Source organism: Oncorhynchus mykiss, chromosome 15 (assembly GCF_057628025.1).
Source record: "Oncorhynchus mykiss isolate SJ-2025 chromosome 15, ASM5762802v1, whole genome shotgun sequence".
Lineage (NCBI taxonomy): Eukaryota > Metazoa > Chordata > Actinopteri > Salmoniformes > Salmonidae > Oncorhynchus > Oncorhynchus mykiss.
Genome location: NC_143036.1, coordinates 60,737,330 through 60,798,277, shown reverse-complemented (window position 1 = coordinate 60,798,277; position 60,948 = coordinate 60,737,330). Strand labels below are relative to the sequence as shown.

Here is a 60,948-nt window from a genome sequence, read left to right as displayed (position 1 = left end):
AAAACGAAACAGTCCTGCAAGGTGCAGAAAACACTAAACAGAAAATCACCCACAACTAAAATGGGGAAAACAGGCTACCTAAGTATGATTCTCAATCAGAGACAACGAACGACACCTGCCTCTGATTGAAAACCATACCAGGCCAAAAACAAACACAACATAGCCGCGGTGGCGGCTCTGGCGCGGGACCCCACTCCACCATAGTCTCTGCCCACTTAAGTGGCGCCTTGGGAGTGCCGACATCGGATTGGGGACCCTTGCCGCGGGTCCCTAATGGACGGGAGATTCCGGCAGCCCTGGAGGGAAGGGCGGCTCCTGACAGACAGGCGGCTCTGGCAGCTCAGGACAGACGGGCGGCTCTGGCAGCTCAGGACAGACGGGCGTACCTGGAGGGAGGAGACGGAGAGACAGCCTGGTGCGTGGGGCTGCCACAGGACCCACCAGGCTGGGGAGACCTACAGGAGGTATGGTGCTTGGAGGAGGCACCGGATGGACCGGGCTGTGGAGGAGCACTGAAGCCCTGGTGCGCAGCCTTGGCACCACTCCTCCCGGCTGGATCACCATTTTAGCCCGGATTATCCAGAGTGTATGCACAGGTTGAACCGGGCTGTGGGTGAGCACTGGAGATCTGGTGCATACCACTCGCACCTCTCCCTAAGGCTCAATACCCACATTCACCAGGCATAGAACGCACTGCACCCTCGCAGCGCCTCGAAGACACAGCATGCAGAGCCGGAGCAGGATACCCTGGGCCAAAACGGCGTACCGGAGACCAAACACGCTGGGCTGGCACAACACACCCTGGCTGGATGCCTACTCTCGCTTGGCACTTGCGGGAGGCTGGCGTCACCATGCGCTTGACCGCATAACACGGTGCCTGACCAGTACTGCGATTCTTCCAGTAAGCACGAGGAGTGGGCTCAGGTCTCCAACCTGACTCTGCCACACTCCCCGTGTGCCCCCCCCCCCCCCCCAAAAAAAAAATTGGGGGGCTGCCTCTTGTTCCTGTCGCGCTGCCTCCTCATATCGCCGCCTCTCAGCTTTCGCTGCCTCCAGCTCTGCCTTGGTGCGGCGATATTCCCCAGCCTGTGCCCAGGGTCCTTTTCCGTCCTAAATCTCCCATGTCCATGAGTCCAGAGATCGCTTTTGCCCGATACCACGCTGCTTGGTCTTTGGTTGGTGGGTGATTCTGTAACGGTTGTCTTCGTCTTCTGACGACGAGTATGAAATATCGGACCAATGCGCAACGTGGTATGTGTTCATGATGTTTTATTACTGAACACAAATACAAAATAACAACGGGAAAAAACGAAACAGTCCTGCAAGGTGCAGAAAACACTAAACAGAAAATAATCAACCACAACTAAAATGGGGAAAACAGGCTACCTAAGTATGATTCTCAGAGACAACGAATGACACCTGCCTCTGATTGAGAACCATACCAGGCCAAACACAAACAAAACATAGAAAAAAGAACATAGACTACCCACCCCAACTCACGCCCTGACCAAACTAACACAAAGACATTATAAGGGAACTAAGGTCAGAACGTGACACTTACGAAACAAAAATAGAAAGTATTTCATAAGAGAAAGCTAACTTTCACAACTAGAATAAGGTAAACTTAAAATAATATATTATTTTGGACTATTTTAGTTCTCTTTGACCTTCCATCCCTCTCCTGTTGCATCATCATGGCTGGTCCTCTTCATCCAGACCCACACTGACCTAAGAAAACAAACACAACAGTACAAAGACTCTCACTGGAATTAGTTCATGAACACCTTAATTTTCGTACTGTCAATGGGATGCAAAACCTAACAACACACTGTACATGGGAATCTAAAGAACAGACTAAACATAAGGAGGGTCATTTTCATAACTGACACAAAGTGTGTACATTCTTCAGGACATTCAAGTTCAACTGTTTTGCGAAAACATCTCAATTAGGCAGTTCTCTCCAGCATAGGTCTAGGATGAAGTTTCCGTTCTTGGCCAGCTCATTTCTGATCTATGATATATGATCACACTATATAAAGCCAGCAACACCCATTTTAATTGAGCATCCTAAATGTAATACTATGTGATGTCAAGTTTCTATTCCTAATCATGAGAAGAGTGAAATGAGTGAGGATGACGTTGATTTCTGATGTGGGAGATGTAGGACTACTGTACCTGCTCCAACATCTGTTCCTTTACCACTGGGTCATTGAGGTCAGCTCCTGTGTTAGATTTCAGAGACATCCTTACAATGGTCTGCTTCATTCTCTTTTCTAGAAGGACATAGAAATGATAAGATCAGACAGTCACTCAAATGATATTCAGCTTATTTACAATAAATAAGTAACTTATCTTCCACTGTCCCTTAAAGACCGTAAATTACTTTGTAACTGTAGTTCAAGCCTCTGTATTCTATGTTTACCAGTAAGGAACTATCTCATAAAAGAAACCACATGAGCACACATTTCCATTAATCCCTGGTGAGTGTGGGGAGAGAGATGTGGATTAGGCTACATGAAGCATTCCTGTCCGACATCTGACAGTACTTGTTAATGTGGGACCCTATTGGTGCACCTATCTTACAGATAGATATAAACCATAATAACCCCAATAAGATGGCAGTCTTGTGGTCTACCTGGTCTAGTGGTAATGTCTATGGTGTTGATAAGGTTTGAATCTGGCCTAGTGACCTTTGATGCAACCTCTGTCTCTTTCCCTACTGTTATCTTCACTTTCTATCTTTTTATAGAAAATATATATGTAAAATAAAAAAAGATAGTCTTACTTCCAGTGTAAATGAATGATCTCTTCAGAGAGCACTCTCTATTGTCCAGTGAGGAGGGTTCAGTCTGTCCATGGCCCATATGGGTCAGAGAGCAGCAGTTAGTTGAGGCTGATTGTCTGTGCTCAATATTACAATATTTGTCACGGTCGTCATATGGAGGAGACCAAGGCGCAGCGGTGTAAGCATACATATTTATTTTAATGAAGAAAAAATTACACAACGTGAAGCTAATATGAGAAGTGCAGAACAGGCAACTAAACAGACTAAGAACCCACAAAATACCCAAGCAATATGGCTACCTAAATATGGTCCCCAATCAGAGACCAAGATAAACAGCTGCCTCTGATTGAGTACCAATTTAGGCAACCATAGACATATAAACACCTAGACTACCAAAACCCCTAGACATACAAAAAACCCTAGACAATACAAAAACCAAATAAACCACCCTCGTCACACCCTGACCTAACCAAAATAATAAAGAAAACAAAGATAACTACGGTCAGGGCTTGACAATATTAGACTGATTTACACTAAAGCATTAAGGATATAGAATATCAGCATAAACACTCACATGGGTCGACTGCTCAGGTGTCACTGAAGGACTCATCCAAGGACTGCTGGCTGAAGAAGAGATCAGGGGCTGCACCTGGAAAAAAATGGTTTGGAGAGCAGTGTTGCATGAATACAGCCCATCAGTGCAATTGTGTGTCAACATTACAGATGTCACAAACATCTCACCCCCTGATAATCAAGAGACAGTATTAGGTCAAAAGTTGTCAGGTTCATTGTCGTTGACAGTTGAGATGGACTCCTTCAGTCCTGCTTGAATTATTGATAAAGTCAATTTAGTCTAGACATCACTGAACACCTCTCAAATCTTAGGGTTAGATTATGACCATTTTAATTGCTTTTGACTCAACACTCAATGTACTTTCTATGAAGGATGAAATTTCACACTGATCAAAACGCTGAATGGATGTTTATTTATTGTTACTTTTATTTATTTAACCTTTATTTAACTAGACAAGTCAGTTAAGAACAAATTCTTATTCATAATGACGGCCTACACCGGCAAAACTCGGACGACGCCGGGCCAATTGTGTGCCGCCATATGGGACCCCCAATCACGGCCGGTTGTGATACAGCCTGGATACAAACCAAGGTGTCTGTAATGACACCTCTAGCATCGAGATCAAATCAAATCAAATGTTATTAGTCACATGCGCCGAATACGAGCCCCTAACCAACAATACAGCTTCAAAAAATATGGATAAGAATAAGAGATAAAAGTAACAAGTAAATAAAGAGCAGCAGTCAGCAGTAAAATAACAATAGCGAGACTATATACAGGGGGGTACCGATACAGAGTCAATATGCGGGGGCACCAGTTAGTTGAGGTAGTATGTACATGTAGAGTTATGAAAGTGACTACATAGATGACAACAGAGAGTATCAGTGGTGTAAAGAGGGGGAGAGGGGGGCAGGGGGGCATGCAATGCAAATACTCTGGGTAGCCATTTGACTAGATGTTGAGGAGTCTTATGGCTTGGGGGTAGAAGCTGTTTAGAAGCCTCTTGGACCTAGACTTGACGCTCCGGTACCGCTTGCCGTGCGGTAGCAGAGAGAATAGTCTAAGACTAGGGTGGCTGGAGTCTTTGACAATTTTTAGGGCCTTCCTCTGACACCCCCTGGTATAGAGGTCCTGGATGGCAGGAAGCTTGGCCCTCTGTAGTGCCTTGCGGTCGGAGGCCAAGCAGTTGCCATACCAGGCAGTGATGCAACCAGGACGCTCTCGATGAAGCAGTGCCTTAGACTGCTGCGCCACTCGGGAGCCCAGAACATAGATTAATAATTACATAATTACACAGGACTTAAATACTATATTTTCAGTTAATACCTTTTACTTTACCTTTCTTTACCCTGTTTTTAAACAATCAAAGTATTACAGTAAATGATAGGTAAAATAACAATGCTTATGAGTAAGTATTATGTAAATATAGTATCATTAAGTAATATCATCTAATAGAGTTGATAATAAGTAAAAGTAATAGTAATAGTGGTATAATAATATAATGAATTGAAATGCAGGCCCTTTCCAGACCCTGAGTGTCTGCAGACTGTCCAGGCTGCCATGTAGAGCCCTCTAGTGGAGATCTGTTTAAAACATCACATACAGGATAGGAGGACATTGATGTATCTTATATGTCCAGGCCTTGCCATTATGTTTTGGGCTCATTCTAAAGACTATTACTAGTAGAGTGAGTCTATACTGTAAAGGGGGGGGGGGGGGGGGGGTAAAGGTAAGGAGTTAAAGGGAGGAAAGAGCAAGCAATGCAAATAGTAGCCAACTGTAGAGAGGGGGTTTCTGGGATGTGGGTTGAGCCTTATTCAATAGGGACATCTCGCCCCCCCTGAAAATCAAAAGACAGTACTAGGTCAAAATATGTTTTCTAAGATGTCAGGTTCATTGTCGTTGACAGTTGAGATGGGCTCCTACAGTCCTGCTGAAAATATTGATAAAGTCGATTTAGACTAGACCACTTAAATCATAGGGTTGGATTATTCGGGGCGGCAGGTGGCCTAATGGTTAGAGCGGTGGGCCAGTAACTGAAAGGTTGCTTGATCGTATCCTTGAGCTGACAAGGTAAAAATCTGTTGTTCTGCCCTTGAACAAGGCAGTTAACCCACTGTTCCTAGGCGTCATTGTAAATTAGAATTAGTTCTTGACTGATTGTGTAGTTACAAAAATAATTAATTAATTGCTTTTGATTCATCACTCAATGTAATTTCTATGAAAAAGGAAATTCCACAATGATCAAATGCTAAATGGATGTTTATTCAGAACAAAGTTGAAAGAAAGTACAAAATAACAATAATTACATTCTAACTAAATAGCGTTCTGAAACAGTACATATCACACATGAGTTAAATACTACATGTTCAGTTAATAACTTTACCTTTCTTTACTCTACTTTTAAACAATAAAAGTAGTACAGTAAATTATAGGTCAAATAACAATGCTAATGAGTCAGTCTATTTAAGTGCAGTATCATTAAGTAATATCATGCAATAGAGATGATAATAATAAGAAATGTAAAAGTATTAGTAATAATAGTAATAATAGTATTATTAATAATAGTAGTTATAGTGGTGTAATGATATAATGATTTGAATTGCAGGTTCCTTACAGGCCATGATTGTGGTGGTCTATCTAGCAGATCAGTGTGGTGTCTGTCTGCAGACTGTCATAGGTTGTCATTGAAAGCCCTCTAGTGGAGGTCTGTTGAAACATCATATACATGTCCTCATCTACAAGAGGACATGGATGAGAGGACATCAATGTACAGTAGTGTATATGACCAGGCCTTGCCGTTATGTTTTGGCTCATATAATCAGAGCATTGCATAAAGTAATACATTGAATTGAGCTGAAATGAGTCAAGACAGTAAATCTCTATTCCACAGTAAACCATGACAGTTCTATGTCATAATTGCTTATCTGCAATTTTCTGAATGTTCTACCCCTCTGAACAAGCCCAAAACAAGATATACAAAGTTGAACAACGCACCTTGACAGATGAAGGGTAATTCCTGATGACAGGAAGCATCCAGCCACTTCAGTTCTCCGTTACCAACCCGGACCATCTTACCACAGTGGTAATTCATGGGGTTGAGGGGGAAGCAGCTGTGCCACTCACTGTACTTCACCACCTTATCAACATCACTACTGGTCCACAGCCAGGGGGCGCTCCACTCAAAGACGGACTGCTCTAGACCAATCCACACATGGCAGCTCCACATTGGCCAGGAGCTCGGCCAAGTCAGCCTGCACGGTCTGGTTGGTGATGTGCACCAGGTTGGAGCTATGTCTTTCACAGAACGCCAGGGCATTGATCCAGCTCTTGGACTCGTTGAAATAGTGCAGGTAATCTCCATGGAAAGGACACAAACTCACATGTAATGGCATACATGTTAATGCATGTTCACTAACCCAAGACCACAAACACTCTCAAGGACTTGTCTGTCATTAAAAGCCCAACAACTGTCACTTGTATTCCATTGTGCAGATTGGTACAGAATGTAGCTCCATGTCTGACACTCACCAGGATGGAGTGGAGAAGGTGCACTACTGGGGGAGGGTGTGGGCTTCCTGTCTGGGGAGGTGGGAACTGATTAGGTCAGTTGTCCACTGGAAGTTGTAGGATGGTGGTGTGGTGGATTGTCCAGTAGTGGTAGTTGGTGAGGTGGTAGACTGTCCAGTAGTAGTGGTAGTTGGTGAGGTGGTGGACTGTCCATTAGTAGTTGTAGTTGGTGAGGTGGTGGACTGTCAAGTAGTAGTGGTAGTTGGTGAGGTGGTGGACTGTCCATTAGTAGTGGTAGTTGGTGAGGTGGTGGACTGGCCATCAGTAGTGGTAGTTGGTGAGGTGGTGGACTGTCCAGTAGTAGTGGTAGTTGGTGAGGTGGTGGACTGTCCATTAGTAGTTGTAGTTGGTGAGGTGGTGGACTGTCAAGTAGTAGTGGTAGTTGGTGAGGTGGTGGACTGTCCATTAGTAATGGAAGTTGGTGGTGTGGTGGACTGTCGATTATTAGTGGTAGTTGGTGAGGTGGTGGACTGTCCATTAGTAGTGGTAGTTGGTGAGGTGGAGAACTGTCCATTAGTAGTAGTAGTTGGTGAGGTCTTGGACTGTCCATTAGTAGTGGTAGTTGGTGAGGTGGTGGACTGTCCATTAGTAGTAGTAGTTGGTGAGGTGGTGGACTGTCCATTACTAGTGGTATTTGGTGAGGTGGTGGACTGTCCATTAGTAGTGGTAGTTGGTGAGGTGGTGGACTGTCCATTACTAGTGGTAGTTGGTGAGGTGGTGGACTGTCCATTACTAGTGGTAGTTGGTGAGGTGGTGGACTGTCCATTACTAGTGGTAGGTGGTGAGGTGGTGGACTGTCCATTAGTAGTGGTAGTTGGTGAGGTGGTGGACTGTCCATTAGTAGTGGTAGTTGGTGAGGTGGTGGACTGTCCATTACTAGTAGTAGTTGGTGAGGTGGTGGACTGTCCATTACTAGTGGTAGTTGGTGAGGTGGTGGACTGTCCATTAGTAGTAGTAGGTGGTGAGGTGGTGGACTGTCCATTAGTAGTAGTAGTTGGTGAGGTGGTGGACTGTCCATTAGTAGTAGTAGGTGGTGAGGTGGTGGACTGTCCATTACTAGTAGTAGTTGGTGAGGTGGTGGACTGTCCATTACTAGTGATAGTTGGTGAGGTGGTGGACTGTCCATTAGTAGTAGTAGGTAGTAAAGTGGTAGGTGTTGTGGTGGATTTTTTGGTAGAGGGAGGACCAGTTGAAGTAGGGCTGGTGGTTTCAGGGGTAACAGGAGTGGTCAAATCTCCAGTGGTGCTAAGTGGATGTCTTTTGATGTCCATTTTCTGTCTGAGTTCAGCTGTACACGGTTTCCACCTCCCCAGGTCGGTTAGCATTGCTGAAACGGCTCCCATTTGACCAATCCCGTAGCTTGCACTCATGCTTTAGTCCAATCCAGGTGATCCCTTTAGTCACCTCAAAGACATCCTGCTCTTTCTGGTTACAAATACTCGCCAGTTCACTGCCTTTGTTTGTCCTGCAGTCTGTTAAAGCATCCTGCTGCGTCTTTGTCCCAGGCATCAGCTCATACACCTTCTCTGTTGTTCCATTACCATGATGAACTTCTAGGAGGGAAGAAGAAACTGACACATCAGATTTCATGAGACCGTTAATGACTTCACACAATAAGAAATAACTTGGAAGTTACAGGTGATAACCTAATTTGTAAAGTGCTTGAGATCTGATTACTTGAGGAATACAGGTTTTGAGTAGATGTTGTGCAATCAATCAATCAATCCCATTTGTTAAATGACAAATTGGATTTTCCATTGATAAAAAGAGACAGTGAGTGATTCATTCCTTATCTCGTTGACACATATACTGTCTTTGAGTTGCACAAGAGACTGGTTGCCAGTGAGATGAAATAGACAAGACACAGTCATGACCCACGGCGTGGACACCAAAACCCTTTTCCCAGTTAAAGAACATGAAGTCCTCTCCATCAGACCACTTCCACTTTTCAGTTGAACCAGACCTATGGAGCCCAATCCACTTATCAACAATGAAATTACCCAAAGATGTTTGAATTGCCTTCCAATCTTCTTCTATGTGTATGATGTACAGGTTTGTGTAGTGTTGTCTGCAGTACTCTTGTGCTTCGGTCTAGGTTAACTCCTCAAGGACAATGCTGTACTTTTTGGCTGAGTAGGTGACTGTTTCAAATACAGAGGAAAATGCTTTCATACTGCTTGCTGTGTTGAGTGGCAAACATTACCATCTTTAGCTTCCGCTATCTATTCTAAAATATAGGCAACACAATGTTCGATAGCAGAGTAATAGAAGCATGTGACAGAGGCAAATTCATAAATTTGCAAACTCATTCAAACCTCCAACCAATTTGTTTTATGAATATGGACTTGTCCTCTGCATCAATGACGAATAGTGAATAAATAGTAGTGATAGTACTGTATTCTACTCTATAGACTACAGAATATAGACTTTACACATCATTGGTCTTTAAAAGCTCTCTTTAAAGAGTGATGCTTGATGACCTTCACTAAGTTACACCTTCAACAGAGATGATGGAATAAACAGAAATACAACATGACAGAGGTAGATATCCACGTCTATGTTATCCTGTTTAAGAGGGCCTATTAGTAAAGTCTACCTCTGTAATTATTATATATTGACTAGATACCACTGCAGTGTCTCAGAGAGTACCCTGAGGTTCCATGTTGGAGGTGCTGTATTGTAATGTTGGGTGTATCACCAGTTGAGACCTAAAGGAAACATTTGTTTCTGTCAGGATAAATATCACAAAGTATGTGGTAGTAGTTATCAGACTGGTGCTGATTCAAAAATGATATTGCTGCCTTTATTTGTCCAAGCATAAAAAATATACTTTTTTGAGCATGTACCTGTGGACTATTATTCCTGCCGTTTCCCCAACAAATGTGAACAACTGACACGTGTCATTTTTGGTGCATTCCTGCCTGCACTGACTTGCATTTTTGGTTGGAAATGGCTGATTCACAATATTGTTTCCCAGGATATTGACTTTGTCCCGTAGGTCCCTCTCACAACCTGTAACCAAGACATACTGAATTTCACCACACAGACCATCAGAAAGGGCACATGATAAAGCACAACTAGGCAGCAAAAGGACATTAACAGCAGTACAGACTTAATGAGAGACCACAATGATACACAATAATAATGCAGAAATACAACAATTTATACATGGAGAAGAAGATTTTAAACCTTCATGTTCCTTCCTACTGTAAGGTAACATCTGCACTGAGCAAAACCCATTGTTAACCTATAGTATGAAGTGAGCAACACTTACCTTTAACTACCCTCAAGCTGTAGGATTGTTTAAGATCATTGAACCATCCAGGGACATAGACTCTGCAGCAGTAGCTCCCACGGTCTGTCGGCTGTAGTTTTAAAGTGGTGAGTTTCATTGTTCCAACTTCAGTGTTCATTTTTTATTTGGATTGATCTTCCATTATGGGATCAGTACACTTACAGTTCTGCCCCAACATTGTCTTAAAATCTCTCAGGGATAGGCGTCCCGCTAGCGAGACAACTTCCGGTGACACTGGAGGCCGCGCAATTCAAATAAATAATCATACAAATGATAGATATGAAACCTTTAGGTACATACAAGTGTTTTATATTGGTTGAAAGCTTAAATTCATGTTAATCTAACTGCACTGTCCGATTTATAGTAGGCTTTACAGCGAAATAATCCCATGCGATTGTTTGAGGACTGCGGCCCACATCAAAATATTTTCCCATCGGCACGGGTTTCATGAATTCACCAATAGCGATTAAATATTCACTCTCTTCTTGAAACTCTTCCTCTGATTTGTCATCCAAAGGGTCCCAGTAATAACATGTAGTGCCACTTTGTGAGATAAAATCCTTCTTTATATCCCAAAAAGTCTGTTTAGTTGATTCAATTTGAGTAATCCACTCGTTCAACATGCAGAGATTTGAAAATCTACCCCTAAACTTAGTTTCAACAAGTCAAAATACATTTCTATTTATTCCTCAGATACCCTCAAATGTAATCAAACTATAATATTTCATACGGAAAAAAGTATGTTCAATATGAAACCGATTTTAGCAGGGGAGCATTGTCTACAAGGTGCGTTCAAACATGGATTTCCAAGCTGGTGTGCCTGTTCTAAAACTGTTCTTTCTTATTCGTTATTCAAGTTACAAGCCTGAAACCTTGAACAAAGACTACGGACACCCAGGGAAGCCATAGGAATTGCATCCTGGGAACTAGAATTCATTTTTTCTCTATACGTTCCATTGTAAGAGCATGTGCTCTCAAAAAAAAAAATTATGTTTGGAATTTTCTTTGAATGTTCTACTACCATATATATTGTGTTATTATCTCCTACATTATATAAACATTTCTAAAAACGTCAAAGTGTTTTCTTTCCAATTGTACCAATTATGCATATCCTTGCTTCAGGTCCTGAGCAACAGGCAGTTTACTTTGGGCACGTCAGTCAGGCGGAAATTGAGAAAAAAGGATCCTATCCCTAAGCTTTACATCCCCAAGGTATTTGCAGACAAGGGTCAAAGAGGTTCCCTCCAGTACTGATTTCTCAGTCCCAAACACTGGTGAGGACATGGCTGCTGTGGGGGATAAATGTCGCATCAGAAAGATGTTATTTTTGGGATGGTCAATCTCTTTCTCTGTTTAGATTGTGATGCTGACATCAACTTTAGGACTAGCATTTCAACTTCATAATCACTGTACTGAAATATGAATGTGTCCACTCAAGGAAACCACCATCCAACTACTTTGAATACATGGTCAACTAGATAAGTCATACCGGGTTGGTTTATAATACCAAGAGAGGAATATTCATCCCATCTGATCTCTTACCCAGTAGCAGGAGCAGAAGTACTGGCTGTGCTATTCCAGCCAGCAGCATACCACCCTGCATACCACTGCTGGCTTGCTTCTGAAGCTAAGCAGGGTTGGTCCTGGTCAGTCCCTGGATGGGAGACCAGATGCTACTGGAAGTGTTTTTGGAGGTCCAGTAGGAGGCACTCTTTCCTCTGGTCTAAAAACTGTCCCAATACCCCAGGGCAGTGATTGGGGACAACTGCCCTGTGTAAGGTGCTGTTACACGGTATCTTGACTCACTAGAGTCATTAAATATCCCTTGGCACTTATTGTAAGAGTAGGGTTGTTAACCCTGGTCTCCTGGCTAAATTCCCAATCAAACTATCACGGTTACCTAATAATCCCCAGTTTATAATTGGCTCATTCATCCCCCTCCTCTCCCCTGTAACTTTTCCCCAGATTATTGCTGCAAATGAGAATGTGTTCTCAGTAAAATAACAGATAAATAAAATCATGGCCACTTTGAAGAGATTATGCTTTAATGCTCCCAACCCTTATATTGTAACTCAAGATAAGGATTGTTGTTGTGAAGAAATGTTAAAACAATAATTTATCAATACAGACGTGTTTGAAAGATTTCATGTAGAAGGAAATGTCTAACAATAATGTGCACAATTTCCTTCTGAGAGTAAACAGGCTGTGTTGTACCATTCCATCACAAAGGTATGATACGTTGATTTGACTACCAAAGTAGCATTGCAGTTACTATATGGAAACCCTACATGGAATAAACTTTCATTTACCAAACATGCACTTTGAATAATGCACAAAATATATAGTCGAAGGGCTACGCGCAATGCTGCCGGGGGTACGCCAAATGAATGGCGATGTGATTCACATTTTAAAAAAAATAAATAAAAAAAAAATAAAGAAACTAATTAACATCCAATCACATTAACCGTTACTCTCTTGCGGGAATTCCACTAACGGTCCACATGTAGCCGAACGTAACTGCTGCTCATGTTGGTATCTGTACTGATGGATCAAAAGCCATGACAGGGAGACATAGTGGAGTGGTAACGCTATGCTCCCGACACTGCATGGGTACACTGCAGCATCCACCAAGAGGTTCTTGCTGCCAAGGGAATGCCTGCCAGCTTGAAAGATGTTTTGGACACTACAGTGAAAATGGTTAACTTTGTTAAAGCAAGGCCCCTGAACTCTTGTGTATTTTCTACATTATGCAATGATATGGGCAGCGACCATGTAACGCTTTTACAATGTCCAGAAGTGCGCTGGTTATCAAGGGGAAAAATATTGACACATTTTTTTTAATTAAGAGACAAACTTAAAGTTCTCTTTACTGACCATAATATTCACTTGTCTGACTGCTTGCATGATGATGAGTTTCTGACACGACTGGCCTATCTGGGTGATGTTTTTTCTCGCCTTAATTATCTGAATCTAGGATTACAGGGACTCTCTGCAATTAGATTCAATGTGCAGGACAAAATTGAGGCTATGATTAAGAAGTTGGAGATCTTCTCTGTCTTCATTAGCAAGGACAACACACAGGTATTTCCATCATTGTATGATTTTTTGTGTGCAAATGAACTCAAGGACAATGTAAAATGTGCTATAGTGAAGCACCTGAGTGAGTTGGGTGCGCAACTACGCAGGTACTTTCCCGAAACGGATGACACAAACAACTGGATTCATTATCCCTTTCATGCCCTGCCTCCAGTCCACTTATTGATATCAAAAACAAGAGCCTCATCGAAATTGCAACAAGCGGTTCTGTGAAATTTGAATTTAATCAGAAGTCACTGACAGATTTCTAGATTAGGCTGCACTCAGAGTGTCCTGCCTTGGCAAATCACGCTGTTAAGACACTGATGCCCTTTGCAACCACGTACCTATGTGAGAGCGGATTCTCGGCGCTCACTAGCATGAAAACTAAATACCGGCACAGACTGTGTGTGGAAAATGATTTAAGACTGAGAATCTCTCCAATACAACCCAACATTGCAGAGTTATTGATAGAAGAATTTGTATGTTTAAAGTAATGACTAAAGTATTCCACCCTGAAACTGCATAACTGTGTGAAATGTATTAGAATCATAAAACTATAATCTGATGATGTGTGTAGTTTTCAGAATTAGAACCAGGACATTTTGTTCCTGTTTAGCTATGTAAGCAGGGTGCAAGTGTGAAACAAAAGATAAGAGGAGCTATCGACAGACAAGTTGTGCTACTGTGAAACCAATAACAGGACATTCTGTCCCCACACGTGGAGTGGAGAAACTGTTAGGCTTGCAGAAAATTATGAAATATGTTGCAGAATATGATAAACAATGTATGTGTGTAGTGGAAAAGTAACTGTCTGAGCAAGGCGTAGCTTAAGATTTGAACTTGTTTGTGTGTGTGTATAAAAGATTCGCTGAATAAAGAATTGATCTATTGCAGGCTGAGACTGTCTCTTTCTTTGTACTGGAGCTTCATAACCTTCAGGAATTAGGCAGAGCTTTTGTAGTAGTTGAGTTTAACCATTGAGATAGCAAATTCTCGTGACAGTTATGTGCATCCTTTCAAGCACACCCCTTCTCATTAACCTGTGGTGAGTTATTCACAATTTGATGAACAAATAAGGTTTTATATGTACGATGGTTAAATAAAGAGCAAAGTTATTGATTATTATTATTTGTGCCCTGGTCCTATAAGAGCTCTTTGTCACTTCCCACGAGCCGGGTAGTGACAAACTCACACTCATTCTTGCGTTTAATAAATGTATCATATAGTGTGTGTGTGGCAGGCTTCAATTATGGCAAAAAACAACATTTGAGAGTGCACTGACCTGGTGCTAGAGAGGGTATGTAGCTGGAAGGTGAATGTTTGAAGGGGTACGGGACTAAAAAAAGTTTGGGAGCCACTGCACTAAAGTATTTGTCAACCATGAATCCCTGTGAGCAGTGAGCAGTTGAATAGGGGCAAATTAGGTTCGCAATTAGATTACATGTAAATTATTAAAAAGTCTACCACAAAAGTGACAGAAGTGGCTTTGTCCATGCTCAATATTACAATTTTAGATTGATTTACACTAAACCATGAAGGTTATGTCTTATATAGCATATATGAATGTACACTCACCAGCGCTAGTGTCACTGACTCATCAAAGAACTGCTGGCTGAATAAGAGTCTATACATTCCCACACTGTAAATTTAACAAGAAAGATCACAAAAAGTAATGTGTATGTTGTATCTGTTACACCTGTATAACTTGTACATAGATAGTGAGATCTAAAAACATGGATATGTATCACAGTAGAGCAAATAAGGTAACTATAGCAGCATACTGTGGTCAGTGTACATGTTCTAAATGAGGGGATTTTTAGTTTACAGATGTTGGGGAAAAGGGAATAAAATTCTTACCCAGAAACAGTTTTTTTTTACCAGTTTTTTTTTTTTTTTCTCTCTCTCTCTCTCTCTCTCTCTCTCTCTCTCTCTCTCTCTCTCTCTCTCTCTCTCTCTCTCTCTCTCTCTCTCTCTCTCTCTCTCTCTCTCTCTCTCCCTCCCTCCCTCCCTCTCCTCGCTAGCCGCCCGGCAAAACTAAGCAATTGGGGGAGAAGGGCCTTGGTCAGGGAGGTGACCAAGAATCTGATGGTCACCCTGACAGAGCGCTAGAGTTCCTCTTTGGAGATGGGAGAACTTTCCAGAAGGACAACCATCTCTGCAGCACTCCACCAATCTGGCCTTTATGGTAGATTGGCCTGACGGAAACCACTCCTCATTAAAAGGCACATGAAAGTCCGCTTGGAGTTAACCAAAAGGCACCTAAAGACTCTCAGACCATGAGAAACAAGATTCTCTGGTCTGATGAAGCATGGTGGTGGCAGCATCATGCTGTGGGGATGTTTTTCAGTGACAGGGACCTGGAGACTTGTCAGGATTGAGGCAAAGATGAACAGCGCAAAGTACAGAGAAATCCTTGATGAAAACCTGCTCCAGAGCACTCAGGACCTCAGACTGGGGTAAAGGTACACCTTCCAACAGGACAAAGACCCTAAGCACACAGCCAAGACAACACAGAAGTGGCTTATGGACAAGTCTCTGAATGTCCTTGAGTGGCCCCGCCATAGCCCAGACTTTACCCGATCAAACATCTCTGGAGAGACCTGAAAATAGCTGTGTAGCAACGCTCCCCATTCAACCTAACAGAGCTTGAAAGGATCTGCAGAGAAGAATGGGAGAAACTCTCCAAATACAGGTGTGCCATGTGTGGTGGAATTATTGTAATCAAAAGGAGAGACTTCAAAACAATCCAACTTTATTGTTTAATTACTGCAGTAATGAGCTGGTTGGTAATCACCCCTGGAAGTGATCACTGAGAACTCAATGAGCTGGTTTGAGCCACAGCATTTTATTGGAAAGTCCATCCTCCTTCAGTCTACATGACTCACAACAGATGTATGGAATGGGTCACACGTTTAAGATTTGTATGAAATATACTTATACTTCACAGCAGACAGTATCTGCTGTAAAAACAGTTCTCATTGTGTAGAGACCAGGGTCCGGTCCCCCAACTCCATACTGGAGCCATGTCCCCCTCGTACCCAAGTACAGAAACATTAACTCATGCTCTGGAATGCGGTATCACCCAAAGACATGGTAAATCTTCCAGATGCCCATCCTCAGTTGAACACACACAGATGAGCATTCTAACAACCCCTTATTCTGTTGCATAAAACAACCATTTGATGCAATAACAGCATTCTAACATAATCTTGTCATTTCCACCACACATACTTGTATCATGATACCCAAGAAGACTAGAGGCTGTAATCGTTGCCAAAGGTGCTTCAACAAGGTACTGAGTCAAAGGTCTGGATAGGATATTTCAGTTTTTTTTATATGTAATTCATTTGCAAAAAAAAAAATTAAACCTGGTTTTGCTTTGTCATTATGGGGTATTGTGTGTAGATTGATGAGGATTTTTTTTTAAATCCATTTTAGAATAAGGCTTTATCGTTACAAAATGTAGAAAAAGTCAAGGGGTCTGAATACTTTCCGAATGCACTGTATAGTCTAATTTGAGGTAGATGTGATGAGATTTAAAAGCATGTATCAAGACTCTCTAAATCTACTGATTCCCGCAATGTCTATGATATGCATAAGATTTTTACTCACAATGTTATTTAGCTTTAGATTTGACACCTGCACTTAGAAAAAATGTGCTATCTAGAATCTAAAAAGGTTATTTAGCTGTCCCCATAGGCAAACCCTTTGAAATGTGGCACTGCGGTCTAAGGCACGGCATCTCAGTACAAGAGGCGTCACCGCAGTCACTGGTTCAAATCTAGGCTGCATCACATCCGGACGTGATTGGGAGTCCCATAGGGCGGTGCACAATTGATTCAGCGTCGTCCAAATTTGGCCAGGGTAGGCCGTCATTGTAAATAAGAATTTGTTCTTAACTGACTTGCCTAGTTAAATAAAATAAAAAATTTTTAGAACCATTCCACAGAGGAAAAAAATATTTTGAACAAAAACGGTTCTTTGAAGGGTTCTCCTATTACCAATATTCATCCGGGACATTTCTAAAACACTGGCCCATTATTTAAACCTTACGGCCCCCATTATTAGCCAGATAATTATCATTTTCCACGTAAAACGAATACCTTAGACAGGCCTACTTGGCTAAAAGTGGACCAGCCCACATGGCTAAAAGTGAACCATCCTACTTGGCTAAAAGTGTACCAGCCCACATGGCTAAAAGTGTACCAGCCCACTTGGCTAAAAGTGGACCAGTCTACTTGGCTAAAAGTGGACCAGCCCACATGGCTAAAAGTGGACCAGCCCACTTGGCTAAAAGTGGACCAGGCTACTTGGCTAAAAGTGGACCAGCCCACATGGCTAAAAGTGGACCAGCCCACATGGCTAAAAGTGGACCAGCCTACTTGGCTAAAAGTGGACCAGCCCACTTGGCTAAAAGTGGACCAGCCTACTTGGCTAAAAGTTAACCAGCCCACATGGCTAAAAGTGGACCAGCCTACTTGGCTAAAAGTGGACCAGCCTACTTGGCTAAAAGTGGACCAGGCTACTTGGCTAAAAATGGACCAGCCCACTTGGCTAAAAGTGGACCAGCCCATCTGAAAATTCGGGCAACTGCCAGACGGCCAGTCCGCCCCTTTCAGAGTTTAGTGAGTCTTAACTTCATTCAAATACACAGAATACTAGGAAAAGGGCACCACTCAAATCATTTCAAACAGTAAGTTACAAAAGGCGCTAAACATATCTGAATTATTACCTCTTCAATGAAAAGCACAGTGTTTCAACATATCGGGACCTTTTTTTATAATGCAACTTAAAATGATGGCACACCTACCCAGTTAGCTGTCTTCTTACCTCCCCATAGTTTGGTTGTGAGATGCCGAGACAGGGGAAAGAGAGATGAGTTTCTAGAGTTTCTCTCCTCCCGCTCTGCTGACCAGGTGAACACACCCAGGAGATGCTAAAACTTCAGCTCCAACCCCTCCCTCCACATCAACAACACCGACCAAAAGACCCAATGTATTTTCTCTGTTATTACATTGAACTTTAAACAGTGTTAGACATACAGTACATCTATGCTACTTGATCACATGTACATTTCTGTTAGTGTATCAAGTTCACATTTGTGACAATAATTTGTAGTACATTTGGTAAATAGGAATCAATTCATTATTATTTCCACTGGACATGGGCTTCACTAAAGAGGCTGGTTCAGTAATATATCCACTGACGTCTGATTGACGAGACGTGAAGATATGTGGTTAAAGAAACATAGAAAACACCAAATATATCATTGTAACCTGTGTCAGTGAGTTCTCCCAGTTCCAGGCAAATCAGGTCACCTTCCTACAACCCAATGCATTGTAATTAAAATCCTGTTTTCTATGTGGTACCTGCAGGGCTATGGCAGCCTAATCTCCAATTGTGTAAACAAAGTGCAACGTAATTCAGGATGTACAAGAGCCCATAGTTCCTGGTACGGACACGTTGTAGTCCATACTGATAGCTTATTTGGTTGGAGTTCAGTGCTACGTTACAAGTAGTTAGGATGTGGTTTAACTTCCTGGTCTCTTTCAATTTGGATAAAAGCATTTGCTAAATAACTAGGCCTACATGATGACTTGGTTTATCAAGTTGATTTATGTGTAACAGCCATCAACTACATGAATACGGGCAAGAACCCCACACCTCTCCCCTGCTATCCATGAGCCAGTGTTTATGACTAATAGCTGACACAGTCAACAAACCATCACACCAGGGAAAACTATGATATACAAACGTTGATTAGGTTCAGAACATGGATAGTGTCATTCTGTCACACCCACAACATTCTCTCTGTCTCCATCTTTACAGTTCTCTGAACCATGCCACATGGAAGTGGGCACGTACTTCTACGTTGTGATTTGTGTCCCCAACTCACCATTCTTGCTGGAGGGTGAAAATAATGATAATACAGATGTCACTAATCAAGCATATTTTATGTCAGAATGTCAACAGTTACATCCATGAGTGAGTGTGTAACATCATTATGAAGACTTTTACACTCTGACAATCCCTCACTGCCACCATACCTGTTTTTAATTGCAAACTTGAAACACCACAAATGTCCTTTTTATTCCTCTTCTCTTATCAAATTAAACATAAGGACTTATGTACAACATTATGACATTACATTCATTCACTAACAAAAATCACATATTATAATTTTATGTTCCAATAGTAAAACATTGTAAAATCTATCCTAATGTACATTTACTTAATATGTTTATTTCACAAGGCAAATCAAACTATCATAACTTGAATAACATTAACTAAAATAATATTGTATTATGTGTTTTAAGGTATATAATCATGTGGTTTTCTTGGACCTTCCATCCCTCTCCTGTTGCATCATCATGGCTGGTCCTCTTCATCCAGACCCACACTGACCTAAGAAAACAAACACAACAGTACAAAGACTCTCACTGGAATTAGTTCATGAACACCTTACTTCATTTCCATACTGTCAAAACCTAACAATACACTGTACAAGGGACTCTGAACAACAGACTTAACAGAAGGAGGGACATTTTCAAAACTGTGACGCAAAAAATGTGCTTACCTTCTTCAAGACTTCCAAGTTCAACTGTTTTCCAAAAAACCTTGGACGAAGTTCATGTTCTTCGCAAACTCTTTTCTTATCTAAGAGATATGATCAAAGCCAGACATCTTCCTATTTTAATCAAGCAATTCAGTTGTTTAAAATGATCAATATAAACTTGAGATCATATGAGAAGAGTGAAATGAGTGAGCATGACGTTGATTTCTGATGTGGGAGATGTAGGACTACTGTACCTGCTCCAACATCTGTTTCTTCACCACTGGGTCATTGAGGTCAGCTCCTGAGTTAGATTTCAAAGACATCCTTACAATGGTCTGCTTCATTCTCTTTTCTAGATGAGACATCCACACAAAGGAAATTCAGCTTATTTACAAAAAAAATTACCTTTTCTTTCAATGTCTTTTGAAGAATGTGAATTACTTTGGAACTTAGAATGGAACTATTATCCACATGAACACACATTTGCATTAATCCCTAGTGAGAGTGGCGAGAGAAAGTTGGCATCTGACAGTGGATTAGACAACACCAAGCATCGCTGTGTCCAGCATCTGACAGTAATTGTTAATGTGGGACCCTACTGGTGCTATAATGCCATCCCTGCACCTGTCTTACAGATATAAACCCCAATAAGATGGCAGTCTTGTGGCCTGTCCTGTCCAGTGGTAATGCCACAGCCTCTGGAACATGTAAGGTGTCACCGTAGATTTGAATCTGCCCTAGTGCCTTTTGATGCAACCTCTGTCTATCTTAACCGACTGTCATCCTCTCTGTTTATAAAACATATATACGTAAAATAAAAAAAAGATTATAGTCTTACTTCCAGGTCAAAGGAACGATCTCTTCAGAGAGCAGTCTCTTGTCCAGTGAGGAGTGTTCAGTCTGTCCATGGCCCTTACAGGTCAGAGAGCAGCAGTTACTGCCACCCAGTTGAGGCTGATTGTCTGTGCTCAATATAACAATATCCGATTGATTTACACTAAAGCATTAAGGATATAGTATTGTTAGGTTGTAATTTTCAGAGTATAAACTCAACGGACACTATGAAAGCTAAACCAAGTTTATTCTTCCCAGAGGATCATTAGCCGACATATTCACACAAGCACTGCTATTTAACTAGGCTGAGTCTCCTCCTACACATCTGAAAAGCCAATGCATCTCTGTTGCTAGACAGAACCTTAGCGATATGTTCTTCCTAAACGTGCTCACCCCTACCCAACTCACAGATGTTATGGTGACTGGTACCAGACAGTGTCTCATCTCCTCCCATAGGATCCCTCCCATAGGATCCCTGATGGCTAAAAATAACATATTCTGGCATAATGTAAATCTTACCCGCTCTTCCTCAGTGACATGAATAAGTAGATTTCATATTCTCAGAACCAAACAGTATGTAAGCATATACACCCAGATGGGTCGACTGCTCAGACGTCACCGAAGGACTCATCCAAGGACTGCTGGCTGAAGAGATCAGGGGCTGCACCTGGGAAACAGATTTGACTTTATGGTTTGGAGAGCAGTGTTGCATAAATATAGCCCATCAGTGCAATTGTATGTCAACATTACAGATGTCACAGACATCTCAGCTGTTTTCTGAGATACCAGGTTCATTGTCCCTGGCAGTTGAGATGGACTCCTTCAGTCCTGATGAAAATAATCATAAAGTCAATTTAGGCTAGCGATCACTGAACACCTCTCAAATAATAAGGTTATATTATGACCATTTTAATCACTCAATTCACTTTCTATGAAGAATGAAATTCCACACTGAACAAACTGTAAATGGATGTTTAATCAGAACAGAGACGAAAGGAAATACAAAATAACAATAATTACATTCTAACTAAATAGCGTTCTGAAACAGTACATATCACACAGGAGTTAAATAGTACATGTTCAGTTAATACCTTTTACTTTACCTTTCTTTACTCTATTTTAAAACAATCAAAGTATTACAGTAAACTATAGGTCAAATAACAATGCTTATGAGTCAGTCTATGTAAGTACAGTATCATTAAGTAATATCATGTAAAATATGACAATAAAAAGTCCTAATAATAGTAATAGTTATATTGGTGTAAAATATAATGAATTGAAATGCAGGTTCCTTCCAGACCATGAGTGTGGAAGTCTCTCTGGTAGATCAGTGTGGTGTCTGGCTGCAGACTGTCCAGGCTGCCATGTAGAGCCCTCTAGCGGAGATCTTTTGAAACATCATATACAGGATTAGAGGACATTGATGTATCTTATACGTCCAGGCCTTGCCATTATGTTTTGGCTCATTCTAAAGACTATTACTAGTAGAGTGAGTCTAGAATGTAAAAGGGAGGGAGTTAAAGGGAGGAAAGAGCAATGCAGATAGTAGCCAACTGTAGAGAGGGGGTTTCTGGGATGTGGGTTGAGCCTTATTCAATAGGGAGGAATAATCAGAGCATTGCATAAAGTAATACATTGCATAGAGATGACATGACAGTCAAGACATCTCTATTCTGCAGTAAACCATGACAGTTCTGTGTAATATTTGTCTATCTGCAGCGTTTTGAATATCCCACCTCGCAGAACAAGCCCTAAAATAGGAGCTCCAAAGTTGAGCAATGTACCTTGACATATGAAGGGTAGTTCCTGATGACAGGAAGCATCCAGCCACTTCAATTCTCCGTTACCAACCCGGACCATCTTACCACAATGGTAATTGATGGGGTTGAGGGGGAAGCAGCTGTGCCACTCGCTGTACTTCACCACCTTATCAACATCACCACTGGTCCACAGCCAGGGGGCGTTCCACTCAAAGATGGACCGCTCCAGACCAATCCACACCCCCCCACATGCCAGCTCCACATTGGCAATGAGCTGGGTCACGTCAGCATGCACAGTCTGGTTGGTGATGTGCACCAGGTTGGACTTGGAGCCACGGCTTCTGCAGAACTCCATGGCATTGATCCAGCTCTTGGACTTGTTGATGTAGTGCAGATAATCTGTATGGAAAAAACAAACACATGAAATTGCAATTGTTAAAATTTAAGTTCATAAACAAAAAAACACACAGTGGTGTAAAGTACCTAAATAAAAATACTTGAAAGTACTACTGTCGTGGCAATTTCCTGTATTACCAAATTATGAGAGAGCAAACCACACACCAGTCAGTTATTTAAACTTCATCTTTAATCATATGAGCTTCATCATAGCCCTGTGACTCTCAGATCAATTCAGTGTCTATAAATGAATTCTCTGAGAGTGCTTACAAAAACCCCTCTCAACTCACATGACGAACCACAGATCTTAGGAACTTCACAAAGGGCCTTTTACTTGAAAGAGGAGTATCCCATAGCCAGATAGCATTAGCTATAAATTATCGTTCAGTTTGGTCTCATAGACGAGGTTCTACTTCTCGTTCTTGGTACTTCATATTACCAAAACATTACCTCATCCAATGGCATATATCAATTGTCAATTCTAGATACTCCCATCTCAAATATACCCTCTCCTGGGCAAGTTCACAGAGGGGAGTGAGCCTCTAGGTCATATACTAGGTCAAGATTCAGGCAACATCAGAGTGGTAATACAATGGTTCCAGACACTGCCATACTCCTCCCCCCAATGGTAAAAGGAGGGAGTGACTGGAGTACAGACATGGTGGAGCCCTTCACATGGTTTAGGAATAGTTAGACACATTCAAATATGAAGACAATCCTGACCTCTCCCCTCTCTGGGCCCCAAGTGACTATCTCACATAAGAATATTATGAAAGTAAATAAAACATCTTATTTATCAATGCTACCAAACTAATTCTGATTCAGCTATGACACTACTTAAGTCATTTTTGTTGGGTATCTGTACATTAATTTACTATTATAGTTTTGACAACTTTTACTTCTCTACATTGCTAAAGAAAATGATGTATGTTTTACTCCTTACATTTTCCATTGACAACTATAAGTACTTGTTACAATTTGAATGCTTAGCTGGACAGAAATGGTCAAATTATCATCCCTGGTCATCCCTTCTGGATCTGATCTGGCAGACTCACTAAACACAAATGCTTCATTTGTAAATTAGTGTTGGAGTGTGCCCCTGACTAAAAAAACAACAAAACCTCTATAAGGAATTTGAAACGATATGTACTTTTACTTTTGATACTTATGTATATTCAGAACCAAGTAATTTTACACAAGTAGTATATTACTGCCGGACTTTCACTTGAGGAATTTTCTATTAAGGTATCTTTACTCTTAACCAATTGTCCTCTTACCTGATGACAAATGGGTACTTTTTACACCACTGAATACAAATAAACTCAAGCTCTTATCTGCCATTAAATGTACAACGACTGCCACTTGTGCACCTTTGTGCAGATTGGTAGAGAATGTAGCTCCATGTCTAACACTCACCAGGATGGAGTGGAGAAGACAGACAACAGGGAGAGGATGTGGGATCCCTGTCTGTGGAGGTGGGATTTGATGAACTCAGTTGTCCACTGGAAGTTGAGGTTGGTGGTGAGGTGGTGGACTGTCCATTAGTAGTGGTAGTTGGTGAGGTGCTGGACTGTTCATTAGTAGTGGTAGGTGGTGAGGTGGTGGACTGTCCATTAGTAATGGTAGTTGGTGAGGTGGTGGGCTGTTCATTAGTAGTGGTAGTTGGTGAGGTGGTGGACTGTCCATTAGTAGTGGTAGGTGGTGAGGTGGTGGACTGTCCGCTAGTAGTTGTAGGTGGTGATGTGGTAGACTGTCCATTAATAGTGGTATTTGGTGAGGCGAGGGACTTTCCATTAGTAGTGGTAGGTGGTGAGGCGAGGGACTGTCCATTAGTAGTGGCAGTTGGTGAGCTGGTGGACTGTCCGTTAGTAATGGTAGTTGGTGAGGTGGTGGACTGTCCATTAGTGGTAGTAGGTGGTGAGGTGGTGGACTGTCCATTATTAGTTGTAGTTGGTGGTGAAGCGATGGACTGTCCACTAGTAGTGGTAGTTGGTGAGGTGGTGGGCTGTCCATTAGTAATGGTAGTTGGTGAGGTGGTGGACTGTCCGCTAGTAGTTGTAGGTGGTGATGTGGTAGACTGTCCATTAATAGTGGTATTTGGTGAGGCGAGGGACTGTCCATTAGTAGTGGTAGTTGGTGAGCTGGTGGACTGTTCATTAGTAGTGGTAGTTGGTGAGCTGGTGGACTGTCCGTTAGTAATGGTAGTTGGTGAGGTGGTGGGCTGTTCATTAGTAGTGGTAGGTGGTGATGTGGTAGACTGTCCATTAGTAGTGGTAGTTGGTGAGGTGGTGGACTGTACATTAGTAGTGGTAGGTGGTGAGGTGGTGGACTGTACATTAGTAGTGGTAGTTGGTAAGGTGGTGGACTGTCCATTAGTAGTGGTAGTTGGTAAGGTGATGGACTGTCCATTAATAGTGGTAGTTGGTGAGGTGGTGGACTGTCCATTAGTAGTAGTAGGTGGTGAGGCGAGGGACTGTCCATTAGTAGTGGTAGTTGGTGAGCTGGTGGACTGTCCGTTAGTAATGGTAGTTGGTGAGGTGGTGGGCTGTCCATTAGTAGTGGTAGTTGGTGAGGTGGTGGGCTGTCCATTAGTAGTGGTAGTTGGTGAGGTGGTGGACTGTCCCTGAGAATTGGTAGTTGGTGAGGTGGTGGGCTGTTCATTAGTAGTGGTAGGTGGTGAGGTGGTGGACTGTCCATTAGTAGTGGTAGTTGGTGAGGTGGTGGGCTGTCCATTAGTAGTGGTAGTTGGTGAGGTGGTGGACTGTACATTAGTAGTGGTAGGTGGTGAGGTGGTGGACTGTACATTAGTAGTGGTAGTTGTTGAGGTGGTGGACTGTCCATTAGTAGTGGTAGTTGGTGAGGTGGTGGACTGTCCATTAAAAGTGGTAGTTGGTAAGGTGGTGGACTGTCCATTAATAGTGGTAGTTTGTGAGGTGGTGGACTGTCCATTAGTAGTAGTAGGTGGTGAGTTGAGGGACTGTCCATTAGTAGTGGTAGTTTGTGAGCTGGTGGACTGTCCATTAGTAATGGTAGTTGGTGAGGTGGTGGGCTGTCCATTAGTAGTGGTAGTTGGTGAGGTGGTGGGCTGTCCATTAGTAGTGGTAGTTGGTGAGGTGGGGGACTGTCCATTAGTAGTGGTAGTTGGTGAGGTGGTGGACTGTACATTAGTAGTGGTAGGTGGTGAGGTGGTGGACTGTACATTAGTAGTGGTAGTTGGTGAGGTGGTGGACTGTCCGTTAGTAATGGTAGTTGGTGAGGTGGTGGGCTGTCCGTTAGTAGTGGTAGTTGGTGAGGTGGTGGGCTGTCCATTAGTAGTGGTAGTTGGTGAGGTGGTGGACTGTACATTAGTAGTGGTAGGTGGTGAGGTGGTGGACTGTCCGCTAGTAGTTGTAGGTGGTGATGTGGTAGACTGTCCATTAATAGTGGTATTTGGTGAGGCGAGGGACTGTCCATTAGTAGTGGTAGGTGGTGAGGCGAGGGACTGTCCATTAGTAGTGGCAGTTGGTGAGCTGGTGGACTGTCCGTTAGTAATGGTAGTTGGTGAGGTGGTGGACTGTCCATTAGTGGTAGTAGGTGGTGAGGTGGTGGACTGTCCATTATTAGTTGTAGTTGGTGGTGAAGCGATGGACTGTCCACTAGTAGTGGTAGTTGGTGAGGTGGTGGGCTGTCCATTAGTAATGGTAGTTGGTGAGGTGGTGGGCTGTCCATTAGTAGTGGTAGTTGGTGAGGTGGTGGACTGTCCGCTAGTAGTTGTAGGTGGTGATGTGGTAGACTGTCCATTAATAGTGGTATTTGGTGAGGCGAGGGACTGTCCATTAGTAGTGGTAGTTGGTGAGCTGGTGGACTGTCCGTTAGTAATGGTAGTTGGTGAGGTGGTGGGCTGTTCATTAGTAGTGGTAGTTGGTGAGCTGGTGGACTGTCCGTTAGTAATGGTAGTTGGTGAGGTGGTGGGCTGTTCATTAGTAGTGGTAGGTGGTGATGTGGTAGACTGTCCATTAGTAGTGGTAGTTGGTGAGGTGGTGGACTGTACATTAGTAGTGGTAGGTGGTGAGGTGGTGGACTGTACATTAGTAGTGGTAGTTGGTGAGGTGGTGGACTGTCCATTAGTAGTGGTAGTTGGTAAGGTGGTGGACTGTCCATTAGTAGTAGTAGGTGGTGAGTTGAGGGACTGTCCATTAGTAGTGGTAGTTGGTGAGGTGGTGGACTGTCCGTTAGTAATGGTAGTTGGTGAGGTGGTGGGCTGTCCATTAGTAGTGGTAGTTGGTGAGGTGGTGGGCTGTCCATTAGTAGTGGTAGTTGGTGAGGTGGTGGACTGTCCCTGAGAATTGGTAGTTGGTGAGGTGGTGGGCTGTTCATTAGTAGTGGTAGGTGGTGAGGTGGTGGACTGTCCATTAGTAGTGGTAGTTGGTGAGGTGGTGGACTGTACATTAGTAGTGGTAGGTGGTGAGGTGGTGGACTGTACATTAGTAGTGGTAGTTGTTGAGGTGGTGGACTGTCCATTAGTAGTGGTAGTTGGTGAGGTGGTGGACTGTCCATTAAAAGTGGTAGTTGGTAAGGTGGTGGGCTGTCCATTAGTAGTGGTAGTTGGTGAGGTGGGGGACTGTCCATTAGTAGTGGTAGTTGGTGAGGTGGTGGACTGTACATTAGTAGTGGTAGGTGGTGAGGTGGTGGACTGTACATTAGTAGTGGTAGTTGGTGAGGTGGTGGACTGTCCGTTAGTAATGGTAGTTGGTGAGGTGGTGGGCTGTCCATTAGTAGTGGTAGTTGGTGAGGTGGTGGGCTGTCCATTAGTAGTGGTATTTGGTGAGGTGGTGGACTGTACATTAGTAGTGGTAGGTGGTGAGGTGGTGGACTGTACATTAAAAGTGGTAGTTGGTAAGGTGGTGGACTGTCCCTGAGAATTGGTAGTTGGTGAGGTGGTGGGCTGTTCATTAGTAGTGGTAGTTGGTGAGGTCGTGGGCTGTTCATTAGTAGTGGTAGTTGGTGAGGTGGTGGACTGTCCATTAGTAGTAGTAGGTAGTAAAGTGGTAGGTGTTGTGGTGGATTTTTTGGTAGAGGGAGGACCAGTTGAAGTAGGGCTGGTGGTTTCAGGGGTAACAGGAGTGGTCAAATCCCCAGTGGTGTTAAGTGGACGTTCATCTGTCAAAAATAAGTAGAATACATGCAAATTACTGCCTGTTTCCGGTCGTGTGTATCAGTGATACTGAAATATTGTAATCCTAATTGTAATCATTTTTTATTATTTGGGAGATTCTATACATCCTAGTCATGGATGATATAACCTAGTCATTGATGATATCAACACTAGTTTTACAACACTCTCACTATGTTCAACTTACCCCCATAGCACAGGAATTGACTTTGAGTAGAACAATTTTCTGGTGTCCATTTTCTGTCATTTTCTGAGTTCAGCTTTACACAGTTTCCGTCTCCCAAACGCATTGGATTGTCCCATTTCTGAAATGGATCCCCACTGGACCAATTCCATGTGTTGTTCTCATGCTTTAATCCAATCCAGGTGATCCCTTTATTCAACTCATCAAAGGCATCCTGCTCTTTCTGGTTACAGATACTCGCCAGTTCTCCTTGTTGATCTTTGCAGTCTTTCACAGCCTCCTCCTGGTTCTTTGGTTCGGTTATCAGCTTATACACCTTCTCTGTTACTCCATTGACATGACGAACTTATAGGAGGAAAGGTGAAAAGTAATTTATCAGATTTCATAAAACAGTTAATAAGAAAAATATCCAGGAAGTCAATTACAGGGGATATTTTGAGATCTAACATCCAGTGATTTGAAATGGAAACAATAACGGTTTTAGAGACATAAAGGGAGAGCCCATACCGTATTGACACATGTAGGGTAATGAGGTGCTACACAACTGTTGTCGAAACCGAGAAGAAACTGAAACGGCACAATGAATGTTGAGCACGCTGCCAAAACCACCATCCCAGTTTAAGAACATCAAGTCCTCCCCATCAGACCAACTCCACTTTTTAGTTTGAACAGGCCCATTTCCATTAAGGCCAATCCACACATCACCACTAAAATGACTCAGAGTGGATTGAATTGCCTTCCAATCCTCTTCTGTGTGTATGATGGACAGGTTTGTGTAGTGTTGTCTGCAGTACTCCTGTGCTTCAGTCCAGTTTTTCCACTTAAGGACAAGGCTGTACTTTTTGGCTGAGTAGGTGACTGTTTTAAATATAGGAAAATGATTATCAGACTGCTTGTTGTGTTGAGTGACAAACATTATGTTTAGCTTCCACTATCTATTCTGAAATATAGGCAACACATACTGTGTGATAGCAGAGTAACATTTAATTGATGAAAGCAACAGATGCCATGTCTGGGGCATGGAGAAATTAATACATTTGCGAACTCCTTCCAAAATCTGTCAGTTATTATGAATATGTATGTGTTTAGAAAAATGTAATAAATACATAGGGTGGAGACAACTTTCTACTGTGAATTCTTCAGGCACTAGAATAAAGACTCAAATCACACATCGTTGGTAGGTAGTTTAAAGTTTCTCTCAGAGCGCTGTGGTGCTTGCTTGATGATGTACAGTACCTTAAATTACACCTTCAACAGATGTAATGTATACAGAAACAGTGTAACAGAGTTTGGTATCAATGACACTACCCTGTTTATTAGGACCTATTAACAATCTCTGCTCATTAGGTACCGTATACTATATGAATCTAGTACATGTCTGTAGTCACCTTTACCACTGCAGTTTTTCAGGGAATAGCCCGAGGTTGCATTTTGGAGGCGCTGTATTGTAATTCTTGAGTTCAACAGATCACCAGTTGAAGCCTTCAAGGAACATTTGTTTCTGAGGAATAAATATCACAAAATGTGGTAGTAGTTACAAAGACGACTGGTGCTGATCTAAAAAGTATATGGCTGTCCTAATTTGCCCAATCACAAAGGGGAAAATCTTTGAGCATGTACCTCATTTCTGTCTCCTTCCAACTGAATGTGAAGTACTGGCACTTGTGAATATTGGTGCATTCCTGTCTGCACTGACTTGCATTTTGGATTGTGATTGGCTGATTCTCAATATCGTTGCCCAGAAATTCCAATCCATCCAGTAGATCCCTGTTGCAACCTGTGTGACCTGGAAATATTTCACGACACAGACCGTCAGGAAGGGACAGGATAAAGCACGACTAGGCACCAGCAAAATGACATTACCAGCAGTTCTGACTTTGTTAGGGAAAGAGCACAATAGTGATGCATAAATGCAACATTCATACATAGAGATGAAGACACAAATCATTGACTTTTGCCTTTTTGATGGAAGTGGTAGGTGTGCTCAAACATTCAATACACACAAAATGTTAGGATTTAATCCAAATTCAGTAACAGACAGCATTGACCATGAAGAGTTTTGGCTTGTGCACCTCACAATACACACAAGCTGATCAACCCTTCATGTTCCTTCCTACTTTATGGTGACATGTGCACTGAACAAAATCCATTGACAACCAGTAGTATGAGGTGCAACACATACCTTTCACTACCCTAAGGCTGTAGAATTCTGAAGGTTTATTTAACACTGTAGAGATCGCTGCTCTGCAACAGTAGTTCCCACTGTCTGCAGGCTGAAGGTTTAAAATGGTGAAGTTCACCATCTCAACTCCAGTTATACATCTGTATTTGTTTTCTGGTGTGATGGTAGGTATTGTTGTCACAGCTATGGGATTACAACAGGACCACCATTTGCAAGGACTGGTTTCACTCAAGGTTGTATAAAGTATGTGATTCTCCTCACTGGGAAATCTGCAGACAAGGGTCACAGAGGTTCCCTCCAGTACTGATATCTCAGTCCCAAACACTGGTGAGAACCTGGCTTCTGTGGGGATAAATGTCACATCAGTTATTTTTGGGACTGTCAATCCCTTTTTCTGTTTAGATTGTGACACCGACATCAACCTTAGGACTTATATTTCAGTTCAGTGATTATGAAGTTGGAATACAACTGTGTCCACTCAAGGAGAGAGTTCTGTAAATGTCCTAAATGTTGGTTAAACTGAGACTCATTAGATAAGTCATAGCAGGTTGGTTGATAATACCAAGAGAGGAATATTCATCCCATCTGATCTCTTACCCAGTAGCAGGAGTAGAAGTACTGGCTGTATCATGGCCACTGTGAAGAGATTACATGGTTCAAAGCTAGAAGCCATAATTGAAACAAGAACTAAGTGTCCACCCCGCCTCTGTTTTGGTTAAAAGCTGAGGTATGGGCGTGGATACTGCAACCACTCAAATTCATAGACAGAGTTATGGATGCAAGGACTGACCATCCGTGATATAACAATTATATTTTTAACCACGTTTTATGGCTATACAGTGTTTGTTTACATTTACATTGTTAACAAACAGAGTAAAGCATGCTTATATTATGGGTTCTGATGGGGGAAAATGGTTGAACTAAGCTCATAAGTTGTATTCTTCAGGAATCAATGGATATACAGTGCCTTTAGAAAGTATTCACACCCTTTGAGTTTTTACACATTTTGTTGTTACAGCCTGAATTTAAAATGTATTAGTTTTTTGTCACTAGCCTACACACACACACACACACACACACTACCCCATAATGTAAGTGGATATTTTTTATTTTTACAAATTAAGCTGACATTTCTTGAGTCAGTAAGTATTTAACCCTGTCGTTAGGGCAAGCTTAAATAAGTTCAGTAGTAAAAATGTGCTTAATAGGTTGGATGGACTGTGTGCAATTATATAGTGTTTAACATGATCTTTGAATGACTACATCATCTCTGTACCACACATACTCAATTATCTGTAAGGTCCCTCAGTCGAACAGTGAATTTCAAACAGATTCAACCACAAAGACCTGGGAGGTTTCCCAGTGCCCTGCAAAGAAAGGCACCTATTGGTAGATGGGTACACATTTTTAAAGCAGACATTAAAACAGTTAGTTTTCTCCTATCACATCCATTAAACTCTAAGGATGGACCAACATTGTAGTTACTCCACAATACTGACCTAATTAATTGACAGAGTGAAAGGGAAACAGAATAACAAAATAAAAATAATCCAAAACATGCATCCTGTTTGCAACGAGGTACTGAAGTAATACTGCAAAAAAATACAAATCCTGAATACAAAGTGTTATGGTTGGGGCAAATATAATACACCACGTTATTGAGTACCACTCTCCATATTTTCAAGCATAGTGCTGGCTTCATCATGTTATGGGTATGCTTGTAATCGTTAAGGACTGGGAGTTGTCCAGGATGAAAAATAAACAGAATGGAGCTAAGCATAGGCAAAATCCTAGAGGAAAACCTGGTTCAATCTGCTTTCCAGCAGACACTGGGCGATGCATTCACCTTTCTTCGGGACAATACTCTAAAACACAAGTCCAAATCTACACTGGAGACGAAGAACCAAGAAGACAGTGAATGTTTCTTAGTGGCCGAATTGTTACAGTTTTCACTTAAATCTGCTTGAAAATGTTATGGAAGAACTGAAAATGCTTGTCTAGCAATGATCAACAACCAATTTCACAAAGTTTGAAGAGTTTTGAAAATAATCCTGGGAAAATGTTTCACATTCCAGGTTTGGAATGCTCTTAGAGATTTACGCAGAAAGACTCACAGCTGTAATCTCTGCCAAAGGTGATTCTAACATGCATTGACTTGTGGGGTTGAATAAAAAAATTGTAAATGTTAGAATTTTTCTTCCACTTTGACAGAGTATTTTGTGCAGATAGTTGACAAAAAATTACAGTTAAATCAATTTGAATCCAACTTTGTAACACAACAAAATGTGGAAAAATTCAATGGGTGTGAATACTTTGTGAAAGCACTGTATGTCATTAATTTATAAATCCAAAAATTGATGTATCAATTTTTTTTTTCACCTTTATTTAACCAGATAGGCAAGTTGAGAACAAGTTCTCATTTACATCTGCGACCTGGACAAGATAAAGCAAAGCAGTTCGACAAATACAACAACACAGAGTTACACATGGAGCAAAACAAACATACAGTCAATAATACATTAGAAAAATAAGTCTATATAGAATGTGAGCAAATGAGGTGGGATAAGGGAGGTAAAGGCAAAAAAAAGCCATGGTAGCAAAGTAAATACAATATAGCAAGTAAAACACTGGAATGGTAGATTTGCAGTGGAAGAATGTGCAAAGGAGCAAAATAAAAATAAAAAATACAGTAGGGGAAGAGGTAGTTGTTTGGGCTAAATTATAGATCGGCTATGTACAGGTGCAGTAATCTGTGAGCTGCTCTGACAGCTGGTGCTTAAAGCTAGTGAGGGAAATAAGTGTTTACAGTTTCAGAGATTTTTGTAGTTCGTTCCAGTCATTGGCAGCAGAGAACTGGAAGGAGAGGCGGCCAAAGGAGGAATTGGTTTTGGGGGTGACCAGAGAGATATACAGTGCTTTGCGAAAGGCTTCAAACATAAAGATATAAAACTGTATTTTTTTTGTGAAGAATCAACAACAAGTGGGACACAATCATGAAGTGGAACGACATTTATTGGATATTTCAAACTTTTTGAACAAATCAAAAACTGAAAAATTGGGCGTGCAAAATTATTCAGCCCCCTTAAATTAATACTTTGTAGCGCCACCTTTTGCTGCGATTACAGCTGTAAGTCGCTTGGGGTATGTCTCTATCAGTTTTGCACATCGAGAGACTGACATTTTTTCCCATTCCTCCTTGCAAAACAGCTCGAGTTCAGTGAGGTTGGATGGAGAGCATTTGTGAACAGCAGTTTTCAGTTCTTTCCACAGATTCTCGATTGGATTCAGGTCTGGACTTTGACTTGGCCATTCTAACACCTGGATATGTTTATTTTTGAACCATTCCATTGTAGATTTTGCTTTATGTTTTGGATCATTGTCTTGTTGGAAGACAAATCTCCGTCCCAGTCTCAGGTCTTTTGCAGACTCCATCAGGTTTTCTTCCAGAATGGTCCTGTATTTGGCTCCATCCATCTTCCCATCAATTTTAACCATCTTCCCTGTCCCTGCTGAAGAAAAGCAGGCCCAAACCATGATGCTGCCACCACCATGTTTGACAGTGTGGATGGTGTGTTCAGCTGTGCTGCTTTTACGCCAAACATAACGTTTTGCATTGTTGCCAAAAAGTTCAATTTTGGTTTCATCTGACCAGAGCACCTTCTTCCACATGTTTGGTGTGTCTCCCAGGTGGCTTGTGGCAAACTTTAAACAACACTTTTTATGGATATCTTTAAGAAATGGCTTTCTTCTTGCCACTCTTCCATAAAGGCCAGATTTGTGCAATATACAACTGATTGTTGTCCTATGGACAGAGTCTCCCACCTCAGCTGTAGATCTCTGCAGTTCATCCAGAGTGATCATGGGCCTCTTGGCTGCATCTCTGATCAGTCTTCTCCTTGTGTGAGCTGAAAGTTTAGAGGGACGGCCAGGTCTTGGTAGATTTGCAGTGGTCTGATACTCCTTCCATTTCAATATTATCGCTTGCACAGTGCTCCTTGGGATTTTTAAAGCTTGGGAAATCTTTTTGTATCCAAATCCGGCTTTAAACTTCTTCACAACAGTATCTCGGACCTGCCTGGTGTGTTCCTTGTTCTTCATGATGTTCTCTGCGCTTTTAACAGACCTCTGAGACTATCACAGTGCAGGTGCATTTATACGGAGACTTGATTACACACAGGTGGATTGTATTTATCATCATTAGTCATTTAGGTCAACATTGGATCATTCAGAGATCCTCACTGAACTTCTGGAGAGAGTTTACTGCACTGAAAGTAAAGGGGCTGAATAATTTTGCACGCCCAATTTTTCAGTTTTTGATTTGTTAAAAAAGTTTGAAATATCCAATAAATGTCGTTCCACTTCATGATTGTGTCCCACTTGTTGTTGATTCTTCACAAAAAAATACAGTTTTATATCTTTATGTTTGAAGCCTGAAATGTGGCAAAAGGTCGCAAAGTTCAAGGGGGCCGAATACTTTCGCAAGGCACTGTACCTGCTGGAGCGCGTGCTACAGGTGGGTGCTGCTATGGTGACCAGCGAGCTGAGATAAAGGGGGACTTTACCTAGCAGGGTCTTGTAGATGACCTGGAGCCAGTGGGTCTGGCGACGAATATGTAGCGAGGGCCAGCCGACTAGGTCGCAGTGGTGGGTGGTATAAGGTGCTTTAGTAACAAAACGGATGGCACTGTGATAAACTGCATCCAGTTTGCTGAGTAGAGTATTGGAAGCTATTTTGTAGACGACATCGCCAAAGTCGAGGATCGGTAGGATAGTCAGTTTTACTAGGGTAAGTTTGGCAGCGAGAGTGGAGGCTTTGTTGCGGAATAGAAAGCCGACTCTAGATTTGATTTTAGATTGGAGATGTTTGATATGAGTCTGGAAGGAGAGTTTACAGTCAGACACCTAGGTACTTATAGATGTCCACATATTCTAGGTCGGAACCATCCAGGTTGGTGATGCTAGTCGGGCGTGCGGGTGCAGGCAGCGAACGGTTGAAAAGCATGCATTTGGATTTACTAGCGTTTAAGAGCAGTTGGAGGCCACGGAAGGAGTGTTGTATGGCATTGAAGCTCGTTTGGAGGTTTGACAGCACAGTGTCCAAGGATGGGCCGGAAGTATACAGAACTGTGTCGTCTGCGTAGAGGTGGATCAGGGAATCGCCCGCAGCAAGAGCAACATCATTGATATATACAGAGAAAAGAGTCGGCCCGAAAATTGAACCCTGTGGCACCCCCATAGAGACTGCCAGAGGCCCGGACAACAGGCCCTCCGATTTGACACACTGAACTCTATCAGAGAAGTAGTTGGTGAACCAGGCGAGGCAATCATTTGAGAAACCAAGGCTATCGAGTCTGCCGATGAGGATGTGGTGATTGACAGAGTCGAAAGCCTTGGCCAGGTCAATGAATACGGCTGCACAGTATTGTCTCTTATCAATGGGTTTTAAGATATCGTTTAGGACTTTGAGCATGGCTGAGGTTCCCCCATGACCAGCTCTGAAACCAGATTGCAGAGCGGAGAAGGTGCGGTGGGATTCGAAATGGTCGGTAATCTGTTGGCTTATAAACTTGGCTTTCGAAGACGTTAGAAAGGCAGGGTAGGATATATATAGGTTTGTAGCAGTTTGGGTCAAGAGTGTCCCCCCCTTTGAAGAGGGGGATGACCGCAGCTGCTTTCCAATCTTTGGGAATCTCAGACGACACGAAAGAGAGGTTGAACAGGCTAGTAAAAGGGGTTGCAACAATTTCGGCAGATAATTTTAGAAAGAAAGGGTCCAGATTGTCTAGCCCGGCTGATTTGTAGGGGTCCAGATTTTGCAGCTCTTTCAGAACATCAGCTGACTGGATTTTGGAGAAGGAGAAATGGGGAAGGCTTGGGCAAATTGCTGTGGGGGTTGCAGTGCTGTTGACCAGGTAGGGGGAACCAGTTGGAAAGCATGGCCAGCCGTAGAAAAATGCTTATTGAAATTTTCAATTATAGTGGATTTATCTGTGGTGACAGTTTCCTATCCTCAGTGCAGTGGGCAGCTGGGAGGAGGTGTTCTTATTCTCCATGGACTTTTTTGAGTTAGTGTTGCAGGAAGCAAATTTCTGCTTGAAAAAGCTAGCCTTGGCTTTTCTAACTGCCTGTGTATATTGGTTTCTAACTTCCCTGAAAAGTTGCATATTACGGGGGCTGTTATAGCTTTAAAGACATTCGTGCAAGTTAAAATCTGAAAACATCAGTGCTCCCAAACCTTACACTGTAACTCAAAGGAAACATTGTTTTAGTTAACAAAATGATAAGCACAATAATGTGCCAATCCAGACATGTTTGAGAGTTTCATGTAGAGGAGAATGTCTATGAATGAACTGTGTCTGTGTGTGGGTGGGGGATCAATGTGCACAATTTACTTCTGTGAGTACACAGGCAGTGCTGTACCTTTCAAGGGGAAACAAAAAGGACAAGGAAGTGATTTGATTTGACTACCAAAGTAGTATTGCAGTTACTCTATGGAACAGATACATAGAATACACTTTGAAAATAGCAAATAAATGTATAATCTAAGTTGAGTTAAAAGATGTGATGGAGATTTAATTTCAACATCTATTGATTCCCACATTGTCTATGATATGCATTTTATATATATACACACACACTTTGATCTAATATTAGAATTGACCTCTTATCATTTAAATACACGGAATATTAAGCAAAGAGCACCATTCAAATAATTTAAGAGATACTGTATGAAACAGTTACAAAAGGTTTTTAATCAAAAGTGAGTATCTCTTCAAAGAAAAGCAAAGAGTGCAAGTTATTTGATGTTTTACATTTATAAATGTATAATGTAGCTTGGCATGATGGCACACCTACCCAGTTAGCAGTCCTCTTCCCTCCCTACAGTTTGGTTGTGGAACAGGGAGACAGGGAAAAGTGATTGGTTTATAGAGGTATCTTTCTCTCCTCCCTCTCTGCTGACCAGGTAACCAGGGGTGCGTTCATTTTGATTCAACGTTTGCTACATTGCATGAAGGTTTGTAAATATCAGACCTCAGGATAAGACCCAGATGCAGACAGTTCGAAGTAGTAAAAGTTTATTACAAAAACAAGGGGCAGGCAAACGACAGGTCAAGGGCATGCAGAGGTCAGTAATCCAGAGCGGAGTCCAAAAGGTACAAAACGGCAGACAGACTCAGGGAAGGTAGGATGGTCAAAACCAGAAAACAGGAACTAGCTCAACAACAAAAAACAGGAGTATGGGAAAAATACTGGTAGGCTTGACAAGACGAACCGAAAAATGCACAAGGGATAATGGGAAAAATGGGCGACACCTGGAGTGGTTGGAGACAAGCACAAGACAGGTGAAACAGATCAGGGTGTGACAGTACTCATCGACCTGTTTCCCAAAATGGTGTGCACCGTTCTTCAACAGCCTTTGAGGCACGTTTTCTCCCATTAGGTGGGTGTGGTGAGGTGTGGCCTAATCAATATGGCTGTGACCATTTGAAATCACAAAACTAATTCAGCATACCATATGGTACTTGCCCTCTGGGCCACAGTAATCACAATGCTTTTCAACTGTTCCGTACAGTACCATTTCCGTTGAATTCAACGTTGCACACCGTTCTATCATACTGAATGCACCCCGTTGATGCTGAAAGTTCCAACCCCTCCCGCCATGTAAAACAACACTGACCAATAGGCCTCATTTATTTTCTCTGTATTTACAGTGACCTTTTTTATACAAAAAAAAAGGCAGTACATCTAAGTTGCCTGAACGAATGTACATTTCTGTCAGTGTATCAAGTTTACATTTGTCATTGTAATGTGCAGTACATTTGGGAACCACCAATCAATTCATTGTATTTGCACTGGACATGGGCTTCACAAAAAAAAGCTGCATCATACAGTACAATATACACTGACCTCTGATTAATGAGATATGTGTTTAAAAAAATAAGAAAACCACCACAGATATCGTTTTAACCTGTGTCAGTGAGTTCTCCCAGCACCATGCAAAGCAGGCTGTCTTCCAACAACCCAATGCAAAGTTTTAAAAAAATACACTTTTAAAAGGCTGCTTGTATGTGGTACTGCACGACTGTCTAATAATAACTTGGTGGTGCTTATACTTGTCCTGTTACACACTTGTATGAGTATGTAATGGAAATGTGTTTCCCAACATGCATGTGTTTCTTGCATATCCCCGATACTGACAGTCAAATGCCCAAATGTGTAAGCAAAGTGCAATGTACTGTAATTCTGGATGTGTAAAAGCTCATAGTTTGAGTATGACCACTTTCTAGTCCATACAGGTAGCTTGGTTATAGCACAGTGCTACCCGTGGTCAGGATCTGATTTTAGTATGTCTATTTAGATACATGCATTTGCTAAATAACTACATTGTAAATAAAATATAGGGTGTCAAATACTTTGAACCTTTGCTAAATGATTCATGGTGGTTGATTTATAAAGTTGATTCATGTATAACAGCCATCAACTACAGGAATAAGCAAGAACCCCACACCTCTCCCCTGCTATCCATGAGCCAGTGTTTATGACTGTAATAGCTGACGCAGTCAACAAACCATCACACCAGGAAAACCTCTAATGATATCCAAATGTTGCTTAGCTTCGTAACATGGATACTGTCATTCTGTCACATCCTCAACAATCTGTCTGTCTCCATCCTTACAGTTCTCTGAAACATGGCACCTGGAAGTGGGCGCGTAATTCTACATTGTTGTGATTACTGCCTCCATCTCACCCTTCTTGCTGGAGGGTGAAAATAATCTTAAAATAAAGTGGTGATCCTAACTGACCTAAAATATAATTTTTACTGGGTATAATGTCAAGAACTGTGAAAAACTGAGTTTAAATCAAATCAAATCTAATTGTATTGGTCACATACACATGGTTAGCAGATGTTAATGTGAGAGTAGCGAAATGCTTGTGCTTCTAGTTCCGACCATGCAGTAATATCTAGCAAGTAATCTAACAATTTCACAACAACTACCTTATACACACAAGTGTAAAGGAATGATTAAGAATATGTACATATAAATATATGGATTAGCGATGGCTGAACGGCATATGCAAGATGCAGTAGATGGCATAGAGTACAGTATATACATATGAGATGAGTGTTTTGTGAGTGTTTTTGGTGAAAAGCCAAATTTATTCAGACACCTGAGATTGAAGAGGCGCTGTTGCGCCTTCTTCACCACGCTGTCTGTGTGGGTGGACCATTTCAGTTTGTCCGTGATGTGTACGCCGAGGAACTTAAAACTTTCCACCTTCTCCACTACTGTCCCGTCGATGTGGATAAGGGGGTGCTCCCTCTGCTGTTTCCTGAAGTCCACAATCATCTCCTTTGTTTTGTTGACATTGAGTGGGAGGTTATTTTCCTGACACCACACTCCGAGGGCCCAAACCTCCTCCCTGTCTCGTCGTTGTTGGTAATCTAGCCTACCACTGTAGTGTCGTCTGCAAACTTCATGATTGAGTTGGAGGCGTGCATGGCCATGCAGTCATGGGTGAACAGGGAGTACAGGAGAGGGCTGAGAATCAAATCAAATCAAATTTATTTATATAGCCCTTCGTACATCAGCTGATATCTCAAAGTGCTGTACAGAAACCCAGCCTAAAACCCCAAACAGCAAGCAATGCAGGTGTAGAAGCACGGTGGCTAGGAAAAACTCCCTAGAAAGGCCAAAACCTAGGAAGAAACCTAGAGAGGAACCAGGCTATGTGGGGTGGCCAGTGTTGAGGATCAGCGGGGTGGAGAAGTTGTTTCAGAAAGTCCAGGACCCAGTTGCACAGGGTTTGGGTCAAGACCCAGGATCTCGAGCTTAATGACGAGTTGAGGGTACTATGGTGTTAAATGCTGAGCCGTAATCGATGAACAGCATTCTTACATAGGTATTCCTCTTATCCAGATGGGTTTAGCGCAGTGTGCAGTGTGGTTGCGATTGCGTCGTCTGTGGACCTATTGGGGCGGTAAGCAAATTGGAGTGTGTCTAGGGTGTCAGGTAGGGTGGAGGTGATATGATCCTTGACTAGTCTCTCAAAGCACTTCATGATGATGGAAGTGAGTGCTACGGGGCAATAGTTGTTTAGCTCAGTTACCTTAGCTTTCTAGGGAACAGGAACAATGGTGGCCCTCTTGAAGCATGTGGGAACAGCAGACTGGGATATGGATTGATTGAATGTATCTGGCTAAGGTGTAAGTAAACTAAATATATTTGGCTAAGGTGTATGTACTGTATGTACATTTCCGACTTCAACTGTAAATGAGAGAGCCACATTGTGATTCACATCAATGACTATGTAGATGTATCCTATTGCCATAGACTACACCGCTGCCATTGTCCTTATCTCCGAGCGTTTTTTTCAAATTGGATAATCTTTGGATGCCAACAGCAGTCGCACCATTGAAAAACATAGCTTGGAATGTAGCCCCCAAAAACCCAATCCTGCTCTTTTCCCACGATCCATCAAGCACATTTGGTGTGTCATCATAGTGGTCTCTGACGTGTGGTCAGACACACTCAGCTGGAGCAAATTTAAAATTGCGCCTTTTTTCAATTTTGATTTGAATGTCATTGAAAAAACAGAAAATTGTCTATTTTTTTCTCTCGCAAACATCCTCTGAATTTAAAAGGCATCCTTGAAGTAATCATCTAGTTTTTCAAAAGTATCTGTAATCTGATTGCAATATTTTTGGTGGTAACGTAACGGATTACAGTTACCAGATTTTTTTGTAATCCATTACTCCCCAACCAGATAAAGCCAGCAGCCCTTCTATGTCAACCAAGCATCAGAGTTTAATGATATGATCAATAGAAATATAAACTTGATATCATATGAGAAGAATGAAATGAGTGAGCATGACGTTGATTTCTGATGTGGTAGATGTCGGACTACTGTACCTGCTCCAACATCTGTTTCTTCACCACTGGGTCATTGAGGTCAGCTCCTGTGTTAGATTTCAGAGCCATCCTTACAATGGTCTGCTTCATTTTCTTTTCTATAAGGACATAGAAATGATAAGATCAGACAGCCACTCAAATTAGATTCAGCTTATTTACAATAAATAAGTTACTTTTCTTCCACTGTCCTTTAAAGGCTGTAAATGACTTTGGAACTGTGTAGTAGCAAGACTCTGTGTTCTATGTTTACCAGTATGGAACTATTATCTCATAATAGAAACCACATGAACACACATTTGCATGTGTCCCTAGTGAGAGTGGTGAGAGAGAGTTGGCATCTGAGAGTGAATTAGACAACATGAAGCATCGCTGTGTCTGGCATCTGACAGTGCTTGTTAAAGTGGAACCCTATTGGAGAAAAAATTCCACCCCTGCACCTGTTTTACAGATACAGTATGAACCACAAAACTCCAATAAGATGGCAGTCATGTGGCCAGGCAGGTCTAGCGGTAATGACACAGACTCTTGAACAGATTTCGATGGTGTCAGAACAGGTTTGAATCTGGCATAGTGTCCTTTAATGCAGACTCTGTCCATCTTTCCCTACTGTCATCCTCTCTTTCTATCTGTTTATATAAAATATAAATGTAAAACAAAAAAAGATTATAGTCTTACTTCCAGTGTAAAGGAATGATCTCTCCAGAGAGCAGGCTCTATTGTCCAGTGAGTAGTGTTCAGTCTGTCCATGGCCCTCATGGTTCAGAGAGCAGCAGTTACTACCACCCAGTTGAAGCTGATTGTCTGTGCTCAATATTACAATATTAGATTGATTTACACTAAAGCATTAAGGAAATAGTACATAAGCATAAACACTCACATGGGTCGACTGCTCAGGTGTCACTGAAGGACTCATCCAAGTACTGCTGGCTGAAGAAGAGGTCAGGGGCTGCACCTGGACAAAAATGGATTTGACTTTATGGTTTGGAGAGCAGTGTTGCATAAATACAGCCCATCAGTGCAATTGTGTGTCAACATTAAAGATGTCACAAACATCTCGCCCCCCCTGATAATCAAAATACAGTATTAGGTCAAACGTTGTTTTCTGAGATGTCAGATTCATTGTCGTTGACAGTTAAGATGGACTACTTCAGTCCTGCTTGAATTATTGATGAAGTCAATTCAGTCTAGACATCACTGAACACCTCTCAAATCTTAGGGTTGGATTATGCCTATTTTAATTGCTTTTGATTCATCACTCAATGTACTTTCTATGAAGAATGACATTTCACACTGATCAAACTCTAAATGGAAGTTTATTCAGAACAAAGTTGAAAGGAAGTACAAAATAACAATAATTACATTCTAACTAAATGGCGTTCTGATACAGTACATATCACACAGGAGTTAAATAGTAAATTTTCAGTTAATAACTTTAACTTTACCTTTCTTTACTCTATTTTAAAACAATTAAAGTATTACAGTAAATTATAGGTCAAACTGCAATGCTTGTGAGTCAGTCTATGTAGGTACAATATCATTAAGTAATATCATATAATAGAGATAATAATAATAAGAAAAGTAGTAATAATAGTAATAATAATAGTAATAACATTAATAGTAGTTATAGTGGTGTAATACTACAATGAATTGAAATGCAGGTTTGCTTCCAGACCATGAGTGTGGAAGTCTCTCTGGCAGATCAGTGTGGTGTCTGGCTGCAGACTGTCCAGGCTGCCATGGAGAGCCCTGTAGTGGAGATCTGTTGAAACATCATATACTGGATGAGAGGACGTTTGAGAGGAAATCAATGTATCCTATATGACCAGGCCTTGCCATTATGATTTAGATTATTCAAAAGACTGGGTCTAGACTCTGTAAAAAGGGAAGGAGTTAAAGGGAGGAAAGAGTAATGCAGTAGGTTGAGCCTTACTCAATATTCAGAACAATGCAACAGAATAAAGGGGTTGTTAGACCGCTCATCTGTGTGTGTTCTACTGAGGATGGGCCTCTGGGAGATAACACTGACAGGAGATTTACGATGTCTTTGGGGATACCGCATTCCAGAGCATGAGTTAATGTATTCTGTTCTATACGGTACTAGGGAGACATGTATGGAGTTGGGGGGCCAGACACTGATCTCTACACAATGAAAACAGTTTTTACAGCAGATACTGTCTGCTGTGAATTATAAGTATCCTTCATACAAATCTTAACCTTGTGACCCATTCTATACTTCTGGTGTTCATCATGTAGGTTGAAAGGGGTGTATCTTGGCTATTAAAGACCTTTGTACTTTTGTCTCGGGGCTCTCAACAAATCATCTGAGGGCGATTCGTCGACCAGCCATTATACTCGTAGAGCACTCAATTGATTCACTGTATATGTGTGCGTTGTATTGACTTACTCCCTTATTAATATTTGATTAAAGATTTAGTTTAAGTATAATTATAGTTTAAGTTTGTCTCTTCTCATTTGATAGTAAAGAAATTAATGACCACACAGGAAAGGAAAATTGTTACATTTGTGCACTTATCAAGAGAACATAACAGGTCATACCTTCTGGCTCTGATCTGTTAGACTCACTAAACAAGCATGCATCATTTTCAAATGAGTGTTGGAGTGTAACCCTGGCTAACCGTAAATTTAAAAAAACAAGAACATCTTAATATAAGGAATTTGCAATGATTTATACTTTTACTTTTGATACTTAAGTGTATTTTAGCAATAACATTTACTTTTGACACTTAAGTATTTTTAGGCCAGCATCCCGGAGTTGCCTCTTCACTGATGACATTGAGACTGGTGTTTCACGGATACGATTTAATGAAGCTGCCAGTTGAGGGCTTGTGAAGCATCTGTTTCTCAAACTAGACACGCTAAGGTACTTGTCTTCTTGCTCAGTTGCGCACCGGGGCCTCCCACTCCTCTTTCTATTCTGGTTAGGGCCAGTTTGCACTGTTCTGTGAAGGGAGTAGTACACAGCGTTGTATGAGATCTTCAGTTTCTTGGCAATTCATCACATGGAATAGCCTTCATTTCTCAGAACAAGAATAGACTGTCGAGTTTCAGAAGAAATGTCTTTGTTTCTGGCCATTTTGAGCCTGTAATTGAACCCTCAAATGCTGATGCTCCAGTCTAAAGAATTTGATTGCTTTCTTAAATCAGCACAACATTTTTCAGCTGTGCTAACATAATTGCTAAAGGGTTTCTAATGATCAATTAGCCTTTTTAAATGATAAACTTGGATTAGCTAACACAACGTGTCATTCTAACAGGAGTGATTGTTGCTGAAGACTTAAATGGGCCTCTGCACGCCTATGTAGATATTCCATACAAAAATCTGCTGTTTCCAGTTACTATAGTAATTTACAACATAAACAATGTCTACACTGTATTTCTGATCAATTTTATACTATTTTAACGGACAAAAAAATGTGCTTTTCTTTCAAAAACAAGGACATTTCTAAGTGACCCCAAACTTTTGAATGGTAGTGTATGCGCTAACACGAAACCACAAATACATATACACTCAAGGAAATATCTGCCATTAAAAGCCCAATAACTGTCACTTGTACACCTTTTTGCAGATCCATGTCTGACTCTCACCAGGATTGAGTGGAGAAGTTGTACTACTGGGGGAGGATGTGGGCTTCCTGTCAGGGGAGGTGGGACCTGATGAAGTGGTAGTTGATATGGTGGTGGACTATCCATTAGCAGTGGTAGTTGGTGAGGTGGTGGACTGTCCAGTAGTAGTGGTAGTTGGTGAGGTGGTGGACTGTCCAGTAGTAGTGGTAGTTGGTGAAGTGGTGGACTGTCCAGTAGTAGTGGTAGTTGGTGAGGTGGTGGACTGTTAAGTAGTAGTGGTAGTTGGTGAGGTGGTGGACTGTCAAGTAGTAGTGGTAGTTGGTGAGGTGGTGGACTGTCCATTAGTAGTGGTAGTTGGTGAGGTGGTGGACTGTCCAGTAGTAGTGGTAGTTGGTGAGGTGGTGGACTGTCCAGTAGTAGTGGTAGTTGGTGAGGTGGTGGACTGTCCAGTAGTAGTGGTAGTTGGTGAGGTGGTGGACTGTCCAGTAGTAGTGGTAGTTGGTGAGGTGGTGGACTGTCCATTAGTAGAGGTAGTTGGTGAGGTGGTGGACTGTCCAGTAGTAGTGGTAGTTGGTGAGGTGGTGGACTGTCCATTAGTAGTGGTAGTTGGTGAGGTGGTGGACTGTCCATTAGTAGTGGTAGTTGGTGAGGTGGTGGACTGTCAAGTAGTAGTAGTAGTTGGTGAGGTGGTGGACTGTCAAGTAGTAGTTGTAGTTGGTGAGGTGGTGGACTGTCCAGTAGTAGTGGTAGTTGGTGAGGTGGTGGACTGTCCATTACTAGTGGTAGTTGGTGAGGTGGTGGACTGTCAAGTAGTAGTAGTAGTTGGTGAGGTGGTGGACTGTCAAGTAGTAGTTGTAGTTGGTGAGGTGGTGGACTGTCCAGTAGTAGTGGTAGTTGGTGAGGTGGTGGACTGTCAAGTAGTAGTTGTAGTTGGTGAGGTGGTGGACTGTCCATAAGTAGTGGTAGTTGGTGAGGTGGAGCTCCTTTGTGTATGTTCTATACAACTTAGTCATAGATGATGATTAAGTGTCAACACTAGTTTGATAACACTCTCATAGGGTTCAACTTACCCCCATAGCACAGGAAAGCTTTGAGTGTAACAATTTTCTGCTGTCCATTTTCTGTCATATTCTGAGTTCAGCGTTACACAGTTTCCACCTCTCACGTGTATTGTATCGCCCCATTTCTGAAATGGGTCCCCGTTCGACCAATTCCATTGGTTTTTCTCATGCTTTAGTCCAATCCAGGTGTGGTCCCACTTAGCCACCTCATCAAAGGCATCCTGCTCTTTCTGGTTGCAGATACTCGCTAGAGTCTTTCCGAGCTTCCTGCTTTGTCTGCGTTATACGTAACAGCTCATACACATTCTCTGTTGTTTCTCTACCATGATCAACTTATAGGAGGGAAAGTTAATAAGTGACATCAGATTTCATGAAAGAGTTAGACTTTTGAAAGAGAGGGAGAGCGAGAGAGCGAGAGAGAGAGCACGCACGCAACAGCTTACCTAGTTGCTGACACAAATACTGCTTACGACCACCACAATTATCTGGTAGCCAGTGAGATGAAGCAGAGATGACACAGTCATAACCCATGAACTCGCCAAAGTCTGCTGCCCAGTTAAAGAACATGAAGTCCTCTCCATTAGACCACTTCCACTTTTCAGTTGAACCAGACCTATGGAGCCCAATCCACACATCACCACTGAAATTACCCAAAGAGGGTTGAATTGCCTTCCAATCCTCTTCTGTGTGTATGATGGATAGTTTTGTGAAGTGCTATCTGCAGCACTCTTGTGCCTAGGTCCAGTTTTTCTCCTCGAGGACAAGACTGTAATTTTTGGCTGAGTATGTGACTGTTTAAAATACAGTGGAAAATGCTTATCAGACTGCTTGTTGTGTTGCGTGAGAAACATTACCATCTTTAGCTTCCCCTTTCTATTCTAAAATGAAGGCAACACAAACTGTTTGATAGCAGAGTAACATAGAGCACGTGACAGAGGCAAATTGATACATTCACAAACTCATTCAAACCTCCAATTTGTTTTATGAATATGGACTTGTCCTCTGCATCAATGACGAATAGTGAATAAATAGTAGTGATAGTACTGTATTCTACTCTATAGACTACAGAATATAGACTTTACACATCATTGGTCTGTAAAAGCCCTCTTTAAAGAGCTCTGATGCTTGATTGATGACCTTCACTAAGTTACACCTTCGACAGAGATGATGGAATAAACAGAAACACAACATGACAGAGGTAGATATCCACGTCTATGTTATCCTGTTTAAGAGGGCCTATTAGTAAAGTCTACCTCTGTAATTATTAGATATTGACTAGATACCACTGCAGTGTCTCAGAGAGTACCCTGAGGTTCCATGTTGGAGGTGCAGTATTGTAATTTTGGGTGTATCACCAGTTGAGACCTAAAGGAAACATTTGTTTCTGTCAGGATAAATATCACAAAGTATGTGGTAGTAGTTATGAGACTGGTGCTGATCTTCAACTTATATTTCTGCCTGAATTTGACTAAGCACAAAAAAAAGAAGCTTTTTGAGCATGTACTTGTGGTCTTTTATGTCTGCCCTTTCCCCAACAAATGTGAAGTACTGGCACCTGTCATTATTGTTGCATTTCTGCCTGCATTGACTTGCATTTCCGGTTGTTAATGGCTGATTCGTAATATTGTTCCCCAGAATATCCACTAACATGTAATATCTGCCAATAATGTAATAGCTGCTAATAACGTAATAACTTTAGTATTCATAATGTCATAAAAGTTGATAATGTAATCAATTGCCAATAATGTAATAAATATGCTGAAGGCATTACGTAATAAAATGTTTGCTTTATTATTACATTATGTGTTGATTACTACATTACAAAGTGGAGGGAAGGAGGGTGCTATTGCACTTCCATTCTGACCATGCAAACATGGGAGAAAATAAAATAAAAACACTACTCAATGTCATGTAGTCATGTGACTGGCCAAATTCTAATGATCACAAAAATATTCAACAGGGTGGCGCAGTGGTTAAGGGCGCTGTACTGCAGCGCCAGCTGTGCCATCAGAGACTCTGGGTTCGCGCCCAGGCTCTGTCGTAACCGGCCGCGACCGGGAGGTCCGTGGGGCGACGCACAATTGGCCTAGCGTCGTCCGGGTTAGGGAGGGCTTGGCCGGTAGGGATGTCCTTGTCTCATCGCGCACCAGCGACTCCTGTGGCGGGCCGGGGTTGCCAGGTGCACAGTGTTTCCTCCGACACATTGGTACGGCTGGCTTCCGGGTTGGATGCGCGCTGTGTTAAGAAGCAGTGCGGCTTGGTTGGGTTGTGTATCGGAGGACGCATGACTTTCAACCTTCGTCTCTCCCGAGCCCGTACGGGAGTTGTAGCGATTGGATACCACGAAATTGGGGAGAAAAAGGGGTAAAATTAAAATAATAATAATATTCAACAGGAGTTTCACTCCTTCGTATCCCAGGATTGACCAGGCCACTTTGCCAGAGTGGAGAGGGAACCAAACGTAAACTCCAGGGGACATTGTAAGGACATTTGGTAACGTTCTGATTAGGTCCCCTTAAGGGCTTCAGCGAGACGTTATTCCATTCTAGGAAAATTAAAAGATTGCGTTAACCTGAGGACCATAAGAGGATGTTCAGTACAGGTTCCGGTTTTTGGTCACAGTATAATGTTATAATAAGGTATTTTGATGTCCTTTAGGGAACGCTAGGAAAATGGTTCTATTTGGTTCTGATAGGGACATTATCCATGGGACATTCAATGACTACAAGCCAAGGGGACATTTCAAGATGGTCAAGGGGACATCTCATGATAGTCAAGGAGACATCGCAGGATTGTCCCAAGGGAACCTTCTCTGTTGGATCTTTGTTGAGATCCTTGTAAGTTACCAGGACAACACTGAGGACCATGTCAGGATCTTTTCAGGATGTTCTCAAGACTTTCATTTTACTGGTCATTAGGAGGTAGCGTGATGGTCCCAAGGGAACATTCTCTGGGGGACCATTGTCTAGTTCCCTGTAAGTTACCAGGACATCACTGAGGAGCATGTCAGGACCTTTGTAGGACATTTTCAGAACTTCCATTTTACTTGTCATTAGGATGTTGTATGATGGTCCCAAGGGACCGTCCTTGCGAAATGGTCTTATTTCAGCAATTTGAGTTTGGGTTTTCATTATAGTTGTCTAATGTTGGTGGGGAATATTATTCTGTTGTAATGTTACTCCTGAATCAAGCCGATAAACATAATAGTTTTTCATGAGAGTGTTTTTTAACAGAGCTGAGATTTACTTCAAGGTACAAAGTGTAGGAATACAGGTGAAATCAGTCATTGACACAGATATGGTGGCGTAGCGGGATGATCAGAATTCAGTGAACCAAAAGGTTGTGAGTTGAAAATCTAGATGAGGACATGTTGAATGATAATTACTGTATGCGTAAAAGAGTTGTTTGATTGTGTGTGTGTATGTGTGTGGTTTTACTATCCTTGTGGCCATTGTTCATTTCGTCAGCAATAACTATGGTGCAAAATACTCAACTACCTCTTTTTCCTGACTAAAAACTATGATAATGAAACGATATAACCTTAAGAAAAAAAAGGAAAACAACTACAAATGACTTCAGCAGCCATTTTGTGATGTTCCTGGGACATCCTAATGTTTTTGTTTGCAGGTTTATATCTGTAAAAACATTGCATATCATTTGAAATTGTAGAAATAGTTTGCAACAACAAAAAAATGTGCATGCAGAAGCACACACACACACTCTCTCCCTCATTTACACAGACAGACAGACACTCACTGACTGACTCGCTGACTCATTGATTCACTGACTGACAGTGTATTGGGGGTAGAGGTCGGAAATCGGAATGGCCGATTAATTAGGGCTGATTTCAAGTTTTCATAACAATCGGAAATCGGTATTTTTGGGCGCCGATTTGGCTTCTTTTTTTTATACCTTTATTTAACCTCTCTAGGGTAGGTGAGACGCTAGCGTCCCACCAGGCCAACATCCGGTGAAACTGCAGAGAGCTAACATTCTAAATACACCATTTGTTATAGTAAACATTCTTGTAAATACAAGTATCTGACATCATTTAAAAGATGAACGTCTTATTAATCCAGCCGCTGTGTCAGATTTCAAAAAGCCCTTACTACGAAAGCAAACATGCTATTTTCTGAGGACGGCGCCACGAACACACAAGTATTACTAGCATTTTCCACCCAAGCATTAGCGTCATCAAAGTCAGAAATAACAATAAAATAAATTGCTTACCATTGAAGATCTTCCTCTGGTGGCAATGCCAAGTGTCCTAACTACACAGTGAATATTCGTTTTGTAAAAATCCATTTTTATAGCCTAACACGAAACATTTGTAAACCGCTTGCGTCATGATGTCCATCTCATTCAACTTCGGACGATGCGTTCGTGGTAATTACACACACTAAACAAACGTTTGTCCAGTCATGGTTGGTTTCATTGCAATCCTCTGGTTGTTACTAACACAACCATACTTGATGGTTATTTTCCCGGGACGTATTGACCGAAAACAAACCGATTTGAAGACACCAATCAATGACATCATTGCGCACCAATGGTAGGACCGGTCTATCGTTGATTGACTGTATTTTGGCCCAATGACCACTGATCATCTTGAAATCTAGCTTGGAAGATAGCCAATGAGCTGAGGTAAACGGCAATGTGTAATGGTTATATGTTTGAAGACCAGCCTTTGTCGTAAACTCTGGCGTAAAAGAGGTTCATTCGCCATTGCAAATCCTACTTGATGGAGCCACGGGTGTTACGCATAGCAGTACATATTCATTAGCATTTTCAACAGGTTTATTTATTTAAAATATGGCGAATAAATCAGGAAAAGCTAAAACAAACTCTAGGTATACAGATTTAACCCAAATTATAAAGGAAATAGATAGATACAGCGAGACCGAGTTGCTTCAGGAAGATGAATCTTTCAGCGAAGCTAGTTTTGACTCCCAGGCGGAAGACATGTTTCTGCATGTCGAGGATGCCATGCTGAATTGGTAAGTTCTAATGCTAATGTCATTGTTTGAAATTAATAATATCAAATATTATTCATTTGAGATTTTTTTTTAGATTTGTTTTTATTTGCAATATATAAAAAAATCATCTGTAATGAAATGTGTATAGTACACATTGGCTAAACTGTGTGTGTGTGTGTGTGTGTGTGATATATTTTTAAAATGTATTTTACATAAACATGGAATGGAACAGCCCTTCACCACTTCACCATAGTGATTATGTTCCCTGTACTCTATGTATATATCTGTTTATTTTACGTGTTGATACAGGGCTCATACGTGAAAGTATTGGTCCTGATTATTTTTAAATCTTCCACAGTGGCAGTGATTCTGATTATGAGCCGCCAATGTCTGGGTGTCCATCTCCCTCTGAAGCTGGTTCATCCAGCCGGACCCCCGCTGTCTACGGCTCCACACCTACCTGGCCATCTAGAGATGTAAAGTCAGTGACAAAGAAGTGGAGGTGGGGAAGAGAGAAACCTGCAGACAGAGGGCCAGAGGGTCGTTTGCACTCTGTGTTAGAAGATGATGTGGAACCAAATCCACCAGTTTTTAGACCCAAAAGGCAGCCAGGACCTCAACTAGACATGACTGCAAAGTACAGCCCCCTTCAACGTTTTCAACTGTTTTTCACCTCGTCAGTTGTTGATTCCCTGGTGTCGAACACCAATAAGCACAGGGCGAAGAAGCAGGCAGGAAAGAAAGAGGCATGGAAGACCATTTCCATGTCAGACCTTTTCTGCTACTTTTCAATGGTCATTTACATGGGGCTGGTGAAGTTGAAAACTCTAAGGGACTACTGGAAAAGCCAGCCAAACAAACAGCACCTTCTGTCCCCTCTACCTCTGTCCCTTCTGCTCCAACCAGTGGTGTTCATCTGCCCAGATTCATCTCTGCAGGCATGAATGTGCCTCAGGGCAAAAAGGGCACAGTAGGGAGACGTCGTTGTGCCCTTTGTCACAGGAAATGCCCCATCACCTGCACCACCTGTTCAGTAAGCCTTTGCTTTACAGCAGAAAGAGACTGCTATGGGCCATGGTACCAGCAGCAAAATATTGTGTAGAGGACTGAGGGTCTTCACAATATTGTAAATAGAAAATATGTACATAGTTACCCTTGTTAAGTGTGTGTTTTATTATTATTTTATATATATATATAATTTATTTTTATTTTATTTTATTTTTTAGGGGGGGGGGGGGTGTTAGAATAGCATTTATGTATTTTGTATATCGTTCTTTCCTTCAAAATGTATCACTGTACCAATTCGGCCACTTGGGTAAATTTGGGTACATTTGTCTGGGACACCTGGGTGACTTCATGCTCAATGTCATGTAGCTCGCTCATTTTTGAAGTTCTGTCCAGCTTGAATAATTTTGCACGCCCAATTTTTCAGTTTTTGATTTGTTAAAAAAGTTTGAAATATTCAATAAATGTCGTTCCACTTCATGATTGTGTCCCACTTGTTGTTGATTCTTCACAAAAAAATACAGTTTTATATCTTTATGTTTGAAGCCTGAAATGTGGCAAAAGGTCGCAAAGTTCAATGGGGCTGAATACTTTCGCAAGGCACAGTATATAGTCAGAACAGATCCACCCACTCTGTGTATTATAACAGTTTTTAGCCCAGGTTGTACCAAGAATGACATTCTCTGCAAGGGGATAGCTGGACTTAGGGATCACAGTCCCTCCAGTAGACACCTCAGTCCCCATCACTGGTGAGAACCTGGCTGCTGTGGGGTCAATGGTCACATCAAAAAGAAGTTACTAAAATCCCTGTCTATCCCTGTTTTTTTATATATACTGTAGATTGTGACAATAAACATTGGGACTTTGTTATTTACTTAAAAAAATGACTTGAATATCATATTACATTGTCCACGCAAGCAGGTTGCCCTGTTTTAAGAGCAGATTGCATATGTATCTTGTGAATATTCCTGAAAGTTTCAAAAGCTAACAGGGATATCCCCTCCCTTTGCAATCATATTCCTCTTAAAAACAATATTACAACATAATGCTGAGGACATTGAGGCCCATACACTATATTGTCAATGAGAGGCACAGAATTGCATTTCACTATAAGATAGTATACTGTGTCATGAATATTCTTTGAAAAGGCTCCAATAAGCTATGGTTAAAATGACACTCATTGTACATATCTGGATGTTAACAGTTTCTGCACCACTACCCACCTACTTTGAATACATGGTCAACTAGATAAGTCATAGCAGGTTGGTTTATAATACCAAGAGAGGAATATTCATCCCATCTGATCTCTTACCCAGTAGCAGGTGCAGAAATACAGGCTGCATCGTGGCCACTGTGAAGAGATTACGTAATTTAAAGCTAAAAATCATTAAATTAAACAAAGTTTCCCTCCCACCTCTGTTTCTGTTAATAGCCGAGGGATGGGCCTGAAGAAATGCAACCCATCTCAAATTCATAGACAGAGCTACGGATGCACTGGCTGACCATCCATGATAGAAACATTATATTTGTAACCATGTATTAAGGCTATACAGTATTTGTTTACATTTACACTGTAATCAGTCTCAACTCCATTTAAATACACAAAATATTAAGAAAAGAGCAGCATTTAACTCATTTCAAACAGTTACCATATGAAACAGTTACTAAATGTTGTTAATCATATGTGATTAAGTACGTCTTTAAAGAAAAGCACAGTGCAAAATCATGTCATGTTGAAATGATGGCACACCTACCCTGTTAGGTGTCCTCTTCCCTCCCCAGGATGGTTTGGAAAGGGGAGACAGGGGAAAGAGAGATGAGTTTAGAGAGGTGTCTGTCTCTCCTCCCTCTCTGCTGACCAGGTAACCAGGGGTGCTTTCAAATTGATTCAATGTTTGCTACATTTTCTGACGGTTGGCACTGAAAGACATGTTTCCCCAAACGGTGCGCACCATTCAGCCTTTGAGGTCTGTTTGCTCCAGTTTGGTGGGTGTGGCCTGACCAATATGGGTGTGACCATTTTCGAAATCACAAAACTCAGCGCACTACACAGTATTCACACTCTGGGCCACCATATACAAAACATTTTTCAACTGGTCGTTCAGTACAGTACCATTTCTGTTGAATTCAACATTGCACACCATTATATCATACTGAATGCACCCCAGGTGAATCTGAAAGTTATGCTCTTTTTAAAATTATATTTCACCTTTATTAGGTAGGCTAGTTGAGAACAAGTTCTCATTTACAACTGCAACCTGGCCAAGATAAAGCAAAGCAGTGCGACAAACAGAGTTACACATGGAATAAACAAACATATAACATATTCAATAAGTAGTGACTGCAGGTGTCAGGCGCAGAGAACAGGGTAGTTCAAAAGATGTGGATCTTTAATATTCAAAAAGAAACAGGAGAGACGGTCACGCCACACACACACACAAGGGCGTGTAAAGTCCCAGTCCAAACAAACAGGACCAAACTGATCGGAAAAAAGAAACCACAAGAATAATCAAACACCATAAACAGAAAGACAAGCCCGCACAAAAGCCGGCGGGCCTACTGGGTTTAAATAGCCCACAACCAAACCCAAACACGAAACAGGTGCAACTAATCAGACAACTAAATGAAACAGAAAAGGGGATCGGTGTCAGCTAGTAGGCCGGCGACGACAACCGCCGCCCCCCGAACAGGCACCATCTTCGGCGGGATTCGTGACAATAACACAATAGAAAAAAAAGTCTATATACAGTGTGCGCACATGAGGTAAGATAAGGGAGGTAAGGCAGTAAATAGGCCATAGTGGCGAAATAATTACAATTTAGCAATTAAACACTGGAGTGATAGATGTGCAGAAGATGAACGTGCAAGTACGGATACTGGGGTGCGAAGGAGCAAAAAAATACTGTATATAACGGTATGGGGATGAGGTAATTGGATGGGCTATTTACAGATGGGCTATGTACAGATGCAGTGATCTGTGAGCTGCTCTGACAGCTGGTGCCTAAAGTTAGTGAGGGCTCTGACCCCTCCATGTAAAAGGAATCCCTGACCAATAGGTCTAATGTATTTTGTCTATTATTACATTAGTTTACATTGTTTTTTAGAAATACAGTACATTTACGGTGCTTGAGCGAATGAACATTCTGGTTATTGTATCAAGTTCACATTTGTCTCAATAATTTGCAGTACATTTGGTAACCAGCGAACTTTGTATTTACATTGGACATGTGCTTCACTAAAGAGTCTGGTACAAAACAATATCCACTGACCTCTGATATACGAGATATGAAGACATGTGGTTAAAAAACAAAGAACTTAAAAAATAGGAATTGTAACCTATATGGCAGACTAGTCCATAACTGTGTAAACAAGGTGCAACGTAATTCTGGATGTACAAGAGCCCATAGTTCCTGATCTGGACACGTTGTAGTCCATACTGATAGCTTATTTATTGGAGTTCAGTGCTAGAGAACAAGTCATTAGAGACCAGGAAGTTAAACCACATCCTATGTTGATTTGGATAAAATAATTTGCTAAATAACTTGGCCAACATGAAATGGTGTCAAAACCTTTAAGCCTTTGTTAACTGATTGCTGGAGGTTGGTTTATCAGGTAATATATAACAGCCATCAACTACATGAATAAGGGCAAGAACCCCACACCTCTTCCCTGCTATCCATGAGCCAGTGTTTATGACCGCAATAGCTGACACAGTCAACAAACCATCACACCAGGGAAAATTATAATATCCAAATCTTGTTTAGGTTCATGACATGCCTATCTGTCATATGTAGGCACCTAATTATTATAATGATGTTTACAACAGTCTCCATCTTTACAGTTATCTGAACCATACCACCATGATGTGGGCACATAGTTCTACATTGTTTCGATTTGTGCCTCCATCTCACCATTCATGCAAGAGGGTGAAAATTATGGTAATACGGTTGTCACTAATCAAACATTTTATTTAAGAATGTCGACAGTAACATCCATAAGTGAGTGTGAATGAAATAAACTGATGAAGTGGCTTGGTAAGACCAGGTTAGAGTAGAGTTGTAGTGTACCAAGACTAAAGACTAGTTCTTGTTGGATGCTAACAGCCAATTGGTTTCCAGCTAGACAGTGAGGTGGACAAGAATGAAATGTATTGTAGAACCAAAAACCATCCCAGCGGAGGGCAAAACACATCAACAGAGAACTGGCAAAAGTATGTTTTTGTCATGAACTCATACTGGATGAGAGTCCTCTGATGTCAGCCGAACCAAAGATTGCTTGGGGTGCTCGACAGTCACCTTTATAGGGTAGGTTACCTGACCGGGAGGCCATCTTGGTTCAGGAAATGTCATTTGATAGTGTATTCACATCAATGAATTCATGAAGTGTGTAACATATATTTCTCATTATGAAGAATTCTACACTCTACAAATGCCTCACTATAACATGTTACTAAACATGTTTTAACTACAATCTTGAAAATTCACAAATATCCTTTTTATTACCCTTCTCTTCACTGTACAACAAGCTTATTATACCCTGTACAACGAACGTATTATAATACTAAATTCATACACCAACAAATGCTCTGTCTGTTGCCAGTTTGTTTTGTTTCGTGAAACCTACCAGTGTTTGTTCGGTCTGTCTTGCTCCTGTTATCTAGTCCTTCCCAGTTTTGACCGTTCTGCCTGCCCTGACCCTGCCGTTCTGTACCTTGCCCCACCCTGAGACTGCCTGCCATTCTGGACCTTTTGCACCCTCTCTGGTTTACTGACCCCTGCCTTTCTTTGGCCTGTCGCTTGCCTGCCACTGTACTAGAAATAAACTTGTTTTTTTGACACAGTCTGCATCTGGCTCATACCTGAAACTAATATAAAATGTGCTTTCATAAGCAAAAACCTAACTATTTTATAAACTTTGTCTGAACTAAAATAATGTTATTTATAGAATATGTTATGAGGTGCCAGGGTTACTTACAGTAAGCTTGAATATTTTAGTTCTCTTGGACCTTCTATCCTTCTCCTGCATCATCACCATGACTGGTCCTCTTCATCCAGACCCACACTGACCATAGAAAACAAAACACTGCTTAATTTCCATACTGTCAGTTGGATGCAAAAACTAAAAACACACTATTACAAGGGACTCTGAACAACAGACACAACATAATGGGGGCGGTTTGCATAACTGTGACACAAAAAGGCAGAGGTGGGACCAAGTCATTGTTTTACAAGTAAGTCTCAAGTCAAGACCGTCAAGTCTCAAGTCCTAAACTTTGATTTTCGAGTCCTACACAAGTCATGTGTTCTTCACCAAATGAAATACCATTTCATATTTTTAACAAGAGTAAGTTGGTATATTACATTTACGCAAATCATGAATGCATTTAAAAATATCTATATATTTATTACTTTCAAATAAACGTTATACATTTCCATGGAAATACATGGGTAGCCATGAGAAAGACTGATTTCTGATGTGGGAGATGTAGGACTACTGTACCTGCTCCAACATCTGTTCCTTTACCACTGGGTCATTGAGGTCAGCTCCTGAGTTAGATTTCAGAGACATCCTAACAATGGTCTGCTTCATTCTCTTTTCTAGAAGGACATAGGAATGATAAGACGAGACAGCTACTCAAATGAGATTCAGGTTATTTAAAATAAATAAGTACATTTTCCTTTGAAGGCTGTAAATTACTTTGGAACTGTGTAGTAGCAATCTATGTTCTATGTTTACCAGTATGAAAATATTATCTCATAATAGAAACCAGATGAATATATAATTTCATTTAATCCCGCAACAGTGGATTAGGCTACATGAAACATTCCTGTCCGACGTCTGACAGTGCTTGTTAAAGTGAGACCCTACTGGTGCTAAAATGCCATCCCTGCACCTGTCTTACAGATATAAACCAGAATAACCCCAATAAGATATTGTATCCTGTCTGGTCTAGCAGTAATGACACAACCTCTGGAACAGGTACACCTCCAATTGACTCAAATGATGTCAATTAGCCTATCAGAAGCTTCTAAAGCCATGACATCATGTTCTGGAATTTTCCAAGTTGTTTAAAGGCACAGTCAACTTAGTGTATGTAAACTTCTGATCCACTGGAATTGTGATACAGTGAATTATAAGTGAAATAATCTGTCTGTAAACAATTGTTGGAAAAATTACTTGTGTCATGCACAAGGTAGATGTCCTAACCGACTTGCCAAAACTATAGTTTGTTTACAAGAAATTTGTGGAGTGGTTGAAAAGCGAGTTTTAATGATTCCAACCTAAGTGTATGTAAACTTCTGACTTCAATTGTAGTATTTAACCATAAACACTTACATGTGTCGACTGCTCAGGTGTCACTGAAGGACTCATCCAAGGACTGCTGGCTGAAGAAGAGGTCAGGGGCTACACCTGGGAGGAATTGATTGAGTTTATGTTTTTGAGAGCAGTGTTGCATAAATACAGCCCAGTCCTGCTTGAATTATGGATAAAGTCAATTTAGTCTAGACATCACTGAACACTTCTCAAAACTTAGGGTTGGATTATGACCATTTTAATTGCTTTTGATTCATCACTCAATGTACTTTCTATGAAGAATTACATTTCACACTGATCAAACTCTAAATGGATGTTTATTCAGAATGTACAAAATAACAACAATTACATTCTATCTAAATAGTGTTATCAAACAGTACAGATCACAGTCAGATACATCATTTTCAGGTAATAACTTTTACTTTACCTTTCTTTACTCTACTTTTAAACAATCAAAGTATTACAGTAAATTATAGGTCAAATAACAATGCTTATGAGTCAGTATATGTAAATACAGTATCATTAAGTAATATCATATAATAGAGAGTATAATATTACTATATTATATTATTACTAATATTATCAAAGTTAAAAAACAAATATTATAAAAGTACTACTAATAATAATATTAATAATAATGGTGTCTTAATACTATAATGAATTGAAATGCTAGTTCCTTCCAGACCATGAGTGTGGTAGTCTCTGGCAGATCAGTGTGGTGTCTGTCTGCAGACTGTCCAGGGTGCCATGGAGAGCCCTCTAGTGGAGATCTGTTAAAACATCTTATACACAAGATAAGAGGACATTGATGTATCTTATACGACCAGGTCTTACCATTATGTTTTGGCTCATTCTAAAGACTATTACTAGTAGAGTGAGTCTAGACTGTAAACGGGAGGGAGTTTAAGGGAGGAAAGAGCATTGCAGATAGTAGCCAACTGTAGAGAGGGGGTTTCTGGGATGTGGGTTGAGCCTTCTTCAATAATGATCTTAATTTTCTCACAAAACAATACACTTTTGACATGATTATTGTTTGGATCCCAACCAACCATTTCCCATATTCTTTACGCTAGAAATATTGTTTCAATGTCCAATCTTTTAATGTTAAAGATTTTGCCAACTGTCTCTCTGGGGGGGAGCTATCTTTGATCCTCACCCAGGAGTGAGAGTCATGACAAGGTGTTGTGCAATCAATCAATCCCATTTGTTCAATGACAAGCTGGATTTTACATTGATGACAGAGGGAGTGAGTTAAAGACAGTATGTCCTTACCTCATTGACACACACAGGACCTTGGAGCTGCACACACCACTGGTTTCCAGTGAGATGAAATAGACAAGACAGAGTCATGACCCACGGCGTGGACACCAAAACCATTTTCCCAGTTAAAGAACATGAAGTCCTCTCCATCAGACCACTTCCACTTTTCAGTTGAACCAGACCTATGGAGCCCAATCCACACATCACCACTGAAAATACTCAGAGGGTTGAATTGCCTCCCAATCCTCTTCTGTGTGTATGATGGACAGGTTTGTGTAGTGTTGTCTGCAGTACTCTTGTGCTTCGGTCCAGTTTTTCTCCTCAAGGACAAGGCTGTACTTTTTGGCTGAGTAGGTGACTATTTGAAATACAGAGGAAAATGCTTATCAGACTGCTTGTTGTGTTGAGTGGCAAACATTACCATCTTTGGCTTCCGCTGTTTCTATTCTAAAATATAGGAAACACATATTGTTTGATAGTAGAGTAACATAGAGCATGTGACAGAGGCAAATTCATACATTTGCAAACTCATTCAAAACTCCAACTAATTTATCTCATGAATATGGACGTGTACTGCGCATCAATGACTAATAGTGAATACTGTAATGAACACTCATGGAGAAAAAGGTTTAGATTCACTCGCAGAGCGCGGCAGATGTTTATAAAGCCTTCGCAGAAGGTAGGAATCGTGGTCACAGGCAGGCAATGGTCAAACACAGGTAGGCAGTCGAAAAAAAAAACAATACCTCACAACCATACAAACAGAAAGAACTGAACTAAATAGGGAGCTGATGAGACCAGTTGAGAAACGAACACAGGCGAAATCAATTAACAAAAATGAAAGACAGGCTACGTTCCAGAACACAAAGAAACAGGGCTACGTTCAGGAACACAAAGAAAAAGAACACAAGGAACCTTACAAATACATAGTAGTGATAGTACTGTATAGTACTCTATAATAGACTACAGAATATAGAGTTCACAGGAAATTGGTCTGCAAAGGCCCTCTTTAAAGAGCTCTGATGCTTGATTGATGACATTCAATAAGTTACACCTTCGACAGAGATGATGGAATAAACAGAAACACAACATGACAGAGGTAGATATCCATGTTATCCTGTTTAAGAGGGCCTATTAGTAAAGTCTACCTCTGTAATTATTAGATATTGACTAGATATTCAATTGACAAAATAAATGACAACTCAAATATATATTAACTGAATGTACTCGCCTTTACCACTGCAGTGTCTCAGAGAGTACCCTGAGGTTGCATGTTGGAGGTGCAGTATTGTAATTTCAGGTGTATCACCATTCGAGGCCTTTAAGAAACACTTGTTAAATATCACAAAGAATCTCATAGTAGTTATCAGAATGGTGCAGATCTAAAACTTATATTGCTGCCTTCGTTTGCCCAAGCATAAAAAATAAGCTTCATGAGCATGTACCTGTCTATTTTTTTCTACCTTT

At 41.3% G+C, this 60,948-nt stretch overlaps 1 protein-coding gene across 1 annotated transcript; it reads right to left on the bottom strand.

The window, feature by feature from the left end:
• Positions 1 to 21,649: 21,649 nt before the first annotated feature.
• LOC149978130 (uncharacterized) lies at positions 21,650 to 30,814 on the bottom strand. The gene is made up of 8 exons (XM_090199107.1): positions 30,367 to 30,814; positions 29,805 to 29,970; positions 29,573 to 29,685; positions 28,692 to 29,042; positions 28,188 to 28,529; positions 24,265 to 27,987; positions 22,477 to 22,851; positions 21,650 to 22,079 (listed from the first exon to the last, which is right to left on the bottom strand). Exons 1-8 carry the CDS (start codon positions 30,782 to 30,784, stop codon positions 22,069 to 22,071), a joined length of 5,499 nt encoding a protein of 1,832 aa, XP_090055233.1. The 5' UTR covers positions 30,785 to 30,814; the 3' UTR covers positions 21,650 to 22,068.
• Positions 30,815 to 60,948: the final 30,134 nt, after the last annotated feature.

Bases quoted from the DNA above. Each gene is read 5' to 3' on its own strand.
- LOC149978130 (XM_090199107.1), bottom strand. From the start codon at position 30,784: ATGTCGGTGTCACAATCTAAACAGAAAAAGGGATTGACAGTCCCAAAA. The intron at 29,971-30,366 runs GTATGTGTTGCA...AAATATTTCCAG, and splicing joins CAGCCTTAGGGTAGTGAAAG to GTCACACAGGTTGCAACAGG. The intron at 29,043-29,572 runs GTGACTACAGAC...TATTTAAAACAG, and splicing joins GAAAAACTGCAGTGGTAAAG to TCACCTACTCAGCCAAAAAG.